At 42.9% G+C, this 72089-nt stretch overlaps 3 protein-coding genes across 10 annotated transcripts; all 3 read right to left on the bottom strand.

Moving 5' to 3' along the window:
* Window positions 1-21219: 21219 nt before the first annotated feature.
* On the bottom strand, window positions 21220-27763 carry LOC310807257 (ectoderm-neural cortex protein 1-like). 2 transcript variants are annotated; one of them, XM_083673658.1, is made up of 3 exons: window positions 27577-27763; window positions 25228-27030; window positions 21220-23207 (listed from the first exon to the last, which is right to left on the bottom strand). In XM_083673658.1, the coding sequence occupies exon 2, from the start codon at window positions 27022-27024 to the stop codon at window positions 25249-25251; it is 1776 nt and encodes a 591-aa protein (XP_083529784.1). In that variant the 5' UTR covers window positions 27025-27030; window positions 27577-27763; the 3' UTR covers window positions 21220-23207; window positions 25228-25248. The 2 variants fall into 2 exon arrangements, with proteins under 2 accessions (XP_083529784.1, XP_083529783.1); XM_083673657.1 differs by having other exon boundaries at window positions 25269-27030.
* A 2107-nt stretch (window positions 27764-29870) lies between these two features.
* LOC310806501 (uncharacterized protein) lies at window positions 29871-49476 on the bottom strand. Of its 7 annotated transcripts, none has more exons than XM_083672620.1 (13): window positions 49372-49476; window positions 41867-42003; window positions 41179-41278; window positions 40932-41017; window positions 40506-40677; window positions 40047-40226; window positions 39666-39788; window positions 39321-39454; window positions 39084-39108; window positions 38310-38421; window positions 37762-37916; window positions 33678-37666; window positions 29871-33638 (listed from the first exon to the last, which is right to left on the bottom strand). In XM_083672620.1, exons 2-13 carry the CDS (start codon window positions 41999-42001, stop codon window positions 31590-31592), a joined length of 7260 nt encoding a protein of 2419 aa, XP_083528746.1. In that variant the 5' UTR covers window positions 42002-42003; window positions 49372-49476; the 3' UTR covers window positions 29871-31589. The 7 variants fall into 7 exon arrangements, with proteins under 7 accessions (XP_083528746.1, XP_083528748.1, XP_083528745.1 ...); XM_083672622.1 differs by having other exon boundaries at window positions 29871-33644; window positions 33696-37666; XM_083672619.1 differs by having other exon boundaries at window positions 29871-34691; window positions 34731-37666.
* A 14054-nt stretch (window positions 49477-63530) lies between these two features.
* On the bottom strand, window positions 63531-66693 carry gcnt4a (glucosaminyl (N-acetyl) transferase 4a). The gene is made up of 3 exons (XM_083672877.1): window positions 66624-66693; window positions 65955-66024; window positions 63531-65588 (listed from the first exon to the last, which is right to left on the bottom strand). The coding sequence occupies exon 3, from the start codon at window positions 65585-65587 to the stop codon at window positions 64289-64291; it is 1299 nt and encodes a 432-aa protein (XP_083529003.1). The 5' UTR covers window position 65588; window positions 65955-66024; window positions 66624-66693; the 3' UTR covers window positions 63531-64288.
* Window positions 66694-72089: the final 5396 nt, after the last annotated feature.

Here is a 72089-nt window from a genome sequence, read left to right as displayed (position 1 = left end):
CGTGCGCGTGTGTTCACACTCTGTGAGCGGAGCTAACACGGTTTTTAGAGATTGTTTTCATGTTGGTGTGGAGATAAAGTGTAGGAGGCCCGCAGAGATAGAACTCAAACAATCATTACCGCAGTTTCATATTTTGAGAGGGACGTCATGGCAGTGAATTTATTTTACTGGCAAGAGCAAATTAAAGCTGGGTTTTTTTTTTTTTCCACCCAATTCCTTGTTATTGCTGTCATTATACAGAACTCTTTAGATGTCAATAGGTGCAACATTGGAATATATTTTCATTGCCTCTGTCCCATATCAAAAACAAACTCTTGCCTGCTTAGATACAGTAAGTAAAGCAAGAAGTAAAAACATACACACATGATGTACCAGTTGCAGTTATGAGAAGTGTGGGGCAGGCCAATGACCAATGACCTTGGCCTCCCTTGCTGACACCCCTTCAGGCAGTAAAACACACAGTGTGATTATAAACATGTGTGGGCTCGGCAAGAGAAAATTGCCATGGAAGAGAGCACAAGAGAACAACTATCACTGTGTTTTCTATATCCCTAGCCCTTTGCTTTATCTCCAACCTGATCTCACCAAGAGAATAATATTATGTTATTGGGGATGTGAGCAGAATGCTCGACATATTTTCCTAGCAAAACTTAAGGGGTCATCTACACCTGTAAGATATCATAATTTCACAAGTAGGATTTCTCACGGTATGTGAGAAGAGCTCCTTGACATCTCTCTTCAAAGGCTTTGCCAAAAACATTTGCTGTTTCACAGAGAGGAACAAATTAACTTCACAATGTGTCATTGTCAGAGCTTTGAGTTGATTTAAATCTTTCGTGAAGAAAAGTCTCAACGTCAACGCAGCCCCTGCCCCGTGGGCCTATGAGCCGTGCCTGTCTGTGACCCGCCACAGAGCACAAACACAACGATGCCAGATAAGAGTCAGAGACGAGTGCTAACCTGCTCTTGAATAACATCTCCCACAAGGCGACAGGCGTGAGGAACGCCGTCGTGTTTATTGACATTGTTTGGTTGCCCTTTTCTGGGGATGATGTAGTGTGTTTGGACTGTATGCTGTGGGGGGAATTTCCTTCTGGCAGTGCTTCAGACATACCTCACTTAGCACCTGCAACCACGGGATTGTCCATAGCATTCCGTTTCTGGGGCCAGAAACGCGGATGCACTCTGAAAAGCGTCCGTTCAGACTGTCGAGATACACCTTCATTGTTCCACATCATGCCCTGGAAATGTCCAATGAAACCAAACAAAAGTCCGGAATGATATAAGAACAATAAGAGTTTGTGTCTCAGCTTAAACCTGTAGTGCTGTACATGGTTGAGGTAAGAGAAACATATCCTGGACAAGACTGGCTGATCTTGAATTGATATGGATGTTATATTCTTTTACATGCAAATTCCGTCTTTTATCGTCTGAGAAAATGGTTCCTTCACTTGCCTCAACTTGCCTCTTTCCAGTGGAGCTTATAATGCAATCATTCAAATGACTGATGAGACAAGAATGTCTGCCCACTCAGCAAAGTGATAGAGATAGATAGTATCATGAGAGCGGTGGCAAGGTGCATCAATGCACCACCTAGTTTCCCACTGCAGTGTGGTGAGAGAGGGAGGCGCGGGGATGATGATTTACTGCTGAATCAAAAGCTACACAGCTATTGGTGATTGAGCCTCTAACACATAGTGTCTGTGTGTGTGTGTGTGTGCGTGCGTGTGCGTGCGTGCGTGCGTGCGTGCGTGCGTGCGTGCGTGCGTGCGTGCGTGCGTGCGTGTGTGTGTAAAAAACTATGTGTCTGGAGGTGTGAGGGGCTACTCAAATGCAAGTCTCTTACTGTAAGCATTCTCAATCTTGGCCGATTTGTTTTCCGATAAGGCACGTCTCCCTGATTTATCCCTGTGCAGACTTTCAATCAGGGTTAATGTAATGTGTCTCCCTGTAAATCTCTCACCTCCTCACTCCTCCTCGCTCCTCCTCTCCCCTCCTCACCTTCCATCTCCGCCAAAGCCCTTCTAGCTGCCTGGACTCAATCATTGCTCCTATTGGTTGATTAGCAGTGCTGCTAAGGCTATGTGAGATAACTATGACATATGACAAAAGACACAGTCGATTAGAGTCTATCCTGTATCGTCAGAACCCACTGCTTTTGGCTGATCGCTCTTCGCTCTGACATCTCATGCCCTCGAGGAGAACAGATTTTATAGCCAGTTTGTGCAAATTCATAATGGATGTCATCAGGGAGTAAATGGGCCTTGCATTTGCGTCACTGTGCAATTAAGCCAGCACATTTTCCTCACATCACATAATATTTATAGGAATGGAAACACAGCTACTGATGTCACCTGCCAATCATTCCTGAAATCAACATGTCAGGGCTTTATTTGCAGTAATTAGGCTAGAGAAAGTCTTGGAAAACCTCCATGTTGGAAAATCCTCCCAAAAAGGGGTATTTTTCCCTCCAAGTCAAATTAAGCCACTGACAAATGGACTAAGGGCTTATAAACAGTAGTTGAGTAACCCTCTGTAAATGTTTAGACTGTGTGGACAGGGCTAGATGTTGTAACTACGGCAGACAGATGTCATTATATTCATAATCATAATCTGGGCTCTGAAAAGAGGATTAATGAGTCATACCAGCATAAACAACCCAAACCCAAAGTTAGTCTTAGATTGAGTAAATCAGTCATCAAGCACAAAGCAGAAACATGTGGTTTTTCGGAGTTGATTTGAGAAATGTGTATTACAGCAGGTTTGTTGCCAAGCCTCAAGTGCTTGTGTGATTGTATGGGACACATTGATTTTAGCCAAGACTGTAATTACTGTTAATTGGTTGATGTACTGCACACTGGTGAGGCGTACATGAATCCCCATAGAGTAAACAGGGACTTTGCGCTCCGTATGTTTCACTGACGCTTTTTACTTGATGGCTATACACACGGGAGAAGCTTCTGATTTTGGAGGGAAACCTCATGCTCCTAATGTAGTTTAAGGAGGCTCCTTGAATAGCACAGAGACAGTAGTTTTGGACAACACAGTCCACTCCATGTTTCCCTGTTTGCCCTGACTGAATATCATGGTCTATCCTGGTTTATCAATCAGAAGTGAAATCGCTTCGGAGAAAGACACATTTTGTTTTACTGTAGTACCTGGGAGTGTATTTTGCTCGGCAACAGGGGCCTCTCAACTTGAATAGGGGACACGCTTTTTCCTCTGTTACATTCAAGTGCTGTGCTTACAGATCCACTACAACTGCATCATTGATATTTGGGCCTCACAAAAAAATGGACTAGATTTGAAGGATGATGATATTGCCTTGGCACCTGGTCTGAACATTGATTACTTTATCTTATGATGACTGACGGAGAGATGATGCACTTACTTAAACAAATGTATTTGTTGTAAGTCGCTTTGGATAAAGGGGTCTGCTAAATGCCATAAATGTAAATGCAAATCACACTGATATCCTACCCTGTTATTGAATGTATAGTGGATGTAGTTGTAGTAGTGTAATGCACATTACACAGTACAGTACTGCATTATGCCTACAGAGAATATCAGTTATGCAGAGGAGTCATCCACACAAACGAAACTGACATTTCATCAAGGCTAGGCACACTGCCGGGGACAGCCCACAATGCACGCTGTCATTGTAAGAGTGCTCCTGTCCTTGCCACAGTCGTCAAGTCAAGTGACATAAAGGGCCGTGTTTACTGGTACACAGAACATTGTTGGTACCACACTGTGGTTCCATTATGTGAAATGACAAGCTGGTGAGGAGTTATACACCAGCGTGTTGTGGTGTGTGCTCATGCTGTTTATGCAGTGACGTCAGTGTTTATACGAGACACACCACAGCCTGGGGTAAAGTAGAGGGGAAATCAAGTGTAAGGCTTAATCACCTGTTTTCAAGCTTTAGGTGACTAAGAGTGTCATGAAAAGAGCTATTTGAATGAAATTGAATTGGGCTAACTACACATTGATCTAATCTAACATTGTGCAAAGGAGATACAAGAGATTGGAGATTAGGGACAAATATATGGGCCATTTGTGAGATAAGCATTCATCATTCATTCATTTTATTAAGCTTCCATTGCTGGGAAGGCATCACATCAGGCATCAGAGTGAATATCTTTTTACAAATGAGAAAAGATTGCTTCTAATAATGTCTCAGTCATTCATCACTTGTAAGCAATGGGACATATACACACACACACAACACACACACACACACACACACACACACACACACACACACACACACACACACAAACTCACACACACTCACACACTCACACACTCACACACTCACACCGGCTGTACAGTATGTCCAAGTGAGTGACTGGAGTGTCACTCACTCGTGCGTGTGTGTGTGTGTGTGTGTGTGTGTGTGTGTGTGTGTGTGTGTGTGTGTGTGTGTGTGTGTGTGTGTGTGTGTTCAGAATTCAGAATTCATTTGGCGGCACAAAATGGAACACTTTTAAAAGAATGAACTAAGCAAAATTAGGCCCTAGTCCGCGGATTTTGCAAACATCTGGATTTAGGAAAAGAAATAAAAGAAACAGAAAGAGAAAGAGAGAGAGTGAGAGAGAAAGAAAGAGCAGCCTTGACCACAGCTCTGCATATATCTGTATGATCATCCAATCTTTTCCTGCTCCACTCACCCCAGTCCAGATGCTGCTCATGTGTTCTCTATACTCAGCACAGATGTGGGCAACGGGGACACAGAGACACAAGGGCTGCATTCCATTCCAAAAATCACATCCTCTTTCCTCTACCCTCGATGACTCACCATGGCAAAAATAAAAGGATAGCCAACTAGAAAGATCAATAACAGAGAAGGTTTCTAAGCTACAAAATGGCACCTAACGAACAGCAGGGTCTTTCAGGAGGAGTTGGTAGACACAGTATGAGGCTATGAGGGATGGGATGGATGGAGCAATACTTAAAATGGAACCAGGCCATGGACACGTTGAGGATGAGAGGAGCTTTGGTGAGGAGAGGAGCTTTGGCAGAGAGAAAGACGTGGTTAAGAACTCTTATTATTATTATTATTATTATTATTATGGGCTGCTCTTGAGATTCAGGGATCTTCACAGAATCTTCACACACACACAAAACACACACACACAAACACACACACACACACACACACACACACACACACACAGACGGAAAATCAGACACATTTAAAGGCAGACAGATGCACAAACATATACACACACACACACACACACACACACACACACACACACACACACACACACACACACACACACACACACACACACACACACACACACACACCTTACCCATATGGAGGCTGCCCTTTGATGATCAAAGCAAAGCTGTATGTCTGTGAACAGTAAATAATTACCAGATTTGTAGCAGACCTCAAAGATGTCCTGAAGTGGATTCCAAAGGCCATGTGTTAATGGACAGGTTCCAAGCAATTAAATCCTCTTGTTTCCCTTTTTATTGGAAAAAAGACATTGATTTTATTGACACATAGGCTGATATATTGTGATATTGGCATATAGGCCAATCATATACTGCAGGCCTAAAACCAAACCATTATGAATCAAGAGATTGTTTTCTAGGTTTCTACCTGACAGTGCTCTTGTTGTCTACATCATTTTTTTTTTTTTCATCGTTAAATAGATGCACTGTATCTCAGCCAATGAACATTTAGCATTGGCTCAAACTGTAAAGCACTCTAACTCAGCTTAATGTCCTGCTGCTGATTCATAGCTGAAGGCTTTTAAGTGTGTGTGTGTGTGTGTGTGTGTGTGTGTGTGTGTGTGTGTGTGTGTGTGTGTGTGTGTGTGTGACAAATAGTGCACTTATTGTACTGACACCTCATTGATATGAACATGACCTCACTAATTGATCCGGACCACAGTTTGATCAAAGTGACAAGATGACCTGGTTAAAAGAGGTCAAGCTACCTGGCTGGATTTTATAGCACTTTGTGTGAACAGCTGGATCTGCTGGCATGGCTAGATATTTTTATGGGAGAAATGACACATTTATTGGGATCCTCTTCACTGAAAACAGTGATGAGAGTGATGGGAGTTTGTGCAAGCACTGTTTTGTTTTTCATTTCAGTAAATAATAATACCTTCTGATCACTCACTCATCCTGTTTCATGTCATCATATGTTAAAGATAGTTCTATAGCAATCGCTGATCAAATCTGTGACTTTAAAATATATATCTAGTCTCATAGTGATACAGAAAAGGCCAAAACATGCAGACTGTGCAAACCCTTGGTATGAAAACGTGAAGAGAGATAAATGTGAATTAAAGAAAATACTGTTTAACAATCCATTTCAACACAATATCGCCCCTATGGCCTGACGGCAGATTGTTACTGGGCCTGTGACATTTGAATAATGTCAGCAAACAATACGCTGGTTAATGTTCACTGAAATGTCAACTCAAATGCCTTAGCCTGACTGCAGGCAAAGTGATGTTGCTGTGTGGGGTAAAATTAGCTGCTTTATCTAGCCAGTAGATTCATAGCCTGAGGTCTACATTCAATTGAATTCAATCTGACTGAGAGTTGAGCATAATTGTCTTCTACAAGCTACAGCAGCTCAGCATTTTTGGTTGAAAGGGGACATTTGGTTGAAAAGGGACATTTCAGACTGCCACTGTGCAGTTTTATGTCTTTTGTTGTTTCAGATAGCCATATTGGAAAGTAATCTTACGGTCTGTCTGTCATGTGTGTCCATGTCCCTGTGTGTGTGTGTGTGTGTGTTGTGTGTGTGTGTGTGTGTGTGTGTGTGTGTGTGTGTGTGTGTGTGTGTGTGTGTGTGTGTGTGTGTGTGTGTGCGTGCATGCATGAGTGCATGTGTGTCCACCCACATGTGTTGCCAAAGCATCAACAATCTAGTCTCATTCATGAAATATAAGTCTCTCTCTGAAAAAAATCAATCTTGGCCATAGGAAAGCAGCAGCACTATCAATATCAACATCTAGCACTAAGCAAAAAAAGGGCCGAGGAACAGGTCAATCATTTGTGAATAAGGGCTCAATATCATTCCTACTAGTAATATCATTTTATTTCTCTCAATGCTCATATGACATTGTTCACAATATTGTAATGATTCAAAAGCACTTAAACGACATGCTGGGTGTTATCCATTGTGTATCCTTTCATATTATATAATTTGATGTAATTTAATAATATTGTTACTACTTGTATAGTACTAGATTGAGGAGTGGTACATAAATAAATGTCTCTCTAAATACAGTTCAGAACATCCGGCTGGTTTTTAAATGGAATTCCAGAGATGAGATATTCTTTTGCGCCAGAGTTCTGAATTCTGGCTTTTATTGGTCTTTTATGGTGTCAGCAAATCCAGCCATGTCTTGAGGGAGAGGATGAAACTTGATAAAACTGGGTGTGTGAGGTTAACTGATTTAGATACTGCCACTGCAGTGGAGGGCAACACATTAAGCTGCAGTGTAAGGGAACTGAAGCAATTTAAATGTAATGGCCTCCTGTTTTTGAATTGCTACTATGTATGTAATCAGACCTCGGAGTATTAGGTGTCAAGAGCTTCTATAGGTTTTGATAAAACGTTAACTGTCCAGCGTGTCCCTGTGGTGCTAACAAGTAGAAAATGAAGATTATAAATCTCGTAAGATTTGCAATTCCCATCTTGTTGAAGATATCATACAAAATGGACAATGGGAGAGTTTGTAAAGATGATATTTTGTGTGTGTGTGTGTGTGTGTGTGTGTGTGTGTGTGTGTGTGAGTGTGTGTCTGTGTGTCTGTGTGTCTGTGTTTCTGTGTGTCTCTGTGTAAAAGATTTACACACATGAGAAAACAGAAAAAAGACTCAACGCTGTAGTACTATAAGTGATGAATCAACACCAAAGAGGTTGTTATCAGATTCAGGAATAAAAGACTGCAGACAGACAATATTCACTGGTGACCTGGAGAAGCCTGTGGAGTAGTCAGACAGATTGCCATCTCATATGTTTTACGGATGCCCCTTGAAGATGGAACTGTCACAGTTATTTTACAGAAGCTCGCATTTATCCTCAGAGGGAAGAAAAAACCCTACACGCTTCTGTCACATCTTAGATTCCCCTGGCCAGCAGAGCTAAATCCCCTATAGGCCTGTCCCCCTGCATCGTTGTAGATTTTCCTATTGTTCCTATTGTCTTGTTCAGTGGCTCCAAGCAAACCATCTGAATACAAATTCAGCGTTGTCCATTAAATGTATATTGTTTTCAGCTGAATAAAAAACATACAGTGCATTCGTAAAGTATTCAGACCCCTTAACTTTTTCTACATTTTATTATGTTATAGCCTTATTCTAAAATGGATTATTCATTCATTACTTTTTTTACCACATCAATCTACACACAATATTCTAGAATGGCAAAGCCAAAACAGGTTTTTGGAAACAGGTTTGGAAGCAGGTTTTTTTTAACAAAACAGGTTTTATTAAAAATAAAAAAATAAAAAAATCACATTTACATAAGTATATAAGTGTTCACCTTCCAACAGGGCAACGACCCGAAGCACACAGCAAAGACAACACAGGAGTGGCTTCGGGACGAGTCTCTGAATGTCCATGAGTGGCCCAGCCAGAGCCCGGACTTGAACCCGATCGAACATCTCTGGAGAGACCTGATTATAGCTGTGCACCAACGCTCCCCATCCAACCTGACAGAGCTTGAGAGGATCTGCAGAGAAGAATGGGAGAAACTCCCCAAATACAGGTGTGCCAAGCTTGTAGCGTCATACCCAAGAAGAATTGAGGCTGTAATCGCTGCCAAAGGTGCTTCAACAAAGTACTGAGTAGAGGGTCTGAATACTTACGTAAATGTGACATTTCAGTTTTTTATTTTTAATAAATCAGCAAACATTCCTAAGAACCTGTTTTGGCTTTGTCATTATGGGTTAGTGTGTGTAGATTGATGAGGGAAAAAATGAATTTAATCCATTTTATAATAAGGCTGTAACATAACAAAATGTGGAAAAAGTGAAGGGGTCTGAATACTTTCCAAATGCACTGTATGTTTCTCCCTCTCTCTTTCTCTCTCTCTCTCTCTCTCACACAGACACAGACATACACACACACACACACACACACACACACAAACACACACACACACACACACACACACACACACACACACACACTGCCTGCCTGCCTGCCTGCCTGCCTGCCTGCCTGCCTGCCTGCCTGCCTGCCATTCTTTTGTCTATCAGTCTGATTACCCTTGCCATCACATTACATTACAGTATTCAGTAACTCCACTCTGCTTTTTTCCCTCCATCTCATTCTCTGGGGAATGGCTTAGAAGGGGCAGGGGGTGAGACGGAATGCCATCACCAAGGCACAGTCATGCACAACCAGTGGGAGAAGGGGGGGGGGGGGGCGGGCTAATAGCCTTGTCCATCACAAGAGGGGGGGGGGGCTTTGCGGCTTGAGGCAGCATCACAGTTGGGGTCAGAGCCCGTGCCCTCCTGAATTATAAGACAATGGGGTGGAAGATGTCTACCGTCCCTTGCTTTAAACCCAGCTTCAGGACTGCGGAGAGTTCCCCCTGTGGTGTTTCCCCATGGTGTCACCAGGAGAATGTGATGGTGGTATTATCTGCCCTGATGTCTGCACAAAGGAATGCATTCTCTGGCCAAAGGATGGCCCGTTGTTGTTTTTCAAAAAAATTCCTCCACCAATCTTTGTGAGACGGAACTAGTCTATCATTTGGAAAGCAGCTGAGTTGGTTTAATCGGTATAGGCAGCAGCTGAGTTGGTTTAATGGGTATAGGCAGCTATTTCAGTGAGCAGGCCATCAACAGGTCCCTTCAGTGTGGCACCAACTGTTGATCGGGAGTATTGAATTGTTATTTATTGATGAGTAATTGAAATTGCAAACTCTGGATTTATTCATGTCCCTTTGCTCTTATACTGCCTGTATATGTAATTAAAGCTGAATGAATGATTTGATCGGATCTTAGATCATGTGGGGAAGGGTCCTTAGAGCGCTGTGAGGTAAGATTTGACACAAATGTATTGAGTGAGTGCACCTTGTTTGTATCATTAAACGATACAATGTATCATTAAACGATACAATGTATCATTAAACGATACAATGTATCATTAAACGAAAGTTAAGATTTCATCTTTCTATACAGTTCCTTTCCATATTAGATATTGGGTGGGGGTGGGGGTGAGTGTGTGAGTGTGTGTGTGTGTGAGTGTGTGAGTGTGAGTGTGTGTGTGTGTGTGTGTGTGTGTGTGTGTGTGTGTGTGTGTGTGTGTGTGAGTGTGTGTGTGTGTGTGTGTGAGTGTGAGTGTGAGTGTGAGTGTGTGAGTGTGTGAGTGTGTGAGTGTGTGTGAGTGTGTGTGTGTGTGTGTGTGTGTGTGTGTGTGTGAGTGTGTGAGTGTGTGAGTGTGTGAGTGAGTGTGTGTGTGTGTGTGTGTGTGTGTGTGTGTGTGTGTGTGTGTGTGTGTGTGTGTGTGTGTGTGTGTGTGAGTGTGAGTGTGTGTGTGTGTGTGAGTGTGTGAGTGTGTGAGTGTGTGAGAGTGTGTGAGTGTGTGTGTGTGTGTGTGAGTGTGTGAGTGTGTGAGTGTGTGAGGTTTCTTTGTTCCATTACATTTTGCCATAGGAAGAGAGGAACAGACAGGGTCATCTCCTGTCTCCGCTGCTTATGGTCATAATTCACTCCCAGTGACAGTGAGGGATGGCTCCCAGCATTGCTGGCCTTGAATCCATGGCTGATGATGACACCACTGCATATTACGATTGATGAGCCACTTCAACCAAGCTCCATGCTTTGTTGACCCATGCTCCTTTAGTGTAAATCTTCATACATTTCAGGGGCTGTGAATAAAAAGACTGTTAAAATGTTTGTTGATTTGGCTCTGGGGGATTATGATGGTTGTCTATATCAGGATTTTATTTAGCAACTGATGACGTGATCAATTGATCTCTGTAATTCTCAAGTGACACATTACATGCAAATTAAATACTTACAGAATGTGTGTGTGGGTGTGTGTGTGTGTGCGTGTGTGCGTGTGTGTGTGTGTGTGTGTGTGTGTGTGTGTGTGTGTGTGTGTGTGTGTGTGTGTGTGTGTGTTCAGGACAGACATAACAGCAAAACAGCTCACTACCTGTAAGGGTGTCACGTGAATATGTGCATCTTTCAACAACAATAAGCTCTTTAATGTCTTGGAGCACTGGATATTATTTTCTTAAGGAGGAGACAATTCCTAAATCTTTCTCAAATCAAAAACAGGCCATTCTCGCCTGTCCAGTTTCTGTGTGAAATGTAGTTTTCTCACTACACTCACAAGAGTGAGGCAGGAGAGACGTATAGTACTTACGAGCCTCGATGGAATGGCTTCATAGAATTAATGTATAGTCCGACACATTACGTACAGGATTATGATTTGGACCAGATAAGACTCCATCATCCGCATTATGTGCCATATCTCAGAATACGCACTTCTAGGAGTGTGAATCTAGGACAGGCAAGCTTACTGTCATAAAGGATTTTCACTGTTTTACAATATGAGCTGCTTGCATGTGATCAAAGCTATGGGCTGTATACTGTATGTGATTTAGGTAATATGGTGACAATAGTATGGGCTGCTGGGGTGATGGTATGGCCGGTGTTTGTTATGTCCACGGTGTGGTCTGGAGGGACTGGTGTGCATCTAGGAATGAGATTACTGCGGTGGTGGTTCTATTTGTGGATCGTTGGAGGCATTCACACGGCGCATTTATAAATCACTTCCATTTCACTCACCTCATTTTTGACTCTGAAGGAAACAGAGCCTAATTGGGGCATCAGTGGAATATGCCTGCAAAGTCTACACTGTAGGATCAAAATACGCCACACTTACCAATAGTTAGCATCTTTACTTCCAGAAAAACAATCAAAAAAATGTGGTTTTACTGTATAGCTTCCTTTCAAATTGTGAGGCTCAATGTTATTTTTTTGTCACCTCTCTGCTTGGATACGGTATAGCTAGTTATAGCTAGTTATAGCTAGTTATAGCTAGTTATTGCTAGTACATGTTTTACACCCATCTAGCTCTCCTTGGCCTAGTTTTCTCAGCTGCCGTGTCCATATGGACTCCATGTCACTGCTGTCCATAAGGACCTTATATCAGGAGAGAGGTGAGAATCAGTTTTATAACCACCCACCTGTTCACGTCCAACCAATCCTAAAATGCCATCCCCCTTTGCACTTGGTCTCACACCTCCCACTCTCTCCGTCTTCCATCCCCAGAGAAAAGGGAATGGGTAGGAAATACACTCACAGAACACTTTATTAGGAACACTGTACTACTACTGGGTAGGGCCTCCCTTTGCCCTCAAAACAGCCTCCATTCTTCATGGCATTGATTCCACAAGATGTTGGAAACATTCCTTTCAGATTCTGGTCCATGATGACATGATTACATCACGCAATTCCTGCAGATTTTTCAGGTGCACTTTCAAGCTGTGAATCTCCCGTTCTACCACATCCCAAAGGTGTTCTATTGGATTCAGATCCGGTGACTGGGAAGGCCACTGAAGAACACTGAACTCATTGTCATGTTCATGAAACCAGTTTGAGATGACTTTTGCTTTGTGACATGGTGCATTATCATGCTGGAAGTAGCCATTAGAAGATGGGTAAATTGTGGCCATGAAGGGATGCACATGGTCAGCAACAACACTCAAATAGGCTGTGGCATTCAAGCGATGATTGATTGGTATTAACGGGTCCAAAGTGTGCCAGGAAAACATTCCCCACACCATTACACCACCTCCACCATGAGAAGGTGTACAGGTGTTCCTAATAAAGTGTTCAGTGAGTGTAGCTTCTTTCTTAATCTTTTAGGGGTCAAGATTTTTTTGAACTGCAAAAAAAGAGCAGTCCAGACATTTCACATTGCGTCATGTCTAGCCAATGTCAGGGCCAGTCGACTCTCTAATGATGAAAGTCACACACTCTACAATACTCACTGCATCTTCAAGGTTTTTGCTGTACCTGTGGTTCAGTTCAGTGAAGACGGTGCAATGGTATGTTTGAAGAGGGACGTGTCTTGCTCTTATCAGAGGAGATTAATCTAATCCTGCAAAGTGCCTGTGATAACCCCATTACAAGCGATTGTCTGCCTTTTCTTTGGCTAATGAACTTTGACGAACCTTTCGAAATTAGACTGACAAGGAAAGGGAAATTCGCTGACCATGAAAGTGTTTGAGGACCAAAAGGACGTGACCTATTTCTTGTCTGCCACATGAAATAACTCATCGGACACTAAAGGGGAAGAGACACTAATGCTCTCTGCACCATTAGCTAGGGTCTAAATGAGGGTGCAACAGCAACCGACACCATTGGATATCACATGGACCAATGGTACAGGAAGTCAGCTGTCGCCATGGGTGACAAAACGAGTAATTGTGCGTTTAATGGCTTCCATTCTCACGTGGAGCCCACATCCCTCTTCCCACCCCACTGAGGGGGGCTTTTATAAACCGGGGGGAAATCCATCAAAGAGATCCACAACGACTGGAGGCTCTGCTAATGTACAAACCCTCTCAATCACAATCACGGGAAATTAAGGTTAGGACAGCAAGTGATTTATTTGTGACTGTGTTATAGGTTTTAGTCTGGCATGGAGACATCACACGGTAATGACACGGCAGGAGAGGCTTTACTGACGACCAGAGAGTGATCTCATCTCTCGGTTAGCTAGAAATGCACTGTAGCCAGAGTTTATGTGAAGTCCCAGAATTATTTGTCCATTTTCTCAATGACAGAGGAAGAATGACCTTATAAAAAGCGCCAATGTGGCGTTTGAAGTTGGGGCCACTTGCATGGAGCTGAGCCGACAAGTGGGGATCTGGTGAGGGAATAAAAAAGAGGAATGGAGAAATTACTTCTACACTTTCTAACAGCTCAGGAAGACTCTGGAGGTATTCACTCAGACACAGGATCCCTCCTCTCATTCTCATCCCTCTGTGTTAAGAGGAGGGATAGACTGTTTCTCCAGGCTAAATTAGCATAACAATTTCTCTGGAGGAGATGACAGTGGGGTAGTGAGACCTCCTATAGGGCTCTTGTTTAGACCGATAACCTGGGCTCAAAAATTTAAATTAGGCATCCTCCTACACAAAGAGCATGTAAGCTGGTTAAAATATGATTGTTGCATTCAAGACAAAGAAGAATGCAAACTCCCAAGCACCATACATACACACACCATACAGACTTTGTCCGATATATCAGGATTCCTTATAGTAGTGTAATTCTAGTGATAACTGTTGCCTTTTCTTATAGTTTTTTATTGTGTAACAATATGATTCACAAGAGACAAAGAACTCAAATAGAGATTCCGTTATGAAGCAACAAGCTATGCAGTAGATTTACTGTAACAAGCACACTGTAAATTGTTTCATCATGAAAGCAGACATACTCCTTTTTCCTCTGTATTGTATATCCGGACATGTCTGCCTTAATCAATAACAGAGCCATTGGCAGAGGCTCTGCCAAGAACTGGATCCCACACAATGGGATAGGATACCTGCACTGTGCCAAAGAGCAGCAGGACAGGGAGTTGGTGACAAGTTTCCATTCAGCCTAGCAGCTTGACTTTTGTGCTTTGGAACCATAGAACCATTGCAGGTTTATGATTTGAACAAAGAGTGCTGTTATGTTTAAGAAGGAACACGGCTGACGTGGTTGTGGAAATGTTTTTTTTGGAACGCCAGCAATGAGTAAAGTACAATGAGCACAGTAGAACCTAGTGTTAGAGTGGATGTGTATACAGGCAATAAATGGCTTATACGCGATATAAGTCCTCTGCGGTTTCATTCCTACCTCCATTCATTAAGTCTAACCTTGCAGATTTTCACCTTCTACATTTACATTTTACATTTTACATTCATGGCATTTAGCAGACGCCTTCATCCAAAGAGACTTACAACAAATACATCTATCCATCAGTCATCATAAGATAAAGTAAGCAATGCTCAGACCAGGGGCCATAGGCACTCACAATGCTAGAAGAAGGATATATATATTTGTTTTACCTTCTAAGTTCTATGCTTGTGTGCCAACATCTTGAGGGACAACTTTTTGAAAAGTGGGAGGTTTGAGAAGAGTTTACGACATATTCTCCTGTGAGTGCCCACTGAATGGGACAGATACTGTAGGTCTTCCTGAAGGCCTGATTAATCAATGTGGCCCAGGATCAATGAGAGCATGAGTGCCACTGATGCCATGTAATTGTCTCCCTCGCCTGCCCAGCCGTTCAACGATCCCCAATGAATTAACAGTAATTACTAAATCTCAATGTAGAGGAGAGGAAAAGAAAGGGAGCGAAAGGGGTCCTACTTCGGAAATCGTTCAAATAGCAATTTTGTTTGACAAAAAAATAGGGAATCAAGCATTGTTAAGGGTCATGTTATGAGAGGTAGCCGAGAAGCATTGGTGAGAATGACACAGAGGCCAATTATGAACTGGACCTTACTGGAGTCAGCAGTGTGCTTTACCCCCCTCCAAGCGTGGGCCCACTGTAATGTACCCATGCTAGGACACACCTGGCTAGTCCTCATGATAACATGCTGTGATGTGTGTTGTACCACTGACTGTGTGGACGAGCAACTTATGCCCATACTGTAGCTAACACACAAGGAGCTTTTCGCAGGGGCGGCAGGACAGACTTGAAGAATGACAAACTTAGTGAACGAGACCTGGCAAGACTTGTTCTTGGCCCAGGCAGAACATCGCCTGGTAGCAAAACTGTAATACGCTGTTGAAAATAACTGCTGCTGCCAGCCCAAATCATCACAAGAGCATTATTGTCGAACAGCTTCGCTAATAGGATCAAGGTTTGTCCAGAAGAGACTTGTATTGCTGTGACTTTGGAAGACCAAATACATCCTGTGTTTTATTTGAAGGACAGACAGTACAGGACAGGAGGGAAAGGAAAACAAAAGAAGGGTGAAAAAGAGGGAAAGAAAAAAGCGCGCTGACAAACACAGACGAGACAGACTAAGCATATCTTACACAGGAAGCCGCTTTGACAGTTTCTCGAGAACAAGAATTCGGCCAATGTTTTTATCTGTGTCTCTGCGTGTCTTCGATTCCAAATACTAAATTATCTGGAACACAGTGTTGGACACTCATTGATATTCAGTAAAAAGGAAAAGTCACAAGGAGAGTATTGGCAAGCTGCTGAGTATACTGATAGTCGATTAGTGCTCACTTCAAGTCTGACTTAACTCGAGCGGAAGTGGAAGTGTATACTGTGGATACCTACACTGACTGGGCCTCATTCAATGTGTTCTCTTTGATTACATGTTGTGTAAGTACATAAGCACCCAAGTGGTCTAGGCTAGTTGTGAAATGTGTTATTTTTCACAATAACAAACTGATGAATTCCAAAATGCTTCTCAATTCGATATTTTTTGTATAAGCACAAATCCTTGCATACTGTGCACATGGCTGATGCATGAGGTCCACTCAGTGTATTTCTCCAGCTTGCTAGAATAGGAGGAAAGTCACACTATACACACCGTAATGCCACTCTGATCCCATCATTTCAGCCTCTCTCCTCACCATCCCCCACCTCAATGTTGTCACTAAACAGGCACTGGAATGCCTGACTTTGACAGTTGCCAATTTACCTTTCTTGATACAGACGGCTACTTTCATCCGTCTGGCTCAGGAGCGGTAGGATGTTCAGTCTAGATAAGAAACGTTAGCTTAGGCAATATTAAAAAAAAAGTAATAATAAGTTATAAAATCAACTCTTAATTCATCTTCTCGTGTCTACCATCAACCATCGCCCGTATATATGTTCATTTTAGGAGGGTGTGAGAGAAACTCAGAAAGTTAAAGCAGCTGTTGGATTTCCTAAATAACAGCTAATTATAGACCCAGTGAGTGTCCTCCACTCTTCTCCTCTCCATATGGTCGTTTATTGCCTAATTAGCTCAGTTTCTCACTGATGTGGTTGGAGTGGAGCTTGCAGCAAACTGAAAACCACACGCAAACTTGGCATTGAGCTAATGAGTATCACTATGGTCAGAAATGTCAGCAAAGTCAGTTATGTATCAGCTACACAAATCTTTTTTTATTTGTTTTTCATTATGAAACCATGCAGCTGTTGTCCTAATCAAACAAACATGATTTAAAAGTGTGTTTTCGCCAGATTTGTTTGATAATTTAATGATTCTGATCAGGCAAAATCCATTTAGCTCATTAATAGGACTAAAAGAAAACAAACCTGATGTCCATTTGGCCCTTTGGCCTTTAGCTAATTTTAAGAGTGTCACAGCAAAGGGTCTGAATACTTATGAACATGAGGTATTTCTGTATTTCAATTTTAATAAATTTACTGACATGTCTAAAAACCTGTTTTCACTTTGTCATTCTGGGGTATTGTGTGTGGATTGATGGCAAATTCTTTTAATTTAATCCATTTTAAATTGAATGACAAAATGTGTAAAAAGTGACGGGGGCTGAATACTTTCCGAAGGCACTGTACACTCACAAAGAAACAAACAAACAGTATGCTACAAAAGTAACTAATTTTGCCTCTGTTTTTTCTCAAAGCCTAAAGTTGGGGGCGAAAATTGGGGGTCACTCCACGGTGCAACCCCCATCTTCCACCACTGCTTTGAAAGCGTTCCACTCCGCAGGGGTCACTGGGGCTCATCTCCCCAGGTCCACAGGGTCTCCAAGGACCACTACAGCCCCCTGAATGGTTTGAAAGAGGGAGGTGGCTGACCTCTGGTGTGGCGTGGGGTCGAGGGGCCACTCCAGCGACTTAACGCCCCTGACAGATCACAAAGAGCTAAGCTGGTCAGTGGTCGTGGGACCCGAGTGAAGGGTCCAGTGCTCTGCCAGGACAACACATACCGTTGCATGCACGCACGCACGCACGCACGCACACACACACACACACACACACACACACACACACACACACACACACAAGGCATTTATGCACTAATTATCAAAGTTTCCACTGTCTGATTAAACCTATACCTCAACCAATGCATTGTTTGCAAAACTTAATATGTGCCATAAAGCAATACATAACATGCTGCAATGCATGTTTAATAACCATTATATTGAAAGAATTATTATCTTGGAAGGAAATCCCTATTATAAACTCACAAACTTATTTTTCTTTATGTTTACCTCAATTATGAAGAGCTGTAAATCTGTTTAGTAACAAAACAGAAGGTCTATTCAGAGAATATTGAATTAGAATTCCCCTTCACTTTCTGCAAAAAATCCTTTCGCATTTATAAATGTGTGTCAGGATGCTGCTAGGTTTGAAATCACAATTAGGTCCTTATTCACTCTGTTGGAATGTCTCATTGCTATTTATTACCAACATTGATGCAACTGATATTTCCATGTAAAACTTAAATGGTAAACTTACAGTTCTATAAAAGGAATAAAGATTTCACAGCCATAGCAAGACGCGACTAACAGAACATAACTCAAAACGCAATGAAAATGAAAATGCACACTCTTCTCTTTTTGCTGTGGCATTTATTCAGCTCACCAACATTTCGACTCACTTGCCTCCCTCAGGGTGTGAACCTGTCATGTTTCCTTTCAAGGACTAAATATGGGTTCTCGGTAAAATGTTCTGGGACAAACAATTTCTGTCTTTATCATGCTCAGATGATCAGATAATCGCACACACACATACAGTACCAGTCAAAGGTTTGAACACACCTTGCCAAGAGTGTGCAAAGCTGTCATCAAAGCAAAAGGTGGCTACTTTGAAGAATCTAAAATATAAACCATATTCTGGTTTGTTTAACACTTTTTTGTTTACTACATAATTCCATGTGTTCCTTCATAGTTTTGATGTCTTCAATATTAATCTACAATGTAGAAAATAATTTGTAAAAAAATAAACAAAAACCATTGAATGAGAAGGTGTGTCCAAACTTTTGACCGGTACTATTTCATGGTCGCGTACGGAGATCTGGAAATGATATGGTATCTCATCTGGATATCCTTCACAGGATATTTTGCTCTGGCCAAGCCATTCGGCTCAGTCAGTGAGGTGTGGTGCAGGCTGATAAGATGTGTGTCTTGTGAACACTCTTGTGAAACCACTAATCCTCTCATAACCCTGGCATAGACAGTGAGAGTTGTTTGTGATGCATGATAAGCAAGATAAGCACTCTCTCCCACACCTCCTCTCTCCTCTGGCACCCAGACTGATTGTTATTGACAGATGTTTTTGAGCCGAAGGAGATTACAGTTGTATTGACTGCTCGTGTGGCATACTTTCGTTGGCTCTTAAAAGGATCTGAATGGGCACTGACTTCCACACACTTACACACCGAACACACGCGCGCACACACACACACACACACACACACACACACACACTCTATTGTCCTGCTTTTATCATGTCAGTCATGCATTAAGTGAGTCAGACCTCAACTAATCATGACTTCTTTTGCTCTCAAGACACATTCAGCCTAGGTAATTTTCATACCAAGCATTTTTCTCATATCATCCATTTAAGTCGCAGGGCATTCTAACAAAATCATTCAGAGAACTTGCCTCGGGGTTAGGATCAGCATCCACACCCATGCCTACATGGGCATTAAGTCAAGCGTCAGGTCAAAAGCATTTCCTTATCCTTATGCCTGAGGTCCTACTTGTGGTGCATTTAGAAAACATCATATAAGGCCAAACATCTTCTTGGTCTAACTTATTTTTCTCCATACACAGCCTGACAACAAAAAAAAATACTAATTGGTCACAGGCCTCCTGGCAGTCCCCAGGTTGTTAAAGGGAACAAACTGCCTTATGGGGAGCTTGTTAGCATTCCAAGCAAGCAGGAAATTCCACTTCCTGAACAAATTCATTGGTCCAAACAATGAGCATCCCTGTGGGCTTTGAGAGGACCTTATGAGTAAACCATGTGGGTTTCAGAGGACATTAGAATGAGAACTTGCACATGGCTTCCCTACAGCCTTAAGTACCCTATCCCCTGGAGCTGCTACTGCCCACATTTTAAATAGAGGGAATGCTTTGATTCACTTGATAACAACACAGAATTCTTGGAATTTTCAAAAAGTCATTGATATTGGCAAGGCAGGGTAGTGGCCTTTATCCACGGAATTTGGAATTTTACGCTTCTAATCGGGAAAGCTGGAGCGTAATAGCACCAAAACCTATCCAATAGGGACATGTTACAGTACATGGCACACGCAACTCAAATAGGATATGATCACCACACACAAAGCACCAGGACACAGCATGATGTTCTTACACAACTTCTCTTTGTTAAATTAGACTCTCTCGTGTCCTCATCTGTGCAGTGGCATTTAATGATAGTTAAATGTTGTCCTGCAGAAATATCATCTGTCTAAATACCATGTGTGTGTGTCAGACTCCTGTAATCATAAAGGCTTCTCTCTCTGTTCTTCTTCTTTAGTTGAATCTTGTGGGTGATACCGCGGTGTCCTTTTGCACAGCAACGGGGAAGTCAGCCTATCACTGCCATTCACTCACATTCCACCATTCCTCCCATTGTTTATTTATGCATGAGTCAGGCTCTCAATCCACGTGGGAAAAAACTCTGATCTATAAGAGGAAACCAAGTGTGGGATGATGTAGCATTTCAAGATGTTGTCATATTCTCAGCTGCTTTTCTATTCACCTCCCAAGCATTGTGTGTGTGTGTGTGTGTGTGTGTGTGTGTGTGTGTGTGTGTGTGTGTGTGTGTGTGTGTGTGTGTGTGTGTGTGTGTGTGTGTGTGTGTGCGTGCGCCTGCATGTTCACCTCCAAGAGCAAGTTAAACTGGCATTTCTACCTCTCCCACTTCTAGATAACCTTCTGTGGAACTACTAGGTGTGATCACTGATGACTGTCATTGCCAGTACTGGGCAGGTGAGAAACCTCAGAGTGGTCTCTGTCAGTAGGCTTAACACGGAAAGCCTTTGTGTGCATAAGGGATTATAATGCTCTCCACCAAAAAATGTTTGAAAATGATTTGAGACCATAGGTATTTCTTTTGTCTGAGATTAGGTCTACGCCCAAAAAGGGCATGCATTCATTGATGTGTCACATCAAACAACAGGTCCTAAAGGTTACAAGGCATGAGACAATGGAAGCTATAGCCTAAGCCTACCCCAAGCAAGATTTTTCTACAGACAAGACATGACACTGAAACATTCATGGTCAAGAGGAAAAACTCTTACGTTTATTAACAATGAATTTCACACTGTGAAAAAAAAAATAATCCACTTGTACCAATGATGACTTCCAGTAGAGACAACAGAATGCATACATCTCAAATGATATTCTTTTTACAAATAGTACATCATTACCCAGTCAAGAAAACCAGGATAATATACATCGTCAATCAAGAGGTGTCAAGATGTCAACAGCATGCCAAGACCCCAACCAACCTCAGAAAAAGAAAGCCACTCATCAGATCTCAATGGCAGATCACCTTTTGTTTGGCGTAGCTTTGGCAACCCTTTTGACCCGAATGGGTGGACCCATCTTATCTAAAGCAGCAGTTGTGAAGTGTTGGGTGATGGGAGTGGACTTTCCAAAGCTGTGCTGAGTAATACAATTCTTCCGGGTCAAAAAAATAACATTTCACTCAACACACAAAACAACAACAACAACAACAACAACAAACTGGACATTAACAGACAAACCAACAGAACTTTCATCTTCACTGGGTAAGGTTACTAGACTTTTGGTAAAATGAAGGCTGTCTAAATGCAGGCTTCATGGGTTTCATATAAACCACTTTAACTACATATCCCACTAATATACCAGGTGCGGGGAAGGAATGTATGGGGTAAGGGTGGGATTCAGGAGAGAGCGAGCTGAAACACACTACAAGATACAGAACAGAGGCACGGAACAGAGAAACGGACATAAACGTAAGACAGCCCAGTCAACTATTTCCTGTTCTACAAATTCTGAGACGTTTCCATTCTCTCTGCGTCAGTATTTGTGTTATGTACTCTCAGAACCATCCTACTTTTAATACTTTAACAAACCATTTAATTTATCGTCTGTTCTTTTTTTATATAACTGATATTTTAAGCTTTCTTTTTATGGTGGGCTTCTTTTGGATTAATGACATGCTTTAAGTCTAACATTGGGGTAACGTGAAATCCCATTGCCCTTGTATCCCCTGCTGGCAGTCAATCACCAGTAAGCTGGAGAATAACGTCAACAAGAAAGACAATCTGCTCTGTACAATACCTGCTTTTAGCTCTTCATTTCATTTGGCAAAGCCTCTTTTTAATACATGTAGAGAAAAAACTCCTAGTTTAAAGTCATAAATGTGCAAACAATTACTGAGACACAAAGTAAAATCACAAAATACGGTAGAAAAAGGCAACAAAAAAAATGATACAAGCAGCAAGAATAATAACTTAAATTACCTTTCACTTCACAATACAATCTTGAATCAAGAAGCTTTTCCTTACAAATAATCAAGTAAAAGCAATTTATTTCCCAATGAAAATGTCCTATTTTTCCTGCTGAGGAATCTAAAGCAATGCTTAACAGTGACCTTCTGAGTGCCTTCCTGTTGAGTTGACTGGTCCATTCCAACATGTGCTTTTGAATGGTCTCTAACAACATGCATTTTCTGTATCTCTCTGTTGCCACATGTTTTTAGCTGGTCCGTAACCCTGGGTGTTTATGACCGCTTAAGTCAAGGATATGTGGACTCAACATGTTCAGAATCTCCAGAGCCCAGAGTAACAATATGTATGTATGGCGCTCCGCTCCGTATCCGGTAGGCTTAAATGGTAACAGCCCATGTCAAATCTCCTCATACAATGTCACTGACATGTCCAGGTATGTGTCTCAACACAAGGAGATTACATTTGGCAACACAATGGGATCATTAACAACACCGGACAATGTGGGAGGATGAGTTTGACCACAGGTTGATTTTGCCACTTGTGATTAAATAATTCTTTATATGTCACCTCAGGCATATCAGTCTGTATCGACAAATACAGAAGTATTTGAAAAGAAAGAAAGAGGATCCATCCTTCATGTAAACATCACAGGTCCCTCCGGTCCAATGAAGCAGTCCAACTGTCTTCAATCCTTCATATGTTTATTAGTACGAACAGTGCCACTGTCTTCCTCCCACTGAACAGTAACGCTCGCGTCTTCACAGTCTTAATGTTGTGTTGCCTGAAGAGACAGAGGAAAGTAATGGTCAGGCAAATGTTATTGTTTTCTGGGTGCACTTTTCCACAGCATACTCAGCTATTCTTCTATGACCGTTCAGTCAGGTTTTAGGAAAGTTCACCAAATTCTCATTGACTCTTTCTCACAATGGCAGAGATGAGCAAGACTTGGGCATATCATACAAACAATCCGAAGTGTTTCATTGAATTCATAATAAGAGCTTAAAAGGTAGACTCTGGCATATGACGTTATGCCAGGAAGTCACAGCAACCTTTACCAAATATATTTGGAGGAAGTAAAGATGTAAACAGCAGTAGGCACTTGTCAGTGGTCGGTGTATGTGCCGAGTTGATCTTTGAAATGATCTCTGGTAGTTTCGCCCTGCTCTTTTCCCATTGATGTCACATCCCAGAGTCTACCTTTAAACATTCTAACCTGAACTATAGAATTTCCGTGCACATACATTCGCCTTGAACTACCTTTGCTCTGCTTCTTATACAGAGAGAAGAGCAGAGTAGCTACAAAACAGGGGAGAGGTTAGAGTGACGTCAATAAGAGTGAAGTCAATAGCCCCAGACAGCGGCAGATGGAGAGACTGTGAGCTGAGAGAAAGAGAGGTTGAAAGTGAGGGTGAGTGTGAAGCAGAGAAAAGGAGAATGAGAGAGAGAGAGGGTGAGACTTCCCCATAGCCTCCCTTGACACCGCTCTCCTGGTTGGTTGAGTAGTAATAAAAGTGTTCGTGGGGACCCTCAGCAGTGACTCAGGGGCCATTCTAAACACATTAATAACCGCTCTCAACAGGCTCACTGCTCTGAGATTTACTGCCCAACCTAGGTGGGCAACATTCCACAGGCAAACCAGGTCGCTATGGAGTTCTCGTTGAGGCCTGGAAAACCTCCGGACAATGTATGGACTTCCCATGGCCTATTCTAAATCAAGTTTCATTGTCGGGGGGGGGAAGCAATACAGGCATGATAATAACAATGAGGATTCCTAATTATTTTTTTTGTATTACAATATTAGAGTCAATACGTTTTCAGTTTCCCCTCACTCTTTTGATTTAGAATGTCTTTTTTTTTTTGTTACTATAAAAGCACTTCTAGGATTACTTGTGAAATACAGTTTGAAGTGTACTTATAAGATATTGGTTGATAGTGTCAAGAGTTGTATTACAAACAGCTTATTGAAAACAGGTTTCTTGGACGCAGACTTTGCTTGAGTCTTCTTTCATGAGGAAGGGGACAATAAACATTAACGGACATTAAAAACTGAAAGGGATGCCTGAGTGCCACCACTATGTCCTTTCTTATCACCGTCCTAATCAAACAGGTTGAACAAAAGAGGGGCTGTACATACACACACAGTGCACAGGGGCTCTGAGGAACGGCTTGTCCAGAAAAGGGGGGCATTCCCTTTAGGACAAAGACCCCCACTCCGAGTCCGCTCTGGTTTCTATCAGGCAGAAACTATGACACCACCCCTCCACCCACACACTGAGCCCCCATGGGGTTCAGCCCACCCAAGCCTTTAAAAAAAAACCTACTTCAATAAACAATGGGGGCCACCGCCAAAGACTTCAAATCGAGCCCCCTTCTACCTAGGGAATCTGCAAGCGCAGCTCACGAGCCCAGCACAAATCACCACCACTTATCATCCACTCTGGCTACAGACATAACATCTGGTCAGTGTAGCATTCCAGTTCACACTGATGCTGCTGTCCGTAAACTGATGAGAGCAACCCTTGTGATACCGATGATGTCATGAAGGTCTAAGATTAAGTGGTGATTGGTCTGGTGGTTATTCTTAATAGGCTGGCTTTTCAAATAGGCCTAGTTGGCTTTTTTATATTATCCCTTGTTTATAGTTCATTCTCAATGATTAATAGTCCATTCATTTGGGATACAAAATATTTACTGTAGGTCTCATGTGGTTAACATAATATACATTGACAGAAAATTACTTGGGGGGGGGGGGGGGGGGGGGGGGGTACTGGGTAAGATTGCTATGAGGTGACTCTACTCACCCTGAGGCTGATGCTGAGGCCTTAGGCTTGGAGATGCTTACAGGTGCTGACGAACGCTGTGGGGATGAGTGAATATGGCACGGTGGTGATGCTGTTCCATGCGTCAATTGTGGGGTCATAGCAGTCCAGAGTCTTGCACCGCTGCGTGCCAAAGTAGCCACCCACCACATAGAGCTTATTCCCAGAGGCTACTGCTTGACAGCTCATACGCTTGGCTGTGACATCGCCGACTTTAGTCCACTGGTAGCTATCACTGCTGAATTTATAGGCCGAACACGCAGAGAACTCTGTGTCCCCGCCCATGACAAAGATCTGGTTGTTGAGGACGGCAGCAGCAGTGTAGCGCCAGGGCTGTGGGCACGAGGCAGGCACTGTCCAGCGGTTCTCCTGGGGGTCGTAGCACTGCACCTTGGGCAGCTTGTCGTGGGTGACACTGGTGCCCCCGAAGGCAAAGAGCTTGAGCTTGATGCTGACCACCGCTGCGTTGCTTACACCTTCCCTAAGTGGCGCCACCATGGCCCACTTGTTGGAGACTGGGTCATACTTCTCTACTTGTTTGAGTGACACCGAGGGGGAGGCGGGGAGGCAGCCTGTGCCGGCCGTGTGCCCGCCAACCACATAGAGGCAATGCTTAAGCTCGGCCGAGCAATGACCGAAACGGGCAATGATCATGGGGGCCGCCTTGGACCATTCCTCGTGGGACGTATCGTAGACCCACACATCTTTGCTAACCCCATTCTCCGAGCCTCTTCCCCCAGTAACGTAGACCTTGCAGCCAATGGCACAGGCGCTGAACTCCTTCCTGGGGCTGGGGATGTCAGCCTTGGGGATGATCTCCTTGGCCTTTTGGTCCACCAGGTAGAGCTTGTCACACATGAAGGTCGAGCCACCCAGCAGGAAAAGGGCGTGGCTGGTCTTCCTGGGCCGGGCAAGGGGGCTGTTGACCACGCCTTCGTTCTGTAGGATCCTGAGCTTGCAGCGGATGGCCTCATCCACCAGCTCCTTGCTCTTGGCCTGGGCATTGATCAGCTCCTCAGTGGACACGTTCTCCATGAGAAAGATGGCAGGCAGCAGGGCCAGGCGGACTGTCCGCAGCAGCTCTGACAGGTGGCAATGCCGCCTCTCCAGGTCGTAGTTGACCCAGTTGAGGGCAGTCTCATACACCAGCCTCTCGTCATCCGTCTCCAGCTCCTCATGAGACAGAAGCTGGACTGCCATGTCTTTGGGCAGCTGTAAGAAGTCCTCCGTCTTGCAGATGGCGGGGAAGTTGCTGAGGCACATGCCCCAGGAGAGCTCAGAGAGCTTGGTGCACTGGTGGGCGTCTGACAGCAGCAGCATCCCCAGACAGTTGGACGGGTGCAGGTTCTTCTCCAGAAATTCCGCGCAGGCGTCCCGGATGTCCTGGAACTCCAGCATGTCCCCGGCCTCCAGGAGAGACTCTGCGTTCTCTTCATTGATGACCACGCGGGAGGAGTAGGCATAGTCCAGTAATAGCTCAAGCACCTCGGGGTGGACAGAGTCCCTGAAATCCACCTCGCTGGACTGGCTCTCCATCATCCCTCCGCTGAACATGGCCTCGAAGTACCGGCTACAGGCGGCCAGCACGGCTCGGTGGCAGGGGAAGGAGCGGCTCCCAGCGTGCAGCAGGACGTCAGTGAAGAGCCTCTGCTGCCGGAGGGAGTTGAGGTGCATGAGGACGCTGTCGGCGTAAGAGGACTTGTGGAACAGGTAGATGTTCATGGAGGCCGAGCTGACCCGGGACTTGCGGTTCTCGTGCATGCAGATAGACATTTTCATTGAATCCTTGTGGAAAGTAGAGAGGACAATTATCAGTATTCTAGGCTACAGCTTCAGTGGCATAGAAATCTAAAAGACTGATTACACATACCTAGGGATGGCAAGAAATATAGACTATATACTGCATTTTTGGAGAGCTGTGTTCATTATTCACATTTGCTAACACTGGCAACTCTTACCAATTGGAGACATATTGACAGCCCTTGCAATTAATTGAGGTTTGATGCCTTGTGGTGCTTAAGAGTGTATTTCCAGATCAGATACAACTATGTAATCTGCATCAACATTATCAGACTGTATGTAACTGAGAAGTATTGTGACTATCAGTGTTTATCGTTGTATCATGGTGCTGAGAGCTTTATGAGTTCTTCAACATCGGTACAGTAATTCAATGACCCACTCAACACATTGTTCTTTTGCATTACAGACATGTTGCAAGATGAGAAATCTCCACATAGCCTACCTCTGCAATAGCCTGATATCATATTTTCATTGCAATGCTGATTACTACATTAAACAATGTTGAAACGTTAGAATGTTACAACAAGTTACCTCTGAGAGCGGGGATACGAATGTGTCCGTTCTAACAGCCGTGCATGTCACTCCAGCGTGAACCTCGATGCTCTCGGATTCTCCTTTTGAATAAAATATTGAATAACGAAACTAGACTCAAAAAAAGGCGAGTTCGCAATCTTTCTCTCTTCTCCTGGAGTCGGGAGACGTAGTTTCTTTCATCGAAACGAATAAAATAAAAGTTATATCGTAATCCAATTCGAGAGGCGGAATGCGGCGATGAAAGCTTCACAGTCGAGTGGAGAGACTCTGTCCGTCAGCGCGAGGTAGCATCTCATGGAAGAAGGAGTTGCCAGTGTGTTTTAAAGCGTGGTGTGGGAGGGCCGACCTCCAGCAGATGGGGAGGGAATATGCCAAATGAACAGAGGACACCGTAGAGGACCAACTGGGAGACATTCATGCTGTGAAATTCAAAAAACATCAGACCTCCGATAACAAATATGTAATCTGTGAGATGTGCAGATTATGCTGATATAACAAAAAACAAACATCTGACCAAATGTGTCTCATGTTATTCTCATATAGCTCTATGATTTGTACAGCTCCAGGGAATCTCTAGTCAGGAAATTTGGTGGGCGTACATATTTGCATACATGTCAGTGATAGAAAACAATGGATCGATGAAAATATTTCACAGTCAATTCATTGACATCAGACATAATGTTATTATCAGTATAGTCCAACAAGACTAATATCAGTATAAATGTCCCTCATCTCACTATAACAAATAAATCCTATTTTATATAAATGCATCTCCCCTTCAAAAAGTTCTTTATACATAGGCAAAGTATCACATTTTTATTTCCAACAAAGGAACAAATTATCTCTGTCATTAATCCACAAAGCAAACGTTTGAATAAATGTCAACGACTCACACAAGGAGGGTCGCTAAATCATTCGTGGGGGACAACATGTTTACTATAGACTTGTTTTAAGTTTATGAAGTCTCTTATAACAACTAAAACGCAAACAATGGCGCGATGGGTGTTAAAGGTTTGGGCAGTTAAATCTAATGTAAGGTATTTCATAGTAAAAACAAATGAAGAAGTATGTTTCCTTATTTGTAATTACTGGAAATCGTACGGGCAGCGGCTTAAATTAGTCATCAACACTTCAGAAGAATGCACTGGCTTTCAGTTGTTCTTAAGTCCAATGCATGCAATAGATAGGCAATAGCACCACCTGCTGTCGAAAACTGGACACTGCATTATTTTCGACAGTTTGTTCCCATTGGAGAGTTTCCGATGGCACTTACTCTCTGAATGAAAAGGAAAGTCCAGAATAGGGCCTTTTTAATAACATAACCTCCTACTGAGGTCAGAAGCCCCCTTTCACAAGGAAAATCTGGTCAAAAGGGCAGCTTATAATTTATTTTACAAAACAAAGCAGTCATATTGTTGGCCTAATTATGTGTTACGAGCAACAGTCCTGATAAACATGTCCTAACATGTGTCAACATTTGTCTTAAGAATGACTAATCTCACCGTGTATCTAACCATTCTTGGAAAAGTCTCATATGAGAAACCCCTTTATGTATTCTCCCACAAACAAAACACATCAGAATCTTAAGCTACTCAACCATTTTAATGAAAAGCAGAATACTATTTACCACATACAGTGGCATTTAACATCATTAAATCATCATGCTGTGATCAGTGGACCATCCCCTCTACATGCAGAACTATGGTGAGTAATGGTGAGTCAGTGCATGAGTTACTGGATGGTAATTAAGCACTTTGAACAGAGGTTTTTAACAGCAGATATTAGTTCCTCATAGACCCTCTGAAAGCAGCTGAAGCTGCCAAGCCTGTTAGCAGAATCACAACACAGACTCACATGTCTGGTCAATAGCTGACTGCATTGTTTGTGTGAGATCTTCAGAGGAGATTTTAATAAGACAATATGGGAAAATACAACCGTCGTGTTTAATTGTTCAAGCAAATTATCAAAGATGTTAAGATGTCCGGTTTGTTTTAGTAGCCTTTCCTGCTGCTGCTTAAAACTAAGCAGAGAGATAAGAAATGAGATGATTTCAAATCAGAAACGACCTTTAATATCCAGAGAAGTCCCTCACTCTCCTCTTCCACCTTTCCCCTTTATTGCCCTCTTTCTGTATTTAAGTTAAATTGGTTGCCCCACTCACACACACACACACACACACACACACACACACACACACACACACACACACACACACACACACACACACACACACACACACACACACACACACACACACCCAGGCAACAACAAAAAAACACACACAACATAAATAAGTCAAACAGTGAAAATCTTTATTCACTAACAAATATCCTTACAAATCACAGTGAGAAAAAATGTTACATAGGTTCTTTTCACATAATGCAATAAGAAAAATATAACCTTACAAAATGAAATTGTTTATGAGCAAGATACATGACTAATGCTGGCAAGAGCCTTTGTGGAGTACTTAGACGCATATGAAAACATTAACACACACACGGGGAGAAAAAACTAAAAAACTCACAGTATAGCTATATTTTCACATTGCTCACCCAAGCCGTCACAGTTAAATGTCATCGGTCAGTGCTCAGATGTTAAGTTTATTTTCTGAACTGTTGTGCACCAACAATAACCATGTCATTACTGTGAATTAAAACATACTACTAAATTCAAACTCACTTATATCAAACTTTAAGATTACATGTTAGCAACAAACAAGATGTGAGGATAAACGCATAGCGGCATATGAAATATATTGTGTAAATATAAGGACAGCATCCTTTTCAAATGACCAAATCAAATATGATATCTCATCAGTTCACTGAGGAAAGGTAACACTGTGAGATAGCGTTTGTGTAAAAAACGAGAATTGGGTTAAAATGACAATTGAAGAACAACATCGAATGTGATATTAGATCCTGAGTTCTGTTAACATTAGTAAAATACAGTGCCTTCGGAAAGTATTCAGACCCCTTCACTTTTTCCACATTTTGTTGTAGACTCAATTTAAAATGGATTAATTTAAAAGAATTTGTCATCAATCTACACACAATATCCCAGAATGACAAAGCACGTTTGTATTTTTTAGTTTCTGTATTTAAATTTTAATAAATTTACTGACATTTCTAAAATCCTGTTTTCACTTTGTCATTCCGGGGTATTGTGTGTGGATTGAAGACAAATTATTTTAATTTAATCAATTTTAAATTGAGTCTATAACACAACAAAATGTGGAAAAAGTGAAGGGGTCTGAATACTTTCCGAAGGCACTGTAGGTAAAAATATAAGCATTCTAATATTCAAGAGAAATTTCACTTAATATGTATAAAAAAATAAACATATTGTATATCTTAATACATTATTCCCATTTAGGAGAAAAAATAAACATGTCAAAATCATCATATTTGCGTAGCATTTTACATTGCAGAACACTAATTAACTGTGAGTATAAACAGTCATTGTTATTAATTTGGAGCCAAATAACCAATAAAAGGTCTGACATATTATAAATATGAATATATATTTTTAAGAGTCTAACTTGAGGCGGTATGGAACACAATTTGGCATTTGGTATACTGTCACTATATTTTTTAAGAAATAAATGCAGAGGATCCTCTCTTAATCCTGACTATGAAAAATAGAATAGGTTAAATTTTGTCGTTAGAAATTGTTATGCCCTAAAAACAGTACATTTATCAGAAAATCAAAGCCATAACAAGGCAGTGACTATCAAAGCATATTGAAAATTATCACTTGATCACCAAAGACATGATGACACTAAATAACAAAATGCTGTCTGTAAGACAAAAACAAATTCAGTAATTCACACATTTGTATTAAAAATAATATATAAAAAGTTATATCAAATATGTTGCATATTGGTTTTCAGAAAGTAACACTAAAATGTATTCCAAATTCTGTATAATTGAGAAATTGACAAATCGACAAAAATAGGCAGTCTTCACTAAGTTATTTTTATGTAAAATGTCCTTTAAACCATTCACAGCTGTCTAAGTTCTGCTACGGCGCTTGGATCTGCGAACTGGAGTTGGCTCTGTGCCTTTTCTCTTTCGAAGACTTCTCTTTTCCACAGGCTGAGGGCTCTCTTCCTGGTCTTCGTCTGATGAAGCATCTTCAGGCTCATCCGTCTCCCTCTTCTCTTGCTGTGTCACTCTTTTGCTGCGTCTTGTTGGTGAGCGGAGGGGTGTGACTGTGGCTATTGACCTCCCTCTCAGAACTTTCTTTAGAACCACTAGGGCCTCCTCTTCTTCATCTGAGCTCTTAGGCTCTTCCTCCTCTTCCTCCTGAATAGGGGCGGTTTTCCCTTCCTCTTTTTCCTCTACCTCCATATTTTCCTCATCATCCTCTAATTCTAACTTGATGTCTTCACCCTCTTCCTCATCCTCTCCCTTTGCCTCACCATTGTTTTCAAGGATTTCCACACCGTTTTCCTCAATCTTTTCTTCCTTCTCTTCTGTGGCACATTGAGACACCTCTTCCTCATTTTCTTTTTCTTCCTCCTCTACGCTTGTCCCATCCACTTCTTCAAGGAGTTCAATTCCTGCTTCTTCTTCCTCCTCCTTGTAATACACAGAGGCCTTAGGTCGCGTAGATCTACGTTTAGGAGTTTCCACTTCTTCCTCATTGTCTGCTTCTTTGTCTGCTGGTGTAGCTGCAACTGTTTTTGTCCTGCTCCTAAGAGCTCTAGTTTCCACAACTGGAGGTTCCTCTTCCTCCACAAGGCTCTCCGCCTCTGCTTCCTCTTCCTCCGGGGTTGTTGTTGTGACTTTCTCAACCCCATCCTCAACAGCATTTTCATCTACCTCCTCTTCTGCTGTTAGAGATGTTTTTTCCACCTCTTTTTCAATAGCATTTTCTTCCTCCTCAGTTGTTGATGTTTTTACAACCTCCACCTCAGAAGGGATTGCTTCTGACTCAACAATAGCCACATCTTTTTCTGTTTCCTCTTCTTCAGTGTTCCCCGCCACCGTTTCCTCTGTCTCTGTTTTCTCTTGCTCTTCTTCTCCCTCCTGCTTTTCTTGCTCCTCTGGTGCTGCTGGTTCATCCACTGCTTCCTGTTTTTTCTCTGAAGCACCACTATCTGCTTGGTCTTCAACATTTTCCCTTTCTTCCAGTAGCACAATATCTACTTCAATCTTGTTTTGCTCCTCAACCACCACATCCTCCACAGCTTGTTCCCCTTCCATCTTTTCCTCAACAACTACCGCCACCACAGATGCAACCTCCTCACCTTCCATATTTTCTGCCTCTACCTCCTCCTCCTCCTCCTCAGGTTGTTTGCGGGCACGTTTAGATTTGCGTCGTGTGGTCTTGCGTCTCGTTATAGCTTTAGCATTTCTTTTTCCTCTCCTTGAACCTTTTGTTTCTACAACTTCCTCATCTGAGCTCTTTTCTTCTTCAGCTGGTGAGGTCCTCTCTTCCTCAACTGGCTTTTCTACCACAGGTGCTGCCTCTTCTTTATCCTCCTCCACCTCTTCTGCCTCTTCTACCAAGGCTGCTTCCTCTGCAACTGTCTGTTCCATTTGACCCGCTTCCTTCTCTTCCTCCACAGTCTTTCCTTCCTCCTCCACCTTTTCCTCCTCTGCACTCTCCTCCACAGCTGTTGCAGTTTCCTCCTCTGCACTCTCCTCTACAGCTGTTGCAGTTTCCTCTGCAGTCTCCTCTACAGCTTTTGCAGTTGCAGTTTCCTCCTCCACCTTTTCTTCTTCTGCAGTCTCCTCCACAGCTGTTGCAGTCTCCTCTACAGCTGTTGCAGTTGCAGTTTCCTCCTCTGCACTCCCCTCTTCCACAGTGGCAGTTTCCTCCTCCACCTTTTCTTCTTCTGCAGTCTCCTCTACAGCTGTTACAGTTTCCTCCTCCAACTTTTCTTCTTCTGCAGTCTCCTCCACAGCTGTTGCAGTCTCCTCTTCCAATGCTGCGGTTGCAGGTTCCTCCTCCACCTTTTCCTCTCCAATCTCCTCTTCCCCCCCTTTTTCCTCAGTTGTTGCCTTCCCTTCCACCTCCTCGTCCTTTATGCTCTTCTTGTCTTTTTCTTCCACCTTTTCTTCATCCTCTATTGTTGTAGCTTCCTCTACTACCTTTTCCTCCTCCTCTTCCTCCTCTTCCTGAGGTTGTTTGCGGGCTCTTTTGGATTGCCGTCTTGGTGTAGCAGGAGCTGATTTCCTTCCTCCCCTCAAAACTCTCACTACTGGTGCCTCTTCCTCCTCTGACTCCTCCTCCTCCTCCTTTTCCTCTTCCTGCTGTTGTTTGCCTCTTCGTGTGGACTTGCGTTTCGGTGTAGCTTTAACACTTTTTCTTCCTCTCCTTGAAGCTTTTGTTTCTACAACTTCCTCATCTGAGCTCTTTTCTTCTTCAGCTGGTGAGGTCCTCTCTTCCTTATCTGGCTTTTCTACTACCTCATCAGCAACACTCTCCACCACAGCTGCTGCTTCTTTTTCCTCCTCCACCTCTTCTGCCTCTTCCACCAAGGCTACTTCCGCTGCAATAGTTTCTTCCATTTTATCTCCTTCCTTCTCTTCCTCCACAGTCTTTCCTTCTTCCTTCACATTTTCTTCCTCTGCAGCTGTCACAGTTTCCTCCTCCACCTTTTCTTCTTCTGCAGTCTCCTCTACAGCTGTTGCAGTTTCCTCCTCCACCTTTTCTTCTTCTGCAGTCTCCTCTACAGCTGTTGCAGTTTCCTCCTCCACCTTTTCTTCTTCTGCAGTCTCCTCTACAGCTGTTACAGTTTCCTCCTCCAACTTTTCTTCTTCTGCAGTCTCCTCCACAGCTGTTACAGTTTCCTCCTCCACCTTTTCTTCTTCTGTAGTCTCCTCTACAGCTGTTGCAGTTTCCTCCTCCACCTTTTCTTCTTCTGCAGTCTCCTCTACAGCTGTTGCAGTTTCCTCCTCCACCTTTTCTTCTTCTGCAGTCTCCTCCACAGCTGTTGCAGTTTCCTCCTCCACCTTTTCTTCTTCTGCAGTCTCCTCCACAGCTGTTGCAGGTTCCTCCTCTACCTTTTCTTCTCCAATCTCCTCTTCCTCCCCTTTTTCCTCAGTTGTTGCCTTCCCTTCCACCACCTCGTCCTTTATGCTCTTCTTGTCTTTTTCTTCCACCTTTTCTTCATCCTCTATTGTTGTAGCTTCCTCTACTACCTTTTCCTCCTCCTCTTCCTCCTCTTCCTGGGGTTGTTTGCGGGCTCTTTTGGATTGCTGTCTTGGTGTAGCAGGAGCTGATTTCCTTCCTCTCCTCAAAACTCTCACTACTGGTGCCTCTTCCTCCTCTGACTCCTCCTCCTCCTCCTTTTCCTCTTCCTGCTGTTGTTTGCCTCTTCGTGTGGACTTGCGTTTCGGTGTTGCTTTAACACTTTTTCTTCCTCTCCTTGAAGCTCTTGTTTCTACAACTTCCTCATCTGAGCTCTTTTCTTCTTCAGCTGGTGAGGTCCTCTCTTCCTCAACTGGCTTTTCTACCACAGTTGCTGCCTCTTTATCCTCCTCCACCTCTTCTGCCTGTTCTACCAAGGCTACTTCCGCTGCAACAGTTTCTTCCATTTCATCTCCTTCCTTCTCTTCCTCCACCTTTTCTTCTTCTGCAGTCTCCTCCACAGCTGTTGCAGTTTCCTCCTCCACCTTTTCTTCTTCTGCACTCTCCTTTTCAACAGTTGCAGGTTCCTCCTCCACCTTTTCCTCTCCAATCTCCTCTTCCTCCCCTTTTTCCTCCATTGTTGCCTTCTCTTCCACCTTCTCTCCTTCTATGCTCTCCATGTCTTTTTCTTCCACCTTTTCCTCCTCCTCTTCCTCCTCTTCCTGGGGTTGTTTGCGGGCTCTTTTGGATTGCTGTCTTGGTGTAGCAGGGGCTGATTTCCTTCCTCTCCTCAAAACTCTCACTACTGGTGCCTGTTCCTCCTCTGACTCCTCCTCCTCCTCCTTTTCCTCTTCCTGCTGTTGTTTGCCTCTTCGTGTGGACTTGCGTTTCGGTGTAGCTTTAACACTTTTTCTTCCTCTCCTTAAAGCTCTTGTTTCTACAACTGGTGTTTCCTCTTTTTCATCTGAGCTCTTTGCCTCTTCCTCTTCAGCTGGTGAAGTCTTCTCTTCCTCTTCGAGCACCTCATCTGTAACACTCTCAACCACTGTTGGTTCCTCTTTCTCCTCCTCCACCTTTTCAACATCTTCTACCACAGCTGTGTCCTCTGCAACTGTGTCTTCTTCCATTGTATTCTCTGCCTCAACGTTTTCCCCCTCATCTGCAATACTCTCCTCCACAGTTACTCCATCTTTCTCCTTCTCCACCTTTTCTGCCTCTTCCACAATGGGTGCTTCCTCTGCCTCTTTTTCTTCCATGTCCTCCTCTTCCTTTTCGTCCTGAACTGCTTTTGCTTCCTCCTCCCCTTTTTCTTCCTCCACACTCTCCTCTTCCACTGTCGCAGGTTCCTCCTCAATCTTTTCTTCTCCAATCTCCTCTTCCTCCCCTTTTTCCTCAGTTGTTGCTTCCTCTTCCACCTTCTCCTCAATGCTCTCCTTGTTTTTTTCTTCATCCTCTGCAATGGGTGCTTCCTCTACCACTGTGTTTTCCTCCATCTTCTCCTCTTCCTCATCTTTGTCCTCCACAGCTTCTTCCTTTGTTCCCTCCACACTCACCTCTTCCACTTTATTCTCATCTTCTACTGTTGCAGCTTCATCCGCAACTATTTCTTCTCCTACCCCCTCGTCTTCCTCTATTTTCTCCTCAGCATTTGCTTCCACTTCCGTCTTTTCTTCCCCCTCTTTTATTTCATCTTCAACCTCACGCCCCTCTGTCGCCTCTTCTTTTGCTCCATCTACAGTTTTATCAGCTTTCACCCTATCCTCTGCCTCTTCTATAGTCTCTCCTTCCTCCCCTGTTTCCCCCTTTCCTTCCACCTCGTTTTTGTCCTCCTCAATCTCCTCCTCCTCTTGTTCTTTTTCCTCTACTGTTGGTTCTTGCTCCTCCATTTTCTCAAGTTCGTTTTCCACTCTTTCCTCCTCTGGTTTGTCTGCTGCTGGTTCAGCCTCACTTATGGGAGTTTCAGTGGTTTCATCTTCCTTTATCTCCTCCTCAACAATCTCCTCAGGTTTTCCCTGCTCTTCATCCACATCTTTTCCCACTGCCTCAACCTCATCCTCCACTGGTTCCACTCCACTCTCTTTATTCTCCTTCTGCTGCAGTTTTTGGCTTCGTTGTGAGCATTTACGTTCAGGCGTTTCCTTGATCACTTTAGTTCCTCTCCTCAAATGTCTCTTCTCTTTCTCTTCTTCTGTGTCCTGTGATTTACAAAGTCGTTTAGAGCTTAGCTTTGGTGTTTGACTCTGTTGTACTCTGGCACTGCTTCTCAGAGCTTTCTTTTCCACTGCTGGGCTCTTCTCCTGTTCCTCCTCTTCCTTTTCTTTCTGGTGTTGCTGATTCTTGTGCTTGGGTGTCTCTTTGACTTCCTTCGTTGTTGTCCTCATAACTCTCCTCTCCACAGCTGCATGCTGGGCTTTCTCCTTTGGGCTCACCTGAACTGCTTCTGAGGCCTTAGTTCTCCCTGATCTTCTGGTAGTTTGACTCACCTCTGACTCCTCCCGAGGTTCCACAGGGTGTTCTGAGATACAACCGGATTTCCGCTGTCCCTTTGGTCTGCCCCTCCCTTTCTTTTCTACCGTGGATGGCTTGTGGTCATCACTATCTGATTCTGCCTTAGATTTCAACTCATCTTTCTCCACCTTGTCCCCCTGTTTCTCCATACACTCGTCCAAATCTCCTCCATCCTCCTTGTCAACCTCTTTAACTTCTTCAGTCCCTGCCAGCTCGTCTGTGTCCTCCTTTTCCTCCATCTCTATCTCTGATGCCACATTCTCTACCTGCACTTGTGGTTGAAAAGTTTTCATCAGATCCACCAGCACCACAGTTGCCTTCTGAAGCCTGAATGTCTGAGTTGTGACTTTTTCCCCCTCCTCAACAGAAGTTGCCATTTTAACTGGCTCCTCTTCTTTGGCCTCCTCCTCTTGGCTCTCCTCTGGTGTAACCGTGGCTGGTACAGTGATGGTTGGTTTCTCCTCTGTTTGCTTTCCTGTTGTGTCTTCAATGGCTGTGTCTACAGTGTCCTATCAAATATAAAAAATGAGTACAGTGAGTCACAAAATACATCTTATTTTTGGACATGCAGATGAAATCTTAACATAATACTACACACCTCAGCTATCTCTTCCTGGTCAGATTCAGTAACAGTTAGCACCCTCACCTTGTCATTGGGACCCGATTCTTCCTCCTCCTCCTTCCCTTGCTGCTGCTTCACTTGTGGCTCCTCTTTGAGAGTCTCCACCCCTGGTTCAATATCCTCAATCCTACACCACACAAATATACCAAATGAAGTGTATTTTACAAAAGAAATAGAGAGATTGTTGCACTCATTTGTTCTGTCACTCTCTTTATTCTGTTGTCATCTTTTAAGTTATTAACTACACACTGTAGTTACACTGTCATTACTCTGGTAACAACTTTGTGGTTGTTGTTACATACATGTTATTACTATTATTTTTAACAGTTATAACACAGTTACTACACAGGTATAGGGGAAAATATAAGGTGAGACCACTTAAGGAGTTTAGCAAATAAAAGAGCATTTATAGTCCAATAATCTGTATGGTATCAAACTAAATGGTATGGTATCAGAAGGTGCACATTGGTAGCTTCTTAACTATTGCTGATATAACAGAACATAGCACATTTTTTGTTACCTTATGACTTTCTCCGATACGCTCTCCTCTGTGACCTTCGTTTCCTCTCTTATCCTCTGGCGTCTGAGGCCACTGCCCCTGCCTTTGGTTGTCACTGGCGCCTCATCAACTTCTAAAACAGTCACCATAACTGACATTAAGAAGAGAAAATCTGTACATAATAATCAAGGAATATACACTCACTGGGCACTTTATTAGGAACGCCTGTACACCTTCTCATGGTGGAGGTGGTGTAATGGTGTGGGGAATGTTTTCTTGGCACACTTTGGGCCCGTTAATACCAATCAATCATCGCTCGAATGCCACAGCCTATTTGAGTATTGTTGCTGACCATGTGCTTCATGGCCATAATTTACCCATCTTCTAATGGCTACTTCCAACATGATAATGCACCATGTCACAAAGCAAAAGTCATCTCAAACTGGTTTCATGAACATGACAATGAGTTCAGTGTTCTTCAGTGGCCTTCCCAATCACCGGATCTGAACCCAATAGAACACCATTGGGATGTGGTAAAACGGGAGATTCACAGCTTGAAATTGCACCTGACAAATCTACAGGAATTGTGTGATGCAATCATGTTATCCTGGACCAGAATCTCAAAGGAATGTTTCCAACATCCTGTGGAATCAATGCCATGAAGAATTGAAGCTGTTTTGAAAGCAAAGGAAGGCCCTACCCAGTATTAGTATAGTGTTCTTAATAAAGTGCTTGGTGAGTGTATATATTATGTGTATATATTAAGAGATCATTTATTAAACACAAAATACTCACCTTTGGAAACCAATGTTACTTCCTCCTAAAATTGAAAAACACATAGTATTGAGCATGTGTAACAATTATCCTTATTTCAGCAAAAACAAAACAAAACATTGCATTTCATTTAAGCACAAATATGTGCAATAACGAAAACCAAAATACATAGGCCCCATCAAACAATGTACACATTCATGTCACACTCATGTTCCTTACACTACAGCAATAAATGTATTACTAGATTTAAAATCGCACCACAATTTCAACAGTGCACTCCATGGTTTCCTGTTCCTGTGTGCTTGTTGTCACTTCCTCCATGACCACATCATTTTCAGTCACGTCGCGATTCACAAGTGAACGCTCCGTGAAGGACAGGTTGTTGGATAAGCCTGTGGGAAGCAGACAAAATTCCATCAACGCCCAAGGGTGGCTGTCCAGGGCACATAGTGCAGATCTATTAAGCATTAGGGTTATGTGTGGGTTATGTGTGGATGTGTCAATCAAACCACCAAATGGCCAGACAATCTATAGCTTTTATCGATCATGTGTGCAGATCAGCTATTTTAAACCAGTGATGAACATGTAAGTAGTTTGCCTTACCACTCATGTCCATGGCCTGGATCTTGTTGGCTATCTTGGTCCTCTGGTTGGGTCCACCAACACTCTCCACCTCCCACAGCAGGTCTCTGTCTGCCGGGTACTGGCCCAGGTACTTCTCACACACTGTGACAACGACAGAGAGGTGGTCAGGGAGTGGATAGGTGGGCTGATTAACACACACATACTATTTGAGACAATTAAGCCTATGAGTCCCACAATGGTTGTACCAAGGATGTTTGGAGCACTCGTTGGGTTGCATTGGGAGTCAATCATTGCCAGTGTGTGATTATCTTGTGAATCGTGCATCATTGCAAACTATAATAACTTTCAATTACCCTTTATCAGTATCTAAAAATAGAAGACAACATGTATAATGGTTACCTTTGTACATGGCTTTTGACAGGGGGTATCTCAACCCAAGGCAGTCCTCTTTGAAACTGTCAACAAAGTTCTCCAGCATCTGGAGACCGAGGCTGTTGCCGCGGTGGCACTTCCTGACAAACATGGAATCCATGACAGGAAGCTGATAGCGTTGGGTTACGAAGGTACTGCACAAGCTGCCTACAAGGAAAACATATGGAAACATATGGACAAGTTAACCCGGCATACTGTATACATAGACATCTGTGAACAAATATGGAAACCGTTACTCTATAAATGGCTGTGTTGATGCATCTTTGGGAGTCAAGGCTGTTATGCAATGCACAGCAAATGTTGTCCAGTATATAAATAATTCATTAGGGGTTGCCCATAGTTTATTTAACAACACCAAGGAATTTCTAGCACAGTCCCTGACCTTAACACTACTCATTACCTCAGCAATATGAATTATTTTATTACCTGAAAGTTTGACTGAGTAAAAGCCAACTGCCTCTCCATCTTTCCAGAGGATTTTGGCGTAGTCATTTCCCCCGTGGCAGAGGAAGGGGAGCTCATCTGAGCTCATCTCCTTGGCTCTGTACACCACACGGTTGAGAATGTACAGAACTATTCTCTCCCCTATGGTCTCCGCCTGGGAACAGAAACACACAGAGAAACATATAGCACTCCTGGGCATATCTTATTCCATCCCCATACTGTATCTACAATCTAACATAAATACACAAATTTTTACTTATTTCACTTATTTTTACTATGTAATTTTCTATTAAATCTGCTGTACAACTTTTGCAATAAGAGTGAGAGGTAATCCCAACATAATCAAAGTGTAACCACTCTACAGTAATCAAAAACTGGTGAACCGAAAAGCGAAAAATCTCATAATACCTCCAGAACTCCATCCCTGGAGGGGTCTGCTGTTTTGAGAATGTCTTCCACTGACCACCATCGATCCAACAGGTACAGCCCCACAGCTGAGAACAAGCACACACGAAAACAGCTTACACAACATACTAAAAGTGAACTGACATCAGAGGACACACAATCAACTGAACAAAACGGCACGTGTCTACAAAAATGTGATCTCCATTTTGTGTCAGCAACATAAACAGTTTCAGCAGAGACTGGCCGTTACCTGTGAACTGGTCACCTGGGGTGAACAGGGCGAGGACCTTCTGTTGGAGGTTGGCTCCATAGAGAGGAACAAACCCCACAGTAGGAAGACCGATGGGGACCTGGGAGGGAGGAAAGACAGGGGGCAAATTTCAAGTCATTGATCTATCACTAGAATTTGATACTGTGGAAATATGAAATACGCCACATTATGGAGCAGTGGTGTACAACTGGTCTCTGAGTGTGTTTAATTGTTTCCCCTGGTCTCAAATCACCCAGGGTTTGAGGTGTAGTACTTGTTTATTTAACCTCTTCACCCACACTACCCCCTTGTACAAGTTTCTCTCCTGTTAATATATATATATATAGATTTTTAAATCCTTCTTCTAGCATTGTGACTGCCAATGGCCCCTGGTCTGAGCACTGATTACTTTATCTTATGATGCCTGATGGATAGATGATTCACTTACTTAGTATTTGTTGTAAGTCGCTTTGGATAAAGGCATCTGCTAAATGCCGTAAATGTAATAAATAAATGTAAATGTAACCTTCATTTAGCCAGGTAAGTAATTAAGAACACATTCTCTTTTACAATGATGACTCGATTGTTTCGGTCCAATCTATAATGTATCTACTGTATGCTTACTTGTGGCTGGAAAGGTATTTGCTAACTATCTATAACATCTTAGTATTGACGAGTGTTAATTTACCTGTGTGGAGTTGGGCAGGGTGAGGTGCTGGGGTGAGTCTGGGTTGCTGTGGAGGAGGCTGTTCATGTAGTCCTGGGCCGACCGCTCTAGGGCCTCTTGGCTCACATTGGCCAGGACATCCACAGGGAACTCCATCCCTTTAGCAGACAATGAAGGGTCACTGATGGTGAGGTTGGTCACATAAGAGCCATGGTGTTAGTGCCCATAAACCAATGACTGTCCTATCAGGCCTTGTTCTCGATTCCCAACCCAAGCCCCCAACTCCCAGCCCCCCAACCATGTCACCCAGGCCCCTCCTCCGCCCCAAGATAGTAGACCAACAGACAATACAGCGGATAATATCAGGGTGGTGTGTTTGAAATTCACAGAAGCCTCCAAAGACAGACAGCCGTGCCCCATTATCACCTCGATCACATGCGGGTGATCCACACAGATACACACCTCCCTGTCTGTGTGGGCCCCTATACGGATAAACAGCTGGAGAAACCATCAGGCTGACACAGATACAGTACTTCCTCTGTGCACATGAACCGATGACTGGCAGATGAAATAATGCCACACTGAAACCCATTGTTGAGCCATGAATAATCTACATTTAAAACTACAGAGTTTTAAACTACATGTTTTATAAGTAGGATAAGTAGGATTCTGGGTCACGACAGGAACCAGGCCTTTAAACACGATTTAAAAAAAACTGTCAAAGAGATAGTGGCATGACATTGATGAGTGAGTTCAGTAGTTCAACTGTTGGTTGGGGATCTAAGCATTGCATTTACATATTGTGTAAATTACAGATTATATCAGGGATCTGGCCTGTGAAACTGCTGTTATGCACAAATGGTACCAGGCAGTACAGTGAAAGGATTGACATAGCCAGTCTCTGTCCCTGCTGGCAACGTCTATATGTAGCAACCACACATCAGGGATTCTAAAGACACATATCCCAAAATGCAATGCACAGATGTAGGCCACAGGTGGATGAGCAGATTAAGCCTTGTGAGCTGAGAGCTTAATTCCCACTGCTCGTTCACAACCACCGGACAAGACAGTGCAGACCCTGGGAATGTGTCCTCTGTGTTTATAATCCATCTGGGAATGAGGGATTAACACGAGGAGGCCACTGAGCAGAACATTTCTTATTATCTAGCTTTTATACTCTAAAACAATTACTAAAGAATTTAATCAAATTAAAATTGCACATTGCATAATGCTAATCAACTCCTCTATTGTGTTATTTAATTATTATAGTATTATAGTCTGAAACCCTCACCCTAGTTGAACACCCTCACATCATAGTAGTCATATTAGACAAATGCATCTGAAGCGCACAACGGCCATCTACAGGAGATTGGGATTATTCTATGATGTTTATAGTTGTTCTTCTCAATCTGTAGGATGTGAACACAATGGCCATCTACTGTGTGTAGAAGACTACACTTGGATTGAACAGCTGTAATCTGATCTAATCTGGTTGTCACAACACATACCAATAATCCCACTTTGATCTTTCATGGCCGCTTGTGTGTCTAATAAGTGTTCAAGGTCATTATATTTGTTTAGAGAAACAAGAGAAGGTAAACAGATTGTCTTCCGATTTTAAGAGGCAATACGTGACATTCCCCCTGACATGTGGGATTTATTGACATTTAGGATTAGAAACAGATGCTTGGGGAAAAAATACTTTTTATTACATCAATGCATGTCAAATCCCATGGCTTGGCAAACATTGTTTGATAATGAAAGTTGAATGAAAAAGATTTAAGCATGAGCTATATAGAAAATGCTTTGGCTAAAATAATACATATTAATATATAAATATATATAAATAAACCTATCAATGGGTTTTGAAATATGATGTTTATTTCTTTCTTTCTTTTATTATCCCGATGTGTTTATAATCATAGTATTAGAAACCGGATTAACCAGATTTTACTCTGGGTCACAACAAATGAGCTGACGTTGCTAACATCTCAAACCACTTGCCTCTGGCAAAAAGGCTGGTAAGTAGCAAGCCAAGTGCTGCCAAAAGAGTAATAACAGGCAGCCACATGCAGTGAAAGAGTAATAACAGGCAGCCACATGCAGTGAAAGAGTAATAACAGGCAGCCACATGCAGTGAAAGAGTAATAACAGGCAGCCACATGCAGTGAAAGAGTAATAACAGGCAGCCACATGCAGTGAAAGCCCTAAATCTGTTTTTAGTTAACAGCAAAGTGTGTCTCCTTCCAAAGAACTCATGATAGCTTAAAAAAAGACATAGAAAAGCGGTAGGGGTGCCCTCAACCGCCCCACATCTAAAACCTAATCAAATGATCTCACAGTCAGACAGTGACTTGTTGATCTGAAGGTATGACTGCAGGAAAGACAACCAATGCATTTTACATTTACATTTTACATTTATGGCATTTAGCAGACGCCTTTATCCAAAGCGACTTACAACAAATGCATTTGTTTAAGTAAGTGAATCATCTGTCCATCAGTCATCATAAGATAAAGTAATCAATGGTCAGACCAGGGGCCATAGGCAGTCACAAGGTACATTCACCACTCCTCACTCCGATGAAGGAACCAGAACAGCCTGTTGTCAAAGTCTACATCAGTTAACATAGCTCTGTAAGATGCTGTGATGCAAAATGTAACTTTGACTTCAACAACAAATGACAACTTGGGTCTATGTTTGTGACTTTATGTTATATGAAATGTGTTGAACTTACGACTGAGTTTACACACACAGCTGGTATGTCTTGGGAATGCTTTTTCCGTTTTTCGGGGTGTGGCTCAGCAAAGGCATTTATGCAGGGTTGTAACAATAAGTATACAAGGCCAAGCATAGCATGGGGAACCATTTTGTGGCAACAAGCATGGTGGTGGTGGTTGGGGGGGGGGGGGGATGTTGGACCTTTGCACGTTGGACCACAATCTCTAGTACAACCACAGTCACTTCAGCCATCACTCTGCTTGCCAGTCTCACATTGCAGCAGTGACACCTCTCGTTTTGGGACTAACCTTCAGAAGCAGAATCAGCATCAGAATTCTTTTATTTAGCCAAGTATATTTGCACATACGGGAAATTGACTTGGTGAGGTTGGTTCATGGGATATAAAAAACAACTGTGGAAGTCCCAGAGTCAGTGAGAGGCAGGGACCTTGTTTGCATTGAGGCAGCTCACTTCAATCTGCATCCATTCCCTTTGTAGGGAACTTTTTCAAATAATATTTTGCTCTTGGACTCTTTTTAAAAGGTCTGATACTAAACCTCCCCAAAAGTAGTATGGCCTTTTGATTACAAAACCTTCCCAATGTCAAGAAAGAGGAGGATACCTTGATGAGAGCCAACCTCCTCTGGATGTTGACAATAACTTTAATGATTTTTTAGGTGACTCGAAATGCCCAGTGCCACTGCCATGGTGTTCAAAAAAAGTTTTATATTTCTCTGTTTTCCTTTTCTCTTGGTTGATGAGAGGACCGTATATGGAAACTGTTCTATCCGGCCTTGGTCTCAATTCCGAACCCAAGCCCCCTTCTCTCTGCCCCCTCCCCAGCCACCCAGCACCCACTCCCCATCCCAAAATAGTGAATCAACAGACAATACAGTGGACAATATCAGGGGGGTGAGTTTGAAATTTCACAGAAGCCTCCAACAACGGACAGTCATGGCTCATTAACACTTCAATCACATGCTGGGGTGATCCACTCAGATACACACCTCCTGTGTGTGTGAGCCCCGATAGGGGACAATTCACAAGTACAGTCAACAGAAAAGCGCTCTTCAGTTCCTCCGCCCCCCCCCCCACACACACACACACACACTCACACACACACACCTGGATCTCTTGTCTCCCCCCCCACCCCACCCCACCATAACACACACACAGTGAACTTTTCATTCAGTGAAACAGTGCTGAGTAGTGTGTGTTTCATAAGGAAGTCTATACGTCTCTCTATAAGTGCCTGAGCAGGAAGTACAGGGTTTACACCCAACGCCTGCACCCCCCGTCTGTGGCATTTCAGAACATATAGATGTAGGGGGAGGGGCTGGGTCTCAGACACGTGCACACTCATGCACAAACAGTTGTCTAAACAGTTGCATACTCTTACAGCGGTCCTCTGTGGCTCAGTTGGTAGAGCATGCGCATAAACAAGCATAGGTTGGGGGTTCAATTCCCGCTGGGGCCATATATATACTGAAAAATGTATGTCAATGTAAGTTGCTTTGGCCAAAAGCGTCAGCTAAATGACACTCCCTGATGCACATACATGCCTTTGTAAGCAAACATGTCAGTACACACACTAACAAATAGAATTACACACATGGGCCCATGAGGATCACACACATTTATGGACATACTGTACAAACACACATGAACAGACACTTAAAGATGTTCATTATACACATAAACACAACCTCAGGCAATTTGTTTTCATTCCCCCTCTCTCTCTCCAGCGTCCCCTCCCTGTCTCTTGGCAATGAATGCGCGCCATGAACGGGTTTCCTCAATTTCAACTTGTTACAGAGGACGTGCGCATACACATACACTCTCACACGGTGTCACATGGAGTTCATATGTGTTTGTCTATGCGCTTCACATACAATGGAACGAACCTCCACGGCGACACCAGGGGAGGCTGCCGGAGGTAGAAGTTGAAGGACGGGTTCATAGTAATGCATGGAATGGAATGAGAACTGGAAACGAACCCATCCTCCAATTTCTACCTCCACCCAGCCTCCCCTGGCCCACACTGACCGCTCTCTCTCCTCACATCGACGACCAAAGGCTGCACGTGTCAAAGGTTAAGGGGTCATTCCCCTATCAAGCTATGTTCTGTGTCGGGTAAAACTCCATGTCTGGCTGTTCTGTCTCATCCTCTACCACAGCTCCTGCTGGCACGAACATGCGTGCGTGCGCACACACACACACACACACACACACACACACACACACACACACGCAGCACTGTCACAGGGCATTACCAGCCAAGCAGAAAGTCTGCACGCATGAGTGAGTGTGTGAGTGAGTGTGTGTGTGAGTTTGTGTGTGTGTGTGAGAGTGTGTGTGCGTGTGTGTGTGTGAGTTTGTGAGTCTGTATGTGTATGTGTGAAAGTCTTTGCTTGTTATGTGCATATGTGAATGGGAGAAAGCGAACTTCACTTTGTGTGTGTGTGTGTTTGTGTGTGTGTGTGTGTGTGTGTGTGTGTAGTTCTATTAAAAGCCAGCTGAGCTCCCCTCATTTCGCCCTACACACCCCCAGGGCTGGGAGTTTTGAATACCAGAGATCTCTCCATATACCAGGCAGCACTATCACTCTCTTACAGCGTGATCCAGGACGCTGCTCTTCACCCGCAAACAATCAGCAGGATTTAATACCTAAAAGCAAACTGATGGACTGTATCCTCAAGCTTACAAGCTCATTTTGTGACTGGGTGCAGCGGGAGTTTTAATCCAAACAGATCTAGCCTGGGTGCATTCTGGGATGGCTCTGGGGTTTTCCCGCCTCTCTTTTTCAGTATTTTCACTGTGTCTTGACATGATCTGGTTCTCACCGACGAGGCGACACGCTTTGGGATATTTATGAGGTTCGAGGGTCAGAAGCCTGTTGATGGTACGCCTATTTGTGGATCTTGGTAACACGATCTCTGATCACAAGTTCACTGAAATCACTTCCACTTCAGCGTCTGATTGTGTACTTTGTGATCCTGGTTAATATCCTGTTTATGACAGCGCTTTGCATCTTTATAATAACTCACTTTTGACTCGTTTTCAGTTTGCTCAAGTCGATGTTTTTCTTGTAATTTTGTCTGCCCCAGTTGGCGTACTCTTGAATGGACTGCTGTGAAATTCCTGATTGTGGAATAAATGAATATATGTCAGTGTTTTTTTATGAGGAAATGGACTTCCATTCTCACCCATCTTAGCCGTTACACATTTATGCCAACATGCATATGCATATATTGTACAGATAAAGCTATATATTTTGAGTGAAAATGTAAACTTTGGTGCATGACTAAAGGCAGGTGACTGACACACAATATGCAGAACTTGGTGGTAACTGTTTGCATGACAGGAACATAGTATGTAGGGTACAAATACAGCTTGTGGTTAAACATTGCCATTGCATAAGTACAAACGGGGACATAGCACATGCAAGTTACTTGTGACAAGAGTTACTTGCAAACAACATTAAGAGGTATACTCTTATGTCCCATTTTTATTGTAAATGTCTTAAAAGGGCATGAGCCAACTGACTTTTGTGCATTTTTTCCTTCTTAAATACAAAATAAGAAGTAAGACATTTTACATACTCGACTAAATCAAACTAGTTAGCAAAAATCTACATTTAAATATAACAAAGAGAAAATGTAATCAAAACAATGAAAGCAAAAATACGGCTACTGCAGAAAACGCTGACTGAGCATAATTACTCTTACGCACAAGTACCCTCAAAGATTAAAAAAAACAAAAGAAAAACGCGCAAACAGCTAGGAATCCCTTCCCATGAACGACTGCACAGTCTTGCATACAATCACATTCAAGACGTTTGCCAGGGCTAAGCAATACAACTGCTTCACGTTTGCGAACAAAGAGTTCCATGGCAAGCGAATGGGAAAAATAAGCAGGGGGGCCATCGGCGTTGACACAAAGAGTGGGTGTGTGCTCAAATCTGCCTCGTAGCCACGCTGCAAGAGAAGAATCCGAGGATCGCGCCCTCGAGCAATCAAAACAAAAACATACTACTCGAAGAAATAAATTACGGCAAATGATCTCACACGAATGTAGTAAAGCCTATCAATACGTAGTCTACTTCGTCAGCACAAACATTTCTTCCAGGTGAGGTGAAAACACGCGGAAAAAAATCAATAAGCAAAATTTCCCACACGTTTCTGATATTCGCAAAACCACAACAATCCATTCAAAAGGCCTACTTATACAAATTCGTTGGAAACATAAGACAATACTAGATACACGGATGGACAAATAATCGAAACATTACGCAACACTCAGCCCTCGGTGTATTTTCACTGAACTCAGTTGGCGGGAGAGTGGTCTACCTTTACATGAATTGAGAGTGAATATTCCTATAACCGAACATTACCTAAATGTACTGTGTCATCAAATGAGTCTCTTACATAACATGTTCTGAAAAATATGTAACATGGCACTGGATATGCACGAACAGTTACGGCCTGAAACAACAAAATCCATGTCTAGAACATTTTGTTCTCCACATAGTGTAGCCTATTAATTTACTCTCTTTGCAAGGAGAATGCATTGCTTTGATATAAAATAATTGCAACCTAACAAGCCCCGTTTCCTGTTTAATGTTTTAGACAAGTCAATGGGTTCAACAATCCCTAGTAATCCAGTACGTCGCAGATGCCTTGTTCGCTCATCGCGCACTAATTCTCTGCCCCAAATCCACCAAAACGCGCAATGAAAATACCAAACACCTAACGCACAAAAAATGATAGATACCGTATCAAATAGCCATAAAGAAAACATAACCCACCTTCTTTATGAAGTCGAATCTTCTCTTCTTACGAAATCGTTTATTATTTATTTAAATTCCGTAAACATCAGTGATGATATTAGTTTGTGTTCGTCTGTGCTTGCTTTAGCGCATGCTCGCTTCGCATTGCCTTGTGCCCAAGCGGCCAAGTAGAGATGAGCGCTCACAATCGCGTTATATAATCGACTTCCCTACAGCCAAAATACATTTATAACTTTTAACTGACCCCAATAGATGAGTCTGTGGGTTTGCTTAATTAACAAGTGATATTAATTAAATTAGAAAAATACTGCAATCCAAAAATACGTCACTATTACATTCCTTTAGTGTTTTGTGATATGATAACCCCCCCCCGATAATAATTAGCATCACCTAGAAATGCAAAGGAGGGTCACTTGAGCGCGTGGGCATATGTCCCAAGTTTACTTCAGAATTTCATATTGTATTGTCATGTATTGTTATTAAAACATTTTTTGGATGAAAATGCCTGTCAACAAATTCCCAGATCTTATGTATTAATTAAAATCGAACACTGTAGCAATAAAAACCTTCCTTGGTAGGAAGAAACTTTGAGAGGAGTGATGGAAAGCCCCATCCTCCTCTGACCGGCAGGGTAAGTATAGGCACACTTCTGTCTCCTATTGGAATAACGCAACTAATATAACAATATAACACAACATAATACAATATAACACTGTGAAAAGGTTGGTCAAGTCGACTGGATTCTGGCTCTGGGTGCCCCACACTGAACTGCAGTCAGAAGTGGGATGTTGTTATTAGGGGTCGTGCCTTGGGTCATCTGAGGGACTGGAGAGCAGAAGAGTGCAAGTGTGGTCCTCTGTGGCTCAGTTGGACTAACAATGCATGGTACTAACAATGCTTAGGTTGTGGGTTTGATTCCCACTGGGACTGTATGTGTATATACACTGAAATGTATGCACTCACTGCAATGTAAGTTGCTTTGGATAAAAGTGTCAGCTAAATGGCGTATGTTACTGAAGGAAAGGGATGAGCCTACATTGGCCTTCTTAGTGCTGTACAAATGACCTCAAGATATGTTTGCCTCACAGCCTTGGATGTTGGATAGATGGAGTGGATGTTAGGTCAATGGTTCAAGTTCCACTCATGCTATTGTCCAAATTTGTGGTAACCATTTATTTTACATACCTGTTTCAGCTGGGATTTACCCTGTGTTTACAAACAAAATGTGGTACTTTCTGGTACTTACCTCGATACATTCAGCATAATTGGTAACCACCTGGTAGAGTCTCAACACACTTTACAATTTTAAAAACAACGAACAAAATAATGAAATGTGCCATGAATCAAATCACATAAACAATTATTAAAAATATTGCAAGAAGAATGAGTGATACATAGATAAATGCATGTAATTGAATAGATTTGATAATAATTAATGATATATGAATGAATAAATGTTTATGTTACAAAAAAACAATACATCCACAGTTGGCCCAATTGATGCCCCAAATGAGTCATTGGGAATAATTATATGAATGAATAAGTTTATCGTCAGGACAGTTACTATTTAGTGCCACACGATGGCAGCATTGGAGTACAATTGCGTAAACATAACGAATGGCCCTTATACAGTATGTCAAATCTCAGTGATTTCTGCATGCAGGGCCACCAAAAAGATGTGAACAATATAAAATGCAACATGCAAAAAGCACTGGAATGACAGTGCATAAGAGCCTTACTTAAACATTATGTGACGCTATATATACAGAATTTATATACAGTCTCATATGACCAGTAAAGTAAAAGGTTCTTACTTTACTAGAGGTATATTTAATTATTCAAAGATACTGAAAATATCACAGACGGTGGCTTTAAGGCCTCATAAATTCAACATGAAGATAAACTAAACAAACCTAAAAGTATATAGTAGATGCAAAATGTTTAGCAAACACATCTGGAAAACAATATATTTTCCCCTGTAGGTTTGACATCATAACATGTGCAGCATAGTACAATTCTAACACTGAAGGATAGCCTGTAATACAGAATAGTATGCCTATTTCACAGAAAGTGGTGAAAGTGGAGACTGACTATCATGCATTTGCCATTTACTATCACTAGGTGGCGATGTCCATTAAATAGTTGCATCTACAGGACATTCTATGGGGATATGCGCTTATAATTTTGGTGCCATTTTCCCACTTTCACTTCATCCCAGTGGCCCCAAACATACTATTAGTGAACAATAAAATATGTTATTTGCAAGATTTGTATAAAAACCTTTTTTTCTGTATACCTAGGACCTCTATGGCATGTGCTCAACCTCTATTTCTGCACCGTCCTGGAGCAAATTACCTGCATTCCTTAAAGAGTCATTGAGGGATAATTACCCTTACCAATAGAGGGCACAAGTATCCACACCCTGGTACCATGCTCTGGACCCAGGACTAATTGATCAAGCAGCACCACGATAGAGGCTTGAAACATTGTTTATTTTTAAATTGAACAATTTGACTATCTCTGATGTGATTACTGGCATAGCAAGCTACGTACAGTACCAGTCAAAAGTTTGGACACAAACTGGACAAGAGTGTGCAAAGCTGTCATCAAAGCAAAAGGTGGCTACTTTGAAGAATCTAAAATCTAAAACATATTCTGGTTTGTTTAACACTTTTTTGTTTACTACATAATTCCGTATGTGTTCCTTAATAGTTTTGATGTCTTCAATATTAATCTACAATGTAGAAAATAAAGAAAAACCATGAGAAGGTGTGTCCAAACTTTTGACTGGTACTGTATATGCAAGCACAGAACAATTTGCCTTTGTCACAAGATAAACAAAATTGAACAACATATAAAACAACAGACTTTGGCACTCTATTGCTCTCAGTGACAGAGATGTTGTTGTCTGGGCATATTTGTGAAATATCAAAACTGAGAACAAGTTGAGAATGTATGCAACGACAACTTCATAAAGACATTTATGTAGTCACATGATAACCCCCCCCCCCCCGGGGATGAAAGTTACACCGCCACAGGGGGCTGATAGAGGCAGAGTGGGTCGTCCCTGGTCACATGTGGTTGTCATGTCAGCACCACTGAATATACTGTCAGGCTGCGGCTCTGGCTCTTCCACAAGAGTAACCAGAGCTCTTGCTACCTCATGACAACCCATATGGCATATAGCATTCCCCTGTTACTGCCCATGTCCACGACTCTAACTCACACACACACACACACACACACACACACACACACACACACACGCACACATAAATGCATATGTGTACACACACACACATCCACACACACACACACACACACACACACATAAATGCATATGTGTACACACACACATCCACACACACACACACACACACATGAATGCATATGTGTACACACACACACATCCACACACACACACACACACACACACACACATACACATACACCTTGCCTTTCTGTGGGCCACCACTTAGCCAAATGGACTCACCTGTACTGTACCTGCTTACATACAGAGAGGGCAGGGGGTCGGGGGAGAGCGTGGGGAGGGGGGTTTGTATAGCGAAACAGGGGACACACAAGACTTAATATTAATTATTAACTGAAACCCTGCCTGTGTTTAATGAATTAATTAAGTCAGCAGATAATATTCCTTAATTACCCGATTGCTTGCCAGCCCATCTGACTGAATGTACATCAAGAGACATAATCAAAATGGAGAACATGATACTTTGCATCAACAATCGGTACAGTGTGTTGGGCAGAGGGAGACAGTGTGTTGGGGAGAGGCAGACAGGGTGTTGAGTTTCCTCACTTGTTCCTCAATGGTGGTATCAAGGATGGAGTTATTGCTTTGAAGTCATATGTTGGCTCTCCTCAAACAATGCCTCTACACAAAGTATTTACCAGCCATGAAAGGGATCCTTTCTAGGATAATGTGTTTTGTGGTTGTATTACAAGAGTTGTAGACATTCCTGTGTTACAGGAACAATGCAGAGGACACATTTAGTACCGATTTAGTAATGCTTTAATTACTCTTGTAACATTATCATATTCAAATAATCTCGAGTTAAACTGAATAATCTTGCCTCTTAAAACAGCTCAGGACGAGACAATGGATTGTGTTAAACACCTATTCCACAGAAAAACATTTCCTTTTAAACTTGAGGTGGTAACACAAATAACTCAACAGTATTACATTTCATCAATACGATATTAAAATGCAGACAGTATAATGTAACAACATGTACATACATTGTTGCTAAGTAATGAGTGTGAGTTTATCCAAAGCGACTTACATTTCAGTACATATGGTCCCACCCAGCAGGAATCGAACCCACAACCTAAGCGTTGTTAGCGCCGTGCTCTACCAACTGAGCCACAGAGGACCAGTATGATGTCATGTCCTCTCAACTTGTACATCTAAATATACACTGATCCTGACATTACAAAAGGAGGAATAACACATTTTCTCTACCATTTTCTCTGCTCTACCAACTGAGCCACAGAGGACCACACAGGTATAAAAGCAACGTTATGTAAAGTTTGATCAAAAATTCGGAGAAATACGACACACACAAGAGAAGACATTAAGACATCTTGTTTTGTAAGAGGGTTCTGAGAGAGAGTTGCATCATGCATATCCAGTAAGGGTTTCCCTTGCCCAGTAATATTCCATAGCAAAGTCCAGAGCATTCGTTAATTCATTACATTGGAGAGTGCTGTGGCCAGGTTTTTATCACATTAAGAGTGTTATTCTCTCTGAACAATTTTCTCTCTGGGTTTTTGGATTCCCATTGGTTCCTTTTTTCAATTAAATGTAAACTCTTAATGTTGAGTTATTGACCATGATATGCAAATGACATGACAATGACATGTAACAGGTCAGGATCCACGCACACGCACCCACGCACACACACACACACACACACACACACACACACACACACACACACACACACACACACACACACACACACACACACACACACACACACCACTGCCAGACTAAGTTGAATGCATGGCAGTCGGCTGAACACGCTTCTCGGTGACCTTAACACATATTGTAGATAAATTACATAGAAATTAGAGAATCATTAACAGAAATATATCTCCTTCCCCTTCTGCCATAAATAAGAGTATGACATACAGAGTACAGTGTGATTATATGAAGTATATTTAGATCTGGATGCATGCCCAGTACACTGCCAAAGACCTGTCAGGTTATCCCAGGGTACGAGAGCAGGACAGAACCCCTTCCGTGTGGACAAAATCGCAGAGAGATTTACTAGGGGGAGGAGTGTGAGAGGAGACATAGTGTTTTTGACTGTGGTTGAAATCCCTACAGGGAGACATGATTCATAGAATGTGGGTGAAAAATTGCACACTAAGCAGCAAATTCGCAAATATCATTCTGGGATTGGCACAGTACATCCGTTTTTGGACTTAAATGAAAAGATGAAATGAAAGATATATACAGCCCTTGATTCTTGAAGAATATAACATATAAATACTTCACAAGCTTAGTTCAACCCTAACCCATCAGAACTGAATATATATCAGAAAATATAAGATCGTTTTTCTCCTTTGTTTGTAAACAATGTAATTGTATAGCTTCATACATGGTTAAGACTATCATTTTGATCTCATGGATGGTCAGTGGGAGAACTTTTTTATTGTTTCAATCCCAAATTGTATTGTGATAATATATAATTTATATTTTACATATTGTGAGTACATTACTCTGCAAACAAGCAAATCATAAGAGAGATCTTGCAAGGTGGCATCATGCTTTGGGGATTATTTTCCTATTCTTCAGATTTCCTGGACAGAGGCCTCCTGTTAGTGATCCATCTACACACACTAAATGGCACACACACACATGAACACACACACACACACACACACACACACACACACACACACACACACACACACACACATACATGAACACACACACACGCGCGCACTCATCGGGGACAAGGCCAGTTCTCACACATCTGTGACACCCATAGCTTTATCATCATGGTTATGAGAGTAGGGAACCTGCACCTTCCTGTTTGCCTGCCGTGGCTGCTGTGTATGACTTGGCCTCTCCATGCAACCAAATCTGCCCTGGCAGACGCCAGGATACAATCCAGGCATTGATGGAGACCAGAGTCAGCACTTACGCTGGCCTGTCTCTGTCTGAGGCATCAGGCAACGGAGCGCAACCTAAGTAGACTATCTTCACAATGTTGGACTTGTTTGTTTATGAGAAATAAACACTAGGGTGTGGAGTGGGGTGGTGGATTTCCCAAAACGGAAAAAACGTTTAGTGAATGTATATTTTGAGATGAACGGCAAGGGATTTCTCAGAGTGATTTCTTTCTAAATCGACCCCTCCTTTTGCCCGAGGTGGAAACAGCACAACTTGTTCAGATGCGAACAGGAAGGACATAAAAACATAAAAGGACATAAAAGCAGAGTAGTGATAATGTTGATCTTGATGTTTGTTTAGCCCATGTTACATTCACATTACACTTTTGAAATTTAGCAGACGCCTTTATCCAAAGCGACTTAGAACAAATACATTTGTCTAAGTAAGTGAATCATCTATCCATCAGTCATCATAAGAAAAGGAAATCTATGCTAGGAACCAGGGGCTATTGGCAGTCACAGTGCTAGAAGAAGGAAGCTTGTACTTGTTTTTGAATTTTATTTACAGTAGAGAAACTGTACATGGGGGTAGTGGGGAGGAAGAGGTCTTTAGGAGGGACAGTTAAGATAGCTTGAAGAGATGGGTCTTCAATCTATGGCGGAAGATAGGTAGTGACTCTGCAGTCCTGACAGCAGTGGGAAGCTTGTTCCACTAGTGGGGCGCCAGGACAGTGGCAAGCCTTCAGGACCATAAACCAGTAACTTTTATATGATCGGTTTCCTTTGTTGTTTAACAATCAGTACAGCAGCATTGGCAACAACAGGACGCCAGGACAGTGAAAAGCCGTGACCGAGTAGCGGGTGGCCAGCCGAGGTGGAAGAGCGGATTGATCGTGCAGGGGTTTGGGGGCTGACTATTCTATTAGTCTGATGGAAAAAAAATTCTGTTTCATATGAAGTCCTTATCTGGTATGAGATAAGAGACGTGAAATAAATATGTGTGTGGAGTAAAGACCTTCAATATTTACCATAGCCTGACACCACATCATTTTATCTGTGTCTTTTGTTTGCTGTGTTGGATGTGTGTTGTATGGGGGATAGAGCAAGATCCCCTTTTGACACACAGTACATGACATGGCCCTTCTACTTGGAAATTATAGCAATACAATTTCTGTTGAACAGAGCACAGTCATTGAAAAACCTCCTTCAAGAAACCTCACACTGTCATCTCTCACTGTCACCACTTGGCAGCTGCTAGTTTTAATGTGGGACGCTCACATTCCAGGGAGAGACGGCAGGCTCAGGAATAACTGTTCAGGCACTTCTGTTAACTTTTGCACAAGCCCACTCTCCAAATTAGCACCTCAGCTAGATAAACCTCACCGGAGGGGAGACATGCAGACATGGGGTGGGAAGGTTCGGCTTGAGGCGACTGCATGTTCTCGTCTCTTGACAAAGATGTATGAGTCTGTTGCTTTATAAGGGAGTTGGGACTAGGAACAGTACCAGAGGGACCTGGCTTGTGTGGCATATCTAAAAATAAGGAAACAGGAATGTTCCGCTAGAGTTTTTGGACTATAACATTAGTGAATCACTTCCCCTGATCTCTTTGAGAAGTAGTTTCCAAACTGTCTTCATGAGATGAGATTTCATGTAACGCAGACAGGTGAAGACAACTTAACTGCTCACCATACACAGCATGGAAGTACTTCAGTGATGTTTCGTCATCGCTGAGAATTTTGGGATTTGAATTTAAAGACTTAAATGAATGGCGCTTCATGGCCCTCACTGAAAGAGAGATGTGTGATCTTTGACAGACAATCTACCACTCAGTCGGTGGTAGACTGTCGAGTGAGTGGTAGAGTTTTAGGAACAAAAGTCAGTGGTAGGAACTAAAAAAGGAACAAAAAAAAAACTAGTTCCCAAACATCGCCGGTGTTCTCCTTTAACTAAGCAGGGAGAGTGGGGCAGTTACTTCTTTCTCGTTTTCGGCAGTTCCACCACATTCTGAGGTGTTGGTTGGAACGAGTGGCTGTCTGCACAGACAAGGGTTCCATTATGCTCGTAGAGACGCGCGTCTGCCAGTGTATGAGGAGTCATCAGTTATAAAACTGGCTTTTCAGTATGATGTAAACATGGCGTCTACATCACTCTGACTGCTGCACAATCACACGGGGTTGAACAAACAGCTGTCTGTATCTTCGTGTGCAGTGCCAGCATCTCCTAATACACTCCACACAGTATTTCAGGTTGTTTATATACTTGGCCAAACATAGTTGTTTGCTGAGGAAAATAAATGTCTGTACCAAAGTTCAACGCCACTGTGAAGGCTTAAGGGGAGAGAGAGAGAGAGAGAGAGAGAGAGAGAGAGAGAGAGAGAGAGAGAGAGCCAAAGTAAAAGAGAGAGTAAGTGTGTGAGGGAGGAATAACGAGAGAAAGAAGCGAAGAGAGGGAGAGAAATATTGAGAAAGAAAAAAATAAAACACAGAGAATGAGAGAATGAGAAAGTGATTGAGCAAGAGAGGGAGATGAAAGAAGGCAAACATGGGCTGAGCCAGGTATGCCGTATCACCCAACCAGGCTGTCAGGACTGGAGGGAAGCAGTATTAGTTTTCTATTATCATATCCTATTTTCTCCCCTCCTCTCCCCTCCCCTCCCCTCCCCTCCCCTCCCCTCCCCTCCCCTCCCCTCCTCTCCTCTCCCCTCCTCTCCCCTCCCCTCCCCTCCCCTCCCCTCCCCTCCCCTCCCCTCCCCTCCTCTCCCCTCCCCTCCTCTCCCCTCCCCTCCCCTCCCCTCCCCTCCTCTCCTCTCCCCTCCCCTCCCCTCCCCTGCCCCTCAACCCTGTCCCCTCATTACGCCGACCCCTGGCAGTCGTCCTTGGATTGGGGCTGGGGTATAGGGAGGATGTGCAGGGCAGAAGAAAGGCTCTTTGTTGCCGTGAGGTGCTCCCGGGTTCGACCTGGCGCTGCTCGTCTGTCAGGGGCCTCAGAACGAGCCTTCGTCACCACGGAAACCGAGTGGGGATGATGATGCCGGTGATGACAACAGCCAGTCCAGGCCAGGAGGATTTAAGCCGGCACTGACCAATCAGAATCTGGCCCGATGCACGGCTCTGGCCTTGACGGGGCTTAACCTCTCCTGTTGAGATATACAGTATGTTCTCAAGACAAAGTGTACAACAACGTTGTCAGTTCTAAACAGTCTCTTATTGGGTTGGAGGTTTCTTGGGGATTCTAGAGAGGAAAAGTGATCTTGCAGCGTAAAGTTATATTGAAGTATATTGTCAGCTCAAGGTCTGAACCAGCTGAAGTCTAGGGTGAAAGTTTCATCTCACCAGTACAAAGCTCACTCTGTTGTGTGAATTATATTCTCTATCAATGACTGCCATGCTTATGATGGTCTGAGGCTAGACCAACCAAAGGGTGATGTACTGACTGTGCTAGAAAGCCCACAATGGTAATTCTAAGCAATGCCCTCATTCCCCTCTTTAGGCCCTATTAATCACTTGTTCTCGGTTCCAGCATTTAGCAACGGGGTGTGACTCCCCAAGACATTACCCTTGCCTTCCTCCCTCTCCCTCTACCCGTCATAGATCATGGTCTAAACACTGGCAGCTCTATTACGGCATGAGGCAGGCCCTCACCGACCTCAGAGCCTCTGTGCTTAAGAGCAGTCTTGAGACTGTACAAACAGGAAGTGAAGTTAAATGTCATCTTCCCCTCCAGGACCATGTGTTCCCCATCCCTGTATTAATGACATAATTCAATAGGGCAGACAGAGACTTTCCAAGTCTTTTGTTTAGTCTCAGTTGTAGGGACAACATTTGGATGAAAATGTGGTTTCCCACCTACACCTCCTCTCTTCGTAGTGTTCATACTCTAACCCATGTAATTGCTTTCATGTGACCAGCAGTCCCTTGCTCCCTCCACAGCCCTGATTAAATTAACTTGATAGGACACAACTAAAAGAGGAAGGATCACAAGCATCTGTAACCAGTATACCACAATGAGGTTCCTTTATGGACTAGATGGTGCATTCACTTAGTTCACAGTATGTGGTGGCCCTCAAGTACTAGATATCTACACAAGCAGTTTGCACACTGATCTACACTGTGAAAGCACATGCGGCCAAACTCAACAATGTTTCTCACAGTTCCCTTCAAATGATTGTACCCTGTTTGAGGCATCTACATGTTGAGTTGTTAGATGGAAGAAAAACCTACTACCCCCCTGCACAAGTTTCTCTCCTGTAAAAAAAAATAAAAATAGAATCTAGCATTGTGTCTGCCAATAGCTCCTGGTCCTAGCATAGATTACTTTTTCTTATGATGACTAAACAACTGTATTTGTTGTAAGTCGCTTTGGATAAAGGCATCTGCTAAATGCCATAAATATGTAATGTAGAGAGGAAGCCCACCCTGCATGAGGCCAATGGCTAAAAACTGTAATTGACTGTCCACAGCAGGTCCTCTGATCCTTTTATCCACCATGTCCTCATCTCAGTCTGCGAGACTAACAACCTTGGAAACTGTGAACCGTAGTTTAATCGATGAAGTCGAGCTAGTAATTAGTGAACGGGGTGAGGTCGAGAAACAAAAAACACAGATAAGAACACTCTGGGGTTTGTGGAACGGTCTACATTTGTTGAGACACTCAGAAAATCACAGGCAAGTAAGATGAGACAGCACCTCTGTTGGGGAAGCATCCCTAATGAGAGAGAGAGAGAGAAAGAGAGAGAGAGAGAGAGAGAGAGAAAGAGAGAGAGAGAGAGAGAGAGAGAGAGAGAGAGAGAACTGTACAGGGGGGTAGTGGGGATGAAGAGAGATATTTTTTTTTCTTACTTGGGCAAGGTTCAAAATACCAGCAGGGAAAAAAGAATGATGCTTATTGTCCATTGTGTACCTGCAGACGGATATGCAGAGAGCAGCGGAGAGGTTTTGTGTTCTCATTTCACCTGTCCTCTACAACCCTAAACGCTGTAGAACAACGATGAATTGAGGTCATTGTCAGAAGCAAACGCTCTCTGGACAAAGGACCTGTGATGCCACTGGCCTCTCTCGTCCTGTGTATTTGACACCTGCTGTCGAAAACAGCTTGAAGGTGGTGTGCACCTGTCTGTCGTTGCTAATGACTACCGTTTTTGCCATACAAAGGTAATCGTGCTTCTACCGTCACCATGGTCTATCTCAAGTCTTTTTATGGCACTTTGACCGGGAAATCACTTGGAAACAGGTTGCCATTTATGGAGCTCAAACAGAGCGACTTGGCTAATTAGCACCATTTGAACCACCTGCATCTCCACATAGATCAATACAGCTGCTCATCTGGGTGTGTTGGGGTCCAGTAAAAAGGAGAAGAGAGGATCAAGAGTTTTGGGCAGTCAAATATTGAGGCTTTTATTCAACAGAATCGATTCCGGAGCCAAACCTTTCTTGGACGCAAGGCAACGTTTTACAACATCTGATTGTCATTATTTGTTCATACTGTAATTGTGGTGAGAACGTTTCCCTGAAATGAGAAGTCATGCATTCCCAGTGGTGCATTAATGCTACATCACAAATGACTATGGTTGGTTCACAGGCATGTTGTGAGACATGTATGTGTGCCATACAGGACATACCAGGGGATGGGGTTGCATGGGAGTTGGGGGATGGAGTGAGGAAAGTAAGTGCATTATGTGAGGGGCCATGGCACCTGAATGGTTGAACGTGGGTGTGACTGCAGATGGCCCTACACATGGCTACTCCATTAAAGTGAGCCAGAGCTCTCATAATTGAAATCTGCCTAGGTTCAGGCAGGGCACTTTAAAGGGAAGGGCAGCTGGCCGTCAGAGAGACGAGTTTTTCTAGACTCCACCATGGTTAAACAGTGTTTTCTCCACTGGCTATGCGGGTTACATTTTGGTCGTCCCACCCGCCGCCCCAGCTTCCACCTGCAAGTTTGCTCTGTGTTTTACCTACAGGGGGTTCTAAAGGTTTATGTTGTGGTACTTCAGACAGGGATCGTATCAGAGCGGAGTCATCCAACTACACCAAACCTACTGTTATTAACATTTTCATTAAACTCATTAAAAACAACGTTCAATGAAAAAGTGTCCTGACTGAACTGGATCAGTGGTAGATTCCTTCATGCATGGATATCTTTCATGCATTATGAGATCCAAAAACAACACTGTTCTCTGGCCTGTTGATGTTCTTTGTAGCTTGCTATACAATGGAGCCAGTCTACCTGTTGTGCCATCCTGTCTACCTGTTGTGCCATCCTGTCTACCTGTTGTGCCGTCCACAACACATGATTCATATTCAAATCAGCTACTCAAATCACGAATACCACACGTCTAAACAGCGCCCATTGTTGCAAGCTCTGTGCACGTACAGCATGGCGTCGAAGTCTGGAGAAGAGTGCCATTTGACGCCTTTAACATCTCTCCATTAAGAGTCCCACTCGGAAATCCAACACCCGATTAAGATTAGCTCTTAGCGCCAGGCCAGCGCTGCAACACAAACTGCCGGCACCTGCTAACTGCTACGTTGTTTGTTGTAGTAACCTGCACATTAGCTTTCGTATAAACACCATCCTGATCAGATTTCTGGCTGCATCAGCATTGGCTTAGTAACAGGCTTGAGTTGTGTCATCTGTTTAAAGCTGGGCAGGGAAGCCATTACTTTCTTGGCCTGTCAGAGGCGAGCTCCTTCCCTGGCACGCTCAGGGGCCTGTGCCAGCGCTGGAGTCAGAGTGGAGGCAGCCTGAGTTAGGGTGGCTTGACAGAGCCAACGCAGATTTGATGTATATTAGTCCTGCCGAATCATCAGTCTTTGGAGCTGGGCCTGGACTGGCCATAGAGGAGATTAAAACAGCAGTTTGTATCGAGAAGTGCAGTTAGATGTAGTGGAGTGAGTGGAATTTCAAGGTAGTGTTCATACATCCATACACAACCTACCTCACTTCCACTTGGCACTCCCTTAAACAGGTGTAACCCACAGCAGACACCACCTTACCTGAATATTATAACTCATTCAAAAATGAATGAGGCGACAGCTTTAGTGTCAGTGGATCCTAAGTCTAAAAGGTCTGTTAATTGACCAAGGAGGAAGGTTACAACAAATCACCCATTATTCATTGATGAGACAACAGACTAGGTAGGTCAGAAACAGGATATAGTGCCTTGCTCACACATGGTTTAATAATATCCTACCGATGGATGCATTTCCGACACACTGAATTTGATTAGATTTGCATACTAAGTGCTGCTGTTTTTCATAAGCAAATATAAATTAACCTTTGTTTTCTTGATAACAAGTACTGTACTTAGTAACATACCAATTAAGGTGAATTAGTTCTTGAAAGAGACCCCAGTTGAAATGTTGACTTAAAAAAGTCTTACTGTATCAGTTTATTGCCTGTTGTTTATACTGTAAAGCCCCAGGGGTTTGTTTCAACAGTGATGTGTTGATTTATTCATTTTAATTATATGTAGTTCAAAACATGAAAAAAGTACTTCTAGACACTTGCCTGGGATTCACTGCACTTGGCCTAATGCTAACTAACCAACTCAGGACACTGTATATATCTATATCTATATCTGTCTATGTCTATATCTATATCTATATCTATATCTATATATATATATATATATATATATATATATATCTGTCTATATCTGTCTATATCTATATCTATATCTGTCTATGTCTATATCTATATATATATATATATATATATATATATATATATATATATATATATATATATACACCTGTTATACCTTTTATATACAGTACCAGGACACACCTTGCCAAGAGTGTGCAAAGCTGTCATCAAAGAAAAAGGTGGCTACTTTGAAGAATCTAAAATTTAAAACATATTCTGGTTATTAATCTACAATGTAGAAAATAATAAAAATAAAGAAAAACCATTGAATGAGAAGGTGTGTCCAAACTTTTGACTGGTACTGTATATCCTGGTACTGTATATATATATATAAACAGGTAATAATTTTATTATGAAATAAATAAATCATCCAAAGAGATAACAACCTTGTTCACTGTTGTATTGAACTCTCCACTTGACAAAAGTCACATTTTACCACTGAGAAATGTAAATAAAACACTTGGTGTGTATCAACAAACTCTTCAAAATTATAGCGTTGGTGTCTTTGGTACTGTAAGGTCTGTGGACCTTTAGTGTTTCTAAAACTTCACTCCTGAAAAAACATTTTACTGAATGACATCAATGGCTGTAAATTCAAGCATAAGCTTTTAAATATTATTGCAACATTACATCAGAATTTCTTCGCAATATCTATTACAGAACCATGATGTACAGCACACATAGGCACTCTTCTTACATCACTACTCTCTGAAATAACGTCTTTGACAGCACCAGTCAAAAGTTTCGACACAAACTTGCCAAGAGTGTGCAAAGCTGTCATCAAAGCAAAAGGTGGCTACTTTGAAGAATCTAGAATATAAAACATATTCTGGTTTGTTTAACACTTTTTTGTTTACTACATAATTCCATATGTGTTCCTTCATAGTTTTGATGTCTTCAATATTAATCTACAATGTAGAAGATAATAAAAAATAAAGAAAAACCATTGAATGAGAAGGTGTGTCCAAACTTTTGACTGGTACTGTAGAAACAAAGTCGGGCAAAGGCTTTCATTTGAGATCGTTTTCAGGACATCATACACAGTGGAAACTCATTATATGAAACAAGTGCAATATCCTGCCACCGCAGGATGGGTTTACCTTCTAAATACTCCTCTCCATTTCTTCCTTTTTCATTTTCCAATTCACTTTGACACCGATTTGACCCAATGTCGACGTTTTTCTTCCAGTTTCTCCTCCAAGCACTTAATCAGGACCGGGTCCACTTTGGGATCGAACTTGTTGGCGAACCAGTGGCCGTAGTTCAGCAGCCAACGGAGCTCTGCGGCTCCATAGATGCACACGCTGCGCATGTGTTTGCCTGTGCAAGGTGGATATAATGACCCTTCCAAATAGTTCCACTTCACCAAGCGTGTCTTACTCTTCAGGTCTGTGATGTCCGGGTCTGACCTGGGGATCTCGCCTGGCACCCCGGGCACCCGCACCAGGGTGGCCCAGAAGTGTTCGTCCGGAGAGTAGGTGTCTGCAGACCATGACAGGAAGTCCCTGGCCATCTGGCCGGTGCCCGTGTAACTCACAAAGTCACGTGACAGAACGAAGTAGGCACTGCCGATGAACATCTCGATGCCGTGAGGCGGCGGCTGCTTGGGGCGCGTGGTTTTAACGGGCAGCTGGCGATACTCGTACGGCATGTCCTTGAGCTCGTGTTGAAAGTGGAAGCGCTGCTTCTTCAGCTCACTGGGGCGGCTGGACTCAAGCATGTTAGTGCCGTTGAGCTGCTTCAGCTCGGCCACCAACTCCCGGTTGGACCTGAGGGGGAAATCCTGGCCGCAGAGGTTGATGACGTACTTCCACTTGACCTCTGACTCTAGCAGGTCGGAGAGGCAGTTGAGGTCGGCGTTGAGCCTGGTGATGTGGGCGTACTGCACCGACTCCAGCTTGGAGGCAATGAAGAGGTTGGGGAAACACACTGCCAGGTTCTTCATGGCCGCTATGAAGGTTTGAGAGGACTTCTGGTCATAGTGAATGCAGTAGACGTTGTGAGGCGCATAGATGGCTCGCAGGATCCTCTCCACCATGGGTGCGTTCTTGTGCACCACCAGTGAGTAGGCCAGCGGGAACTTGCGTTCCTCACCTGACACAGGTATGTCAGCATATCCTCTCGTCTCGATGTACCTTTGACAGTCTGAGGTCAAAGACACAATGTTATCATCCTCCAAATCAACGATGACCTTCCGTCTTATCTCCAAAGACTTCCCTACCTCCACAGGGTCGAGTTGGTAGATGGCGGTGCAGTTGATGTTGTATCGGTGGATCTGGATTCCGGAAGAGCTGGCTGTAATTCCATAGGGCTCAATGTAGAAGTTGTTCCTCACCGTTACCTTGATGTAGACAAGCTTCAACAGGCACACCGCCAGTAGTGACAGAGAGAACAGGAAGCACTTATGTCTCAACTTATGTAAGAGGGTACATCTTATTTTCATTCTGCAGAGGAGAAAATTCAATAAGACATTACTTCATCAGCACTCATGGTGACATGATCTATTTGAGTAATTACATGTGGGCAGCAGGTTGTAAAATGGGGGCCTTGGCTGGGCATCATCTAATTGAAAAGTTTCCTTCATGAATTATGCTAACATCCCAACATTAAATAAACAGATATCCTTCTGCCCAAAAGTGTAAAATCAAGTCTTCAAGTTACTCAAAAAGGAATGTTTGCTTCAAATAATCTTGTCGGCATAATAAAGTATTTATGCCTCAACTTTTATCTTCTGCTTTTATTTTACAGCAAGACATATAACTGATAGTAGAAAGATCACTATTTGTATCAAAGGTAGGAAGGATACATACCTTGCACACTAAAGATGTCTTTGAGGTTCTATGTGCCATCAAAAAGTTGTCAAAAGTCTCACAAGACAGCCTGCAAGTCAAAAACAGTATTTTTTTAAATTTCTTTTTACTCCAAGTACTTTTTTTTTCCAACATTAACTAGTCCAACATGTTTTTCTTAATCTAATTTAAATCAAAGCAGACAGTAGCACATTAATCTTTAATCATACCCGAAAAAACCGACATAGTATAGTATAGTATATTATCCACAATGGGTAACCGCGTAAGCCTAATTCAGTAAACACACTTTCATCTTGTCAGATGCACAGTTGTACCTAAACAGCGTGAGTAATCAATGTTTTATCCATTTTTAGATCAATTAAACATTCATGTCGGAGAGAAAACTTTATAAGAGAAATATTGTGTGGCCTAATGTGTGCTAAATTAAAATAGTTAGTGTAGGTAATGGTAATCGAAATTACCAACTCTTTCCCCAACTAAAAACTTCGTGTCCGGCACAAAGTATTATCCAAATCGTTCGGTATCCTGTCACCCTGTAATAAGGCACATCTGCTGTGGGAAAGAAATTCGCTTCTTTGCTCATGGGAACGTCTTATCACGTCATATTGCTGTAGAGCGCAATAAGGTAAAGTAGGGGAAATTACAGGGGAAATTAGATAGAGGACTTACCACATTCGTAAGGGAACTCGAATCTGACTACTGAGCGCAGTCATGAGTACTGCTGTCTCCGGAGCTCGGCTCTGAGTCGGAGGGACAAGCGGGGGTAGGTGTGGCAGAGCGACATACACTGCAGACTGTCACAGAGTCACGAGCGAGAGTCAAATCAAGCCCAAGTCCTCCTCCGCCCACTACCGGCACATTCACAGTATAGTCACACCGATCAAACTTAGTTTAGACCATCATTTGATGATTCAATTCCATTGTGTCTGTCGTTATATGCTCCAAACAAATGCAGACCGGACAAAAGTAAACATACAGACACCTTCAAAATTAAATACTTTTCTTTATTGAAACTTTTATGAAAAACAGTTTTTAACTACAACATAATATCCAAAAGGCTAATTGCCTATAACCTGATCCTGCAATAAAAATGCAATAACAACAATGATACCAAGATGGGAAACGAATGTGAACAAAACATGAAGGTGTATCAATCCATACAGTAAAGTTGATGACTAATAACATATAGCCTATCTATAACAGATAACATTGTGAAAAATCAGACTCCAGTCTTAGTAGGTTGAAGAGGCAATTCAAAAGACTAAATCCTCACTCTGTGTGAAAATGTCCCAGTAGCGGTCCATTATATGATGGGGCGCTAACTCCTCATCACTGATCAAGCGGATCGATTTGATCTGCATAATATGTTTAAGTGCCTTTGACTCTGTAAACACAAAGATAATTTATTAAAAACTCTGTAGCTTATTCTTATCAACAAATACGGATAACATTTCAAATGTAGGCAATTTCATCGCGACACACTGATGTTCAGCACTTCTCGAGGTGCATAACGGCCTCATAGGAGACGATTAATGATTGAAAAAGTAAAAGTCATGGTTCAGAGGTGGGGGTGGGGGTTAAAAGCAGGAAACTGTGCGACCCGAGATGTACGTTGGTGAGTTGACAACGGACCTTTGAGCGTTTCCTGTTTGCAGCCGCGAGGTGGGGGAGATTCTGAAGGCTGTTGCGAGGCTCCTGGCTCAAGGTTAAATAAGTAACCAGACAGAGGCCTTTGCCTGTATGTCACCTGTCAAAAAAACAAAACAATATCTGAATTCAATATAAGTGAATCATTCGTAAAAAAATAAATAATCTAATTTAATTCCATTCAAAGTAATTTGAAATTCCAATAAAGATTTCTTTACACCCCAATGTGAGTGTGTGTGGGAGTGAATGAGTCAGGTGCCACACAGACAACAGGGTGCCAATCCATGGTTAATAGTTAGCATGGTGAGAGGCAGAGGGTATGGGTGAAATGTTTACCAATCAACAACCACAACACATTCCAGTATCCATCATAATATAACCATTGCCTTGTGTTCCACTACCCTCTTTATCTCTACACAGTCCGCCCCGGGGTTGTCTCTTAGTTATGCTATTTTAAAACGTTCTCAATGAGACCAAATGCAGCGGGGAGGAGGGTCTCGTCTCTTCCATAGCTCTGCAGTGCAGTTTTAATAATTCATAGGCAACTGCTGTGTCCTGCACTGCCTGCATAGACACCCACTGACAGCCTTGCCAGGAGCAGGGAACAGAAGTGCTCCTTCCCATACTAACCACCGCAAACAAACTTTCGGTAACTCTCTGCTTACTCTGCTCAAAGTCCTTCAGCGATCTTCAAAGAATTTTTAATTTTTTTCAATGTTCCAATGTGCTATATATCATGTAATGTGACTGACTTGCATTACCCACAGGGCACCAGATGGTCTGCCCCTGTCTCAGATAAGATTAAGATATTAACCATGTGATAACCTCGTTGAGACCAGGCTTTCCTGGTTTGGAAAGCCTGGGGAAATCACTTGCAGAAAGTAGCTACAAAGGGTGGAAACCCGTTTGAAATGAGTGAAGCCTCTTGACACATTAAACCAATCAAACACCTTGTTTGGGCAGAGCTAAAAACACTTACATTTACATTACATTTTTCCATTAGGTTTTCTTCGATTTTCTTCAATATTGCAAGCTGTCATAGGTGACAACTCTCTGCAAAATAGTCCTACCTTGTCAAAAATGCACATAACAACAAGCAACCATTCTACGGGCATGTGGGGGAGGGTTCTTGGAATGCAACATCCAATCAAATTGCGAGCACATTCTCCCATTGCTCCATCAGGTTCAATCCAAGCCAGAACAGCTAATCTAAAGGGGCGTAGGAACAATGTGATTTGGAGGTGTGTCTATGCAAGACTAAGTATCTGAGAATGCCATTCTAGTGTCATGTCCTGTGTAATGTTTACGTAATGTTTTCAAGTTCAACATTTGCACCAAATGTGAGAAAGCAAACTCAGCCAACAATAACTGACTCACTGAGTGATGCTGGTCCTGGAGAGCCACAGGGTGTGCAAGCTTTGGTTTCCAGCCCAGCACTAGCACACCAGATAAAACTAATCTAGCCCTGGTGAACAGCAGATGGGAATAACAATACTTAATACTCGGCTGCATGTAACTCTCAAAGAGCTGGATAAGATAGTGGCTATACCTGCTCTACAGCAATAATGCAAAGCTCTTAGTAACAATGCAAAATCATGAGCTCACTACTCATAAAGGCTTGAGCACTGACTGGGCTGCATTCTTGTTATCAATGAATCATTCAATGCCATTGAACCCCACACTAAACCATTCAAGACAACTGAACCGGTTCTGCAGGCTCTGTTGGCGTCTGCCATTGAGATGAACCTCTCTGAACAAGTTGAGCCACAGGACCAGCACTGGGCAGCCCTGCTGTAAACCTTCCAACCAGTCAATGCCTTTCCAGCAGCATAAAACACTCTCCGTCACTGGCTGATAGATAGTCCCAGGCTTGGCTATGGGCCGAATCTGCAGACTCACAGCCCCTCTCTCAAACTGTCGGATAATACTGCTGACACATGCTGGTCAAAGAGGTTTTCCCCGTGTGGATTTCCATGTACGATGAACATGAGAGAATCCCAGACTGTCCATGTGAGTATGGAATGTATTACTGTAGCACTTGCCTCACTGTTACTTCACTTCAGCACACAGACATAGTCAGTTTGCAGAGTATGGCTTTGTTTACTGTACAAATGGATGCGTCTAGGCCTACATATCTGACTAATCTGATATGATTGCATCTGTATAAATAACCTTTTTAGCCAGGCATGGAACAATCTAAGATTTGACACAGTCTTATCTCTGTGTACTCTGTAGGTCTATTGCCTAAATGGGCGTGACTGAGGTTTGACCTTTCCCCAGGCGTAGCTGGAGCTGACAGGGATGTTGTTGCCCAGGATGGATTCCACCCACTGCTCTGGGGCGATGAAGACCTTGCCTTTAGAGTCCTTGATCGACCCGTCAGGTAGGAGAGAGGCCTGGTGATTAGAGCCCTAGAGACAACACAGTCATATTAAAACATTTAAATGTGGGAAATAATGGGGGAGGGGGTGGTTTCATATTTACATGGCTCTATGCATAGATCCAGTCACTGAATTATCAGTACTATAATGTCTATGGGCGAGGTCACTTCTAAAAGACACACCCATGAACATAAAGCTAAATTCATGATGGATGTGGGTGTTGGATCCAGGACTCTGACTCACCTTCCAGACCAGTTGCAGAACCTCCTCTCCTGGGATGATGACCCCTCTTTGAATGAGGCTGACCAACTCTCCCCTCTCATTCACACTGTCGCCATGTGTTGATGCATCATTTCCATTGGCAATGGAGTTCATATTTCTCAAGATATCCCACTGCTGAGGCCTACTCGGGTTTCCCGGTTGTAGCATAGTGTTGTCATTATTTGAAATGTTTCCTGGTTGTGGGCCGTTGTTTTTGTCTCCTTGCGGTGTGGGACAGCTCGTTTTAGTGGCAGTGGCATATTGCGTTGGAACGACGTCCTTTTGACTTATCCGAGGAGTGCTCGAAGCCTGAGAATGAGCAGGAGTGGTGGTGGGCATCGGTACGAGAAAGAATCTGTTCTCGGTTGCATGGCCAGTCGTCATAGGGACAGATTTAGGGATGCTCTGAGAGAGTATCACGGTCCTGACTATCTGGGTTGTAGTTTGAGGGGTCATTGTCATGGAGACAGGCGTCGGGACAGTCCGAGAGAGCTTAACCACAGTAACAGGTCTGGGGACAGTCTGGGGTGGAGCCATCACAGGAATGAGAGTGGACTCTGTGGTGAAAGGTTTAACAACTGGGTCAACCTCAAGGTTATACCCATGCGACTCATTGACTCTTAGTTGTACCGCTGCATTAGCTGGGTTCACTGGTGCTGTGAGACCTGAATCTGCTACTGAGCTCACCTGAGCTGAGGGCCTATGGTTTTTCCTTTTGTTTTTTTTGCTATGACTATCGCTGGAGAGAGACAAGGGGCTCCCCCTGAGGCTCCTCTGCTCTTCTTCTCTGTCAGAGAAAGTTGGGTTGGAGATGATGGTTGAGGAGGGGGGTTCCCCCTGTCGCCATACCGGGCTGCACTGCAAAGTGGGGGGCTGAGTTGAGGTCAGGCCCCTCTGTGTGCTGAACATCAGCTTCAACTCACTCTGTTTCTGGAAGATACCCAGCAGCCTCTTCTGACGAAAGGCCAGCGAGGTCAGCTGACCACTCAGGACGCCCTGCTCGAAGGAGTCGGAGGCAATTCTGCCCCGTGGAATCAAACAATACCAAATTTAGTCATAAAACAGCACTGTTAATTTGCCTCATTTTACAACTGACGTGTAGGGCCTAATCTAGACTCATAAACTTGCTAAACCAGGATGTTGAAGCAACTTTACAGTTTCCTGACCTGCACTTCCGGATGAGGTCATCCTTCTCTGCCTGCTGTTTGCTTAGCACGTCATTCAGCATGAATTGGATTTGAGATAGCAACTCAGTATATTTGCCTAGGAAAATGGGAACATACTCTGTGTCTCTTTCAATCTGACTGATTCCTGCTGGGACCATATATACTGAAATGTATGCACTCACTGCAATGTAAGTCGCTTTGGATAAAAGCGTCAGCTAAATGGCATATATTATTATATTATACATATTCCAGGCCCGGTTTGCCCGCAGCTGTGTTACCTGTGTCCCCTAGCTCTGTCAACTGCCAGGTTGACATTTCCGCTTGCCTCCTCTCTAAATCCTCCAGAGATGTGGCAGAGATAGCTTCAGAATGATTCAGCTAAACAGAGATGACTGCATCAATGAGTAACTTGTGAAACACTTTGAACAATGTTTCACAACTTCTAACCGGATGTTCTTCCTCAATAAAAACAGTAAAGCTGTAAAAAAAAAAAAAAAAGCAGTAAAAAAATTAAGGAGTGTATATGCAGCTACCGTAGCTCTCATTGTATCAGTGTTGCTCTCTTTCTGTCTGTCTTTGTCTCTTGACTCTCTGTCCCTGTTCCTGTTGCTCTCACAGCAAAGGCAGGGGCGAACTGACCTCCTGGTTGGCCGCTCACTGACACCGCCACTCTCAGCGGG

This window comes from Argentina silus, assembly GCF_951799395.1.
Source record: "Argentina silus genome assembly, chromosome: 7".
In the NCBI taxonomy this organism is placed as follows: domain Eukaryota; kingdom Metazoa; phylum Chordata; class Actinopteri; order Argentiniformes; family Argentinidae; genus Argentina; species Argentina silus.
The sequence above is the reverse complement of the archived record's forward strand: the minus strand, read 5'-3'. Positions and strand labels throughout refer to the sequence as shown.

Bases quoted from the DNA above. Each gene is read 5' to 3' on its own strand.
- LOC310807257 (XM_083673657.1), bottom strand. From the start codon at position 27,024: ATGAAAATGTCTATCTGCATGCACGAGAACCGCAAGTCCCGGGTCAGC. The intron at 23,208-25,268 runs GTAAGCATCTCC...CTGTCTCTTCAG, and splicing joins CACAGCGTTCGTCAGCACCT to GCAACACAACATTAAGACTG.
- LOC310806501 (XM_083672618.1), bottom strand. From the start codon at position 42,001: ATGGAGTTCCCTGTGGATGTCCTGGCCAATGTGAGCCAAGAGGCCCTA. The intron at 39,455-39,665 runs GTAAGGCAAACT...TGCTTCCCACAG, and splicing joins CCAGGCCATGGACATGAGTG to GCTTATCCAACAACCTGTCC. The intron at 37,917-38,309 runs GTAACAAAAAAT...TGTGTGGTGTAG, and splicing joins GTATCGGAGAAAGTCATAAG to GATTGAGGATATTGAACCAG.
- gcnt4a (XM_083672877.1), bottom strand. From the start codon at position 65,587: ATGAAAATAAGATGTACCCTCTTACATAAGTTGAGACATAAGTGCTTC.